This window comes from Ornithodoros turicata, chromosome 1 (genome assembly GCF_037126465.1).
Source record: "Ornithodoros turicata isolate Travis chromosome 1, ASM3712646v1, whole genome shotgun sequence".
Lineage (NCBI taxonomy): Eukaryota > Metazoa > Arthropoda > Arachnida > Ixodida > Argasidae > Ornithodoros > Ornithodoros turicata.
In genome coordinates, this window is record NC_088201.1 from 231,060,546 (window position 1) to 231,132,634 (window position 72,089).

General features: G+C 46.2%; 1 protein-coding gene, 1 long non-coding RNA gene and 1 other non-coding gene across 3 annotated transcripts in view; 2 read left to right on the top strand and 1 right to left on the bottom strand.

Annotated features, from left to right (window-relative positions):
* The first annotated feature begins 21,453 nt into the window (after positions 1-21,453).
* Trnaa-ggc (transfer RNA alanine (anticodon GGC)) lies at positions 21,454-21,526 on the top strand. The gene has a single exon. It is a non-coding gene; the product is annotated as a tRNA-Ala (tRNA).
* A 335-nt stretch (positions 21,527-21,861) lies between these two features.
* Positions 21,862-49,542, bottom strand: LOC135377152 (uncharacterized). Its single transcript, XM_064609447.1, has 8 exons — positions 49,368-49,542; positions 47,104-47,216; positions 41,618-41,840; positions 37,227-37,400; positions 35,118-35,215; positions 31,286-31,514; positions 24,814-24,878; positions 21,862-21,953 (listed from the first exon to the last, which is right to left on the bottom strand). The coding sequence occupies exons 1-7, from the start codon at positions 49,464-49,466 to the stop codon at positions 24,852-24,854; spliced, it is 963 nt and encodes a 320-aa protein (XP_064465517.1). The 5' UTR covers positions 49,467-49,542; the 3' UTR covers positions 21,862-21,953; positions 24,814-24,851.
* A 22,422-nt stretch (positions 49,543-71,964) lies between these two features.
* The window catches only part of LOC135377153 (uncharacterized), a 1,757-nt gene continuing 1,632 nt past the window's right edge, over positions 71,965-72,089 (top strand). Inside the window, exon 1 of the long non-coding RNA XR_010418066.1 lies at positions 71,965-72,072. This is a non-coding gene — a long non-coding RNA (uncharacterized LOC135377153). The remainder of the gene's footprint in view (positions 72,073-72,089) is intronic.

Genomic DNA, 72,089 nt, shown 5'->3' on the forward strand with positions numbered 1-72,089 from the left:
CTAAAATAGCAAAAAGGGGGGAAACGGAAAATGAGAACATGGAAAAAGAAAGAAAGAAGGAATAAAAGAGACACTAGAACACCGTCACATGCAGTTCACGAGTCCTGAGGCTTGGAGAAAACCGATGAGAGCGGAAGTGACAGCTCCAGGTTCACTATGAATTTTCGCTGGATCCTTCGGGTAGCAATGTGGGCTTCTGCCATAGTACAAGTACCGAAATCATTAAGGTGGAGCCAGACATCTACAAGATACTCAAAAATGTATTTAAGCTAAGATAATAAATAACGTAACATTATAATGTAATTAAGATAACAGTATAAATACACGAACATTTAAGTAATTAAGATAGAGTACAAAATACTTCGAAAAGCATTTCAAACACAATTAAGATAGTATTTATCCTTGAACGCAAAAAGTCACCCGTCATTGGTCAATGCGGCAAGTCGCCGCTACATGAATCACCTGAACCCCGCGCACTACGCTAGCCGCCGCTGTGTGATAGGAGTCATCTAGACGCAAGTCCCAAAAAGATGACAAAGAGATACCACACAACTCCACTAAGTACATATGTGACCCAGAACAAAGCAAACTTCGAGCAGGTCCCTTCTCGGCGAGGTCAGAATTCGGCGTCACCGCGTCAAGGCACACGTAACAGAACCCTGGCACGCCAAGGATTAGAACACACGGGGCAAGATCTCTAAATGGAGACTTCCAAGAAGGGCCAATGTCCGGGTCTAAAGTCACTATCCGTGTCAAGCTCGAGGGACTCAGGAAATTTCCACTGAACAAACGAGATAATGGAAAGACGAGACACAGAAAGTTTGAGAGGGAGATACAAAATATGTAATTAGAGTATTGAGTAGAAAATACCAGAAAATGTATTTTAAATAGAGTATAAATACACAAAAGAAAAAAGTATTGAGTAGAGTACCAAAATACCGCAAATTGTATTTAAAATACAGTATTTTAAATACAATACTCCAAATACGCACAAACCTGGGTGGAGCCGATGGAGCAGCTTACCTTCAAGAGGCACTTACCTTCAAGAAGCAGTAGACTCCATCCGTGGTTGATGAACCCCAAGAAAAGGTTGATCCTTGCGACGTCCTTAGAAAATAGCTTCGTGGTGAGAGTGTTAAACCGTTGCAGGTGCAGATGGAAGATGCGGCTTGAGATATCTATACAATCAATCTGGTGTGGCCCACCAATGTAGTCACGGGAGCAGAATCAACATACACAACCGACCAGTCCAAAGAACACAAGATTAATCCACGTGAATTCCTCACGCCCCAAATTCCCCGTCCCCAAACCATTTTTGTCATCCTTCTATCGCACCTTTCCCATTCGAGACTGTTGACAATTGAGACTGTTGACAATTGAGCCTCTGTATGCAATAAGGTGATAAGTCGAAAAATCCCGAACCGAGAAAACTGCAAGTGAATACTTGGTAAAGTGATTGCAGATGAGTTTCCTCAAGTAACCCAAATCCAAAATATGTAACATATATGCATGTGTCTAGGCTACATGCATGTCCTGTTAGCACCGCTTCTGGGTGTGTGACTTAGCAGAAATTGAACAAAACACAGCAGCATGACATATCCCCTTTTCCCATAAACACCACACGGACAGAGTTTTCGTGCAGCAAAGAAAACAAAAAAAAAACAGTTTTCACGAGTCGGACTTTCATGGTGATGGCAGGATGGCCGAAGTTACTTCTGTGCAGTGGAGCAGCCTTCATCGTGATTATCGTGGTGCTGAACAAGCACAATATTGAAGATAATGTTCCGTATGGCCAGCAAAATATGATTTATTAGCGTAGTGCACACGTTTTTCCGATTACAACGCTCAGTAGCAGTGCTGACACGGTCACGTGAGGTAGGAAGAACGCGTTTTTCGAGTGGAAGTCGAAGTTGATTTCGGCATGGTAGCAAAATTTAAGTTACATGATTTGTATGTATGTGTCGAAACGGGACCGGATCTGTCTGTCCATCCCATTGACACACATACATTTCCCGTTTCTTATCCTCCTACACTCTAAGGAAAAAAGGAGTGCTTGTACTCCTTTTGGGGACTAATTGCCTTGCCACCAAAAATAGTCCCTTTTGGGAGTAAATGCACGGGAGTAAATGGCAGGTACATACTGGTATGCAGATGTCATTGCAACAAAAATACTAGAAAGGGGATAATCCGACTTATCCCCTTATTGCATACTGAGGTTCAATTAGTGTTCGTGAAGTCCGTATCGCATCGGCTCTGTCGACCAGCGACCTCATCACGTTTGCCCGAGTCAACATCTCCGGCGTGTTCGAGTGCCGTGCCTGGAACTCCCAACTCGGCGACCTACAGCTGACCACATTCCGCGTAGGCTCTTTCTTTGAGATAACCGCTGGTTCGGCGCTTCACTTCCTCTTGGGCATCCACCAAGTATCGGACCTCAGGATGTCGGTTCTCCGAAGGATCACACCTTGTGTATATAGCGGCATCAGCGTAGATTCGTCGCGAGGACTTGGCGTACCGTATCGAATCCCACAATCCTTTGCGAAGTTTCGGAACTGGGCGAGAAGTGCGAGTCGTGGTCTGACGGGATCTCGTTCGGGTATAGACCGAATCGAGAAAATGTCAACTTCATTTTGCTAGCGAACTGCTCTGTATATCGTAGTCTTGAGTACAGAGGGCCATTAAAAAAATCATATTAAGACGTCTGATGAATGTGTGTGTGTGTCATTTTACCGAATAGCGCGAAAGGTTTTGATGTGCGCAATTGGTTCGCTCCGAAAGAAAAAAAAACTAACATAAACATGCCTCCGTGCGTTCACCCTTAACTCGCTAATCTGGCTATAACGAGAAAGAGAATGTATGATGCTATGTAACGGATGAGGTTCGCTGGTCAGTGAGGGTCAGCGCCTTTTTGCCTTTGCCGCCGTAGACCAGTTTTGCCAGTTCTCCGGGAGAATTGTGGATAGAAGGAGCAGCCCAACCATAACAGAGCCAGGAGCAATGCTTTGTGCAGAACCCCGAACAGCCTTGTTGCAGACGACAGCTGAGTAGCAGACAACATTTTTCTGGACCAATCAGCGAGCGTGATCCTTGTAGCGTCAGCGCCAAGTTCCAGGCAGATGAGAGGCTTGTACTGCTCTCCACCGCCGTTCCGCCATGTGGCGCATTTTCTGCGGCGTGCTTTAAATTCAATTTCTGCGATAATTATGACCCTGTGGTGTGAATTACTTCGCATGGCGCAGCTTACTGGCCTACTTAGCAGCTTTATAGGAAGAAAACAGGGCGTTAAAAATTACTTCTGTGCTACTCTAAGCCTCCCCCAGACGGGGAAATCGTTCTGGTAGAGTGAGAGGCAGGAAAATGGCGAAGTTCCCGTTTCACAAAGGGACAAGAGTTGCGTCGGTATTCATGAAACGAAATATTTTCAATAGGTGACCGGAATCCTCGGAGGTTAGTGAGCCAGGAGGAGGCAGCACCGACCATTGCCTACAGTAATGTGAGTTATCGCCACTATCACACTACCTTTTTTTATTAGGGGGCAGGCAAGGTAAATCTAAACTGGTAGCAAAAGCCAGCGGGACATACCAAATCGAACCCATCGGCACGGCTATCATCATAAGGCGCGAGCGGTCTTTGATGTTGCTAGTAGGGGTACGATTGTATACACACAAAATATATATATATTTGGGACATGCGTATGGATTTTGTGTGCATTAGCAACTTAGTCATGACTGTTTCAATGCAGGAAAAAGCTTCCTGCTACCTCACTAAAGTGCCCCAAAAAACGTGTAATTGAATTAAAATAAAATAGTTACGTCACCTGGAATAATGCGGACAACGACATTTGCTCTTAATAGGTTTTTGCCACTTCCTGAGGTGAATGTCGTGTAAGGTAAATTTCATTATGTAAATTTTTGCGAACTGAAGTCAGAAACTTGCCAAGTAAAGGTCACTTTTTTTTTACCCCACCAATTTGAAGAACGTGTCTAACTTCCCCAAATTAATGATAATTGACAGGAACATTCAGGGGCTATCCCATCAGAAAAAAATAGCCGAACATCATGCTCTACGGAGCTAGCGCGCGAAGAAGTTTCCAGCGCAATCCTTGTCAGTCCGACGAAAGGTGGTGGGAAACCCAGCCCATACCTGCAACGCAGAAAGAGATAACACAGGTATGGCTTATCGCGCCCAACTTTCTCTGGCATGGCACTTTCCCTCTCCCAATTTCAGAAACTGTCACTTTTTCTACTATCACTATGTGAGCTGGGTTTGGAACCTCCATTCGTCGGTCTGAGAGTATCCTAAGTATAATTATGTAGACATTTTGCGATCTGAGCTCGGAAATTTGCCTAGTAGAGGTCACTTTTTACCCCACCAATGTGAAGAGCATGTCCAATTTACTCAAATTCATGATACTCAACTGATTCATTATTCATGATAATCAACTGATTCATTATTCATGATAATCAACTGATTCATTCATGATAGTCAACATCACTGCCAATATGGCAGTGATGTTGACGAGCTCATCGTGTCAGCGGAAAAAAATAATCGGACATCATGCTTTCATGCTTTTCGGAGCCCCGGATCGTAACGTGTGACGACTTTTTGAACGCAATCGCTGCCAGACCGACGAAAGGAGGCTACAAGCCCGATTAACGGTAGAAAAAGTCACAGTTTCTGAAACTGAGGGAGGGAAAGCATGATCCCAGCAAAAACTGGACGCCGTAAGCCATGCCTGTGTAATCGCTGTCTGTGATGCCAGTGTGGGCTAGGTTTCCAACCTCCGTTCCTCGTACTGACAACGACTGCGGTGAAAAATTCGTCGCGCGCTATCCTCTGGCACCTGGGTAGCGCGTTGATGTTCAGGGATAGTTCCAATGGGATAGTTCCTAAATATTCCTGTCCATTATCATTAATTTGCTTAAATTAGACACGCTGTTTACATTGGTAGTTTTAAAATCGTAACCTGTGCCTCGCAAATTTCCGACTGGGGTTCACGAAACTTATGTTACACGACATTCTTATGAGCAGTTGGCAAAAGCCTAGTAAGAACAAGTGACGTTGATCGCACGATCTATGTGGTGCAGGTTTTCTAATTATCATTATTGTAATTGAATGACACGTGTTCTGGGACACCCTGCATAGGAAATCATCAACCTCCGCGAGCAAGTTTTCGCATTCTGCTCGCTTGCGCATCTGTGGGCTGTTTATATCGGTTATATCTCGCTGAGTATGGTTCCCTAAAGTTTGGTTATGTTGGTGAGCCGAAGGCTTTGGGAATTTTCGCTACAGCTGTTCGGAATACAAGCGGCAACGCAGTACGCCGATGTAAAAGCGCCATGCACTGCCTATTATTCATACCGCTGACGTCAGGTGTTACGGCATTCGTGCATAGTTTGGATAGACGGCGCTGATGGTCTCTATCATGGCGTCACTATGAAGACGGGGGGCCCGCGGGAGTTTTGCTACCTGTTTAGGTATAGCAATTTCCTTTCTTAAGGATTTTTTAGAAGCAGTGGGGAGAGGGCGGGGGGGGGGGACAGGGCAGGGCTTCTGCGAGTCAAGTGGCGCCCGCAGTTCCATTGCCTGGGTTCACAAAAGCTACGTTTCTGGAACGTAGAGAGCTAAAATAATTCATAATTTGTGTTGCAACGGCAATGTTAACTTGCTGAAGCCAGTGCGTACGGCAACGTACCCCCTTGCCCCCCCCCCCCCCCTGTGACGGCACGCCTTCGCATGGCTTGACTAATATTGGATTGTTATTACAGGGGAAAATAGTCATTAACTGTAAAGGTGTTCTAACATCGAGAGTCTAGGACTTTTCCGTTTCTTTATTGTCTTAAGTTGTCTTTATTTAAGTTTTCTTAAGTGAAGTTTTCTTTATTCTTTATTAAGTTTATTAAGTTTCCTTTTCACTAAAATTATGTAGTGTCTTTTCAGTTAATGCAAATCGGCGTATGGAGGAACGAAACTGGTTGTCCTGTTCCATTGAAAATTGGAAGCCACGGGAAAGGAATATGTTGCCAACGATAGTTTTGTGTTTCTAGCGTCCGCGCAGCCGTTTGAAGCAGAGTTTCTCAATTCCTGGACAGACGCCGTGCTGTACCGCATCAAAATGTTATCCCAAACTGGTGCGTGTGCAGTGCTCTCATTGGTCTTCTCAAGTCACGTGTCCTTTTCGAAGCTTCCAACGGGATGAAATTGAGCCCTTATTCGTTCGTCACTTGTCCTTCCCTTTGGGGTGTCTCCTCCTATTCTTTTCCATGGGTCTTAAAAGACCACGCGTGCTGTGTCTATGTAAATACTCGATACGTGGAACACTACACACACACAGCAGCTGATTTCGTAACGCTGTTTATTCTTTCTTTTTTCTTGCAGTAGCGAAGACTGGAAGGCAACTTTCTCCGCACCGACGCACGACACCCGATGGCGTCAAAAATGTGTTTGAAATAAACCCACATTCGCTCTGCAGCGCGTGTTGTCACTTTATTTGAATTAAACCCGTTTTATTTGCACGAGGGACTTGGGCTGTGACAAATGGTGGAGAAAAGAAAAAAAGAGGGTCTGTATGCACTGCGGGCTGTCTTCAGGAGGAAGCCAGTTCTGTCTGAGTTGTGGTAAAGGTAACGCCAGCCATCATTCGAGAAGGGAGACTATTTTATGTAGCTTTAGGGCCACTTTAGCAGTTCTAAGCAGCTCGTCTGAAACCTTTGCAGTTTGGTGTCACAAAACGGGAGAATCACATACAAGGCCTCAAGTTCCCTAAGAAATTAACGATGAAAGATGGAAGTCACTGAAAAGGTTAGCCAGCTGTAGGACTCGAACCCACATCTTCTGGATTGCCGGTCCAGGGCTCTACCAATTGAGCTAAGCTAACACGCCTTCTCAGCGACTTCCAGGGTACGTCATCTGAAGGGACAAACCAGCCACTCTCTCTCACTCATTCTCCTTTCACTCTTACGTTTTTGCACACTCACACACACATTCATACGGTTTGTCCTTTACTGGTTTGTACTGGTTTCTCGGGTTCCAATTTTTTTCACCATGTACCAGCTGGCCTGCACCCTTGCCCTTTTGCCATTACTGTGGACATATGTGTGCGTACATGACATCAAGCTCAAGTAAGGAGTGAACGAACTGCCTGTGTCTTCAATCTCGCTGAACGAACGATGAAGTGGACGAGAAACACGTGACATCAGCGATCTCGCCGGTCTCCTCTCAGTGATCCAAAGAGTTCCACGCTCACCCGTTATCTGCATTCCGCTGTCCAAGACTCATCTGATCCCACAAGCCATCCAACCTGCCATGTTTTTTTTTCCTTCACTGCAACAAAACAGTTGCCCGCCTATGACTAACCATAAGCACAGCTGGTACCTAACGGGGTCTGAATTGTTTCCCTTGATCCCTATGACAAAGAATTGGAATGGTGACCGTGTAGCCAGTAAGACGCAAACAAGATCCAGATGCCTTTCCTCATAAGCACGTTGCAGTCTGGAAATCAACGGAGGTCACATCGTTTTCCTTGGTGCGACAAAGCCTGCGACGAAGCATATGGATGGTGACCATGTAGTAAATAAAGAATAGCAAAAGGTTCAGGTACGTGCAGGTGCCTTTCCACATAAGCTCGCAACGGTCTGGAAATCTGAAACGCGTATAACGACGCCAGGCTCCAACAGCTTCTCATAAAGCCCATAGTTTGAGATGGTGGTGGGTGGTGATAGGGCTTGCCGTTGTCGGCCTCACGTAAAGTTTGAGATAATTTTGCAAGCAAAGTTTGAGATAATTCAGCAACACTGAGCAAGCGACCAATGAGAGTGCATACGAGTGAGTGATATTTGTGGTTATATTATGTGCTTATTATATTATATGTGGTTAATCACCAACACTTTGTGCGTTCTAAGCAGGACCCTTAGACATGGAATTCTTCCCCTTTAGTCCTCCCGTCCAGTATATTTTTGTACGCACAATTTTCTTGCGTTAAGGAATAAACAATTTCAGTTTGAATACAACTTTACTACGCGTAAAGGAGCACACAATATTCAACGTATAAAAAACCCATCAGCAACAGTGGCCAGCACAATCGCGGAATATGGCAGTTATTAGCTTCTTCTGGCTGTTTAATCTCAGCTTCTGCCTCTTTTGTGACCTTGAGCAGTGGCTCCTTGGTCTTCCTACGTTTCAAAATTTCTTCTCGCCTTTTCTTCCTCTTCTTCGCTTCGCGGTCGTTTATCAACGCTGCTCGGACGTCATCTCTCTCTGCGTCCGTCAAGAAATAATTGATCGCGATCGGATCGCCCAGATTACACTCGTGCGCAAACACCCTGGGGTCCTTTGTGGCCAGGTCGTAGCCCGTGTCCCCCTTGAACTTTGCAATGTCAATTACTCGACTCCCCTGAGAGTAGAGGAGGAAGACCAGAGTTTCTGGACGTCCAGATGTTGGGAAGGGACCGCTGTAGAGGATGAGCTCATCGCCAGAGTACACGTCCTTGGTGACGATGTTGACCACCAGCCAGTACTGCCAGAACATGAAGGTGATGTCCGTAAGAAAGAGTGTGTACAGGTTCCCTTCTTTCATGTCGAAGGAAACGTGTAAGGGTTCGAGCCAGAGCTGCTGAGCTACAAAAAAGTTGCCCATTCGGATTTTGCGTCCGTAGCCGTAGTCGACGTTGATTAGTTGCTTCGGTACGTCCGCCAAGAAGTGAGGTATGACGCCGTCCCTGGTTAGGTTTCCTCTGTAAGTGTCGAAGATATCTTTGGGTTGGTGGCTATCCGAGAGCAGGGCATGTGCTTGGAACTTGTTCTGCAGCAGAGAGTTAAGGGGTTAGGAACGGCCCGATATGGAACCCAAAAAGTTGCGTCGAAGGTTAATAATAATTTAAGATCGTTGACGTTAATATCAAGGTCATATCAAGTACTGACAGATGGTTGGTTCGAATCCTACCACCGCCTGTGCTTAGGAAAATTGGTGTTTCCTTCAGACTTTGAAGACGTATGTTGAAACAGTGCCCTTAGCCCAGCAGAGGGCACATGGGACCACAGGGCCAGGAACAGTACATTCTCTTTGGGCTTGAGTCAGGCGGAGCAAGCTATGAAGCCATTGGACCAGGCGGGTACATCAAAAGATTGGGCTAGGGCCTAGAGATCCGGTGCTCCGCTGTCTATGGCGTAGTACTAATTTTTCATCACACGCCAATAAGAAACTTTTAACTGCATGAAGCTGGCCTGAGGTTGTGACATCATTTACTTACGTCATCGCCTGCAAAGCTTCGTTTGTGCCATTTCACCCTTCTGCGTACAGCCGTGAGGGAGTCTGCAGAGAATCCTCTTGTCACGAGAGGTTCTTGAACGCCAAACCTTCTGCGGAATGTAACAGTGTGGTCAGTGGACTTGACGTCGCCCTGATCGGAGACGACAAAGACGTATTGCCGAGGATGCGCTAGCGGAGAGTGCTTGACGATGAAGTCACGTTTGGCTAGATTTCCGTCGTTCACGTTCACGATAGCCCTTGGGACGTCTTCAGGCTCTTGCAGAACAAGGTGCGTGTAGAGACGTCCTGGCTTGATGTCATTTACGGTAGTTAACGGTGGTCCTTCATATTCGTCCATGCTAGACCCATTAACGGCGGGGCTATGGTTAGACGTGTGGATTAGAAGGTCTGGTAGTAGATCGGTGAACGTCGCAGAGTCGATTATCCTTGTGGGATAAACAGTGGCGACTTCACTTCTGGTCCAAACCCGACTTCCGGTTATCCACTTCCCGTATATACTTGTCTTCCGGTACTCATTTCCGGTCGAATTGGATTTCCGGTTCTCCACTTCGGTCTAACCTGACTTTCGGTTGTCCACCTCCGCTTTGTATTTGGCTTCCGGTTCGACACTTTAAATTTGTATATGTAAGTTCATATAATTAACCTCTAACTTTCCTCAATTGCTTTCAATTACCCTTTAGTTACCAAAGATAACTGCGCGTTACCTGATGTAATCTTGAATTTAATTTTTAATTTCTTTAATTTTCATGTTTAATTCCCTATACTTATGTTTACTTGCTTTAACAACTTTCAATTTCCTGTAGTTGACGGAAATTAGCTTCAATTACCTGCGGTGACCTGTCGTTGCCTTCTATAATTGTGTAATGTAATCTATGTATGTGATCTATGTTGTATGTTTGTATGTATCTATGTAAGTGTAATCTATAATTTCATTTAATCTTTCTCTTATTTACATTATCTTACATTGATTACCTCTCATAAGCCTTCATTACTCTTACCTCGTACTCTTAAAACTACTTCAATTTCAATGAGTCATGAGTAAAATCTTGCAGCCAAAGAGAGGACGGAGCCACAGCGGTAGAAACACACAACAGCGGAACTGCAGACTCTCAACTAAGATATTTATTGACAATACGTCAGTTAAAAGGCGCAAGAAAGTAGGACACAGATAGTGATATAGGTGAGGATAAACACGTTCCAACGAAAGTTAGTCTCCTGCAAGATAGTCAATCTCGACTGGTAAGAGGGACAAAGAAGTTTGACTAACACACTTATCTCCCAGTGAGGAGATTAGGGAGGCCTCCACAATCTCTCAAGCAATGTTCAAAGCTAAGAGCTTGCAAGCCCTTGACAAGAATTTTCGACCTGCCCAATCGAAAGAATGCGCTGCTGCAAAACAAAAAATCATTAATATCTGCGAAGAAAATGAACTCCACCAACTGAAGAAGGCAATCAAGGCAAGCCCTGCGATGTTCTTAGACGTATTCTACACGGCCAAAACACACAAAGTTGACGTACCGTTCCGTGCTATTGTGTCGGAAAGGCACACGTGGCAAAAAAACGTATCTACCTTCCTACTGAACAACGTCTGCCCCTTTCGGATCCTTTCCTCGTCCAGAACTATACACAGATTATCCAGTGCGTGCAGGACATTAACTTCGAGTTCTTCTCAATTGATGTGGAGGAACTGTTCTACTCGGTGCCCCAGGATTGCCTGTTGCAAGAAGTTGAGTCTCTAATTGAAAGGAGCAACCCCATCTGCTTCCAGAATGACACTGGGTTGAGTGTGCCCACCTTCATGGAACTCCTTAATGTTTATCTCTCGTCCACTATAATCAGTGAAAGTGATAGCTTCTTTGTGCAAAAAGGTGGCACCCCTATAGGATCGTCTGTTTCACCCTTACTATGCGACATTTACCTTTCGGCATGTGATACGAGAATTTATAACGCTCTCGTCGGCACTTCTACTTTCTACATTTTCAGATATGTAGACGATTTTCTTCTATGCTTTAGAAAAGATGAAGGCTCATCGTTCGTTCCCTGTGAACAGCTTTTTTCTTCAATTGTTTCGCAAAAACGCACAATGTCTCAGATTTACGTACGAACTTCCGCAGGAAGACATGTTGCAATTTCTCGACTTGAGACTTGAGTGAGGCACTTCCCATGTTTGTTGGTCCTATAACCCCAGGTCTGTAAAGGGCGTTTTGCCCTTTTGCTCTTCGCATTCAAAAATTGTAAAACGTGGGATTGCTTCCGCCAAGCTGGGGGAGGCTTTAAGGAAGTCATGCGAACACAAGATGCAGGAGAGTTTTTGTGCCCAGATAAAACAGTTGGTAGAAGGAGGTTACCCTGTGTGTTTGCTGTCCAGCATAGCCGGGAGCCTGCTACGGAAAGTAAAAGGGACCGAAAAGCAGGGTGTCGAACCGCAAACAATCCGGGTTCGGTTCGGGTACGGGTTCGCGTTGCTTTGATTTCGTTCCGGTTCAGTTCCGGTTCGGCCATGGCAAAAAACGAACCGGTTCGCAAACCGGTTCTCAACCTCGAACCGGTTCACGAACCGGTTCAACGCTTCTATTTTATATGTTCCATAAAACTGCTTTTATGAGGAAATGCGTGGCTAATAGCGTACCACTGTTGTCTGCATTGACGTTTTTAGCGGTCAGGTACTCCCTTTAGCGAGAGAAAGGAGAAATGGATGAAGCGGTCGCAGACCTGTTACTTTCTGTTCCTAAAATATCTTTTTTCACACGCACAGTGCCAGCAAGATACACTTAAAGGAAGCCTAATCAAATGGACAGCGTTACATAGACGACGGTACTTGCCGGCTGACTGCATCTGACTGAATCGATCTGAAACTGTACTGAAGCATGTCGAAAATAAGCCTGCCAGCCTTATTCTGTCCGAGCTCATAGCAGTGCACTAGTTAATCCACAACACAAAGGCAAGGCAAAGGCAACAGGCGACACAACTGCACTACCAATAAGCAGAACTGCATTTACTTTTCAAAACACGACCACTCAAACTGTACTGCGTACGCTACTTCTCCACTTCTCATGTTTCTAACTTGTGTAATTTTTACTGCTCGCGTGTAAAGGGAAATGTTGGGAGCTTACTTAATCACATATTCGTCCTATAGAGCTACATAACTGGCCTACTCCATTCCTGTTTCATTCGTCCGCTTGGCGCCTCGTCTCTGAAGAGTAGACGCCGCAGCGCGTGCGTGGGGCGCTAGACACGGCGCTCACAAGGACAACTGCGCTTCAGCGTGCTAAAAAGACGCTGAGACTCACTATATGTCCTCATTCGTCTGCTAGGTGATCATTTCCGAAATTCATGATGTGGACGTGTGATGATGATACCAATGTGTCTTCGTTCTGGGATTGAGAGGAACTCTTATGCTGACTTCTTTTATGTCCGAACCGTTTTGTTGCGAACCGGTTACCGCTATTATTTTTTACGGTTCTGCTCCGGTTCGGGTTCAACAGTGTCATGAAAATTTCGGTTCGGGTTCGGGTACGGTTCCGGCAAAATTAACGGTTCGGGTGCGGTTTTCGGTTCGGGTTCGGGTTCGGTTCGACACCCTGCCGAAAAGCATAGCAGAGAGCGACCTAATGGAAGACCTGTGAATATCCCGTACTTGCATACCATATCGCACAAACTTAAACATGTAGCAAGTAGGTATAGCGTTCCGGTTGTCCTTTCTGCACCTGTTAAGCTTAGGTCTTTGTGCAGAAAAATCAATAACCCCTCTAAGGCTGGTTGTAAAATCAAACATAGACAGAACTTGGTCCCATGTATGCAGCATGTTGTATACAAAATTCCCTCACATGCGGGAGAGCGTACGTTGGCCAAAGTGGCCGTTGTGTTAATACTCGGCTTCTAGAACACAGATGCTAGGTTGATGCCTCCACCCCTTCTGGGCACCTTGCGGTGCACTGTCGCACTTGCAAATGTAAACTACTGCTTGAAGCTACAACCATTTGTGCTCGCTTCAAAGAAAAGAATGTTCGAGAGATTGTGGAGGCCTCCCTAATCTCCTCACTGGGAGATAAGTGTGTTAGTCAAACTTCTTTGTCCCTCTTACCAGTCGAGATTGACTATCTTGCAGGAGACTAACTTTCGTTGGAACGTGTTTATCCTCACCTTTATCACTATCTGTGTCCTACTTTCTTGCGCCTTTTAACTGACGTATTGTCAATAAATATCTTAGATGTATATATATTAAGATAGATATTAAAAATACTGCCCTTTTAAGAGAAGCGCGTCGTCACCTACACGTTAGATAACATACTGTATTTTATCAGTATTTTAACCTGTCTCAATTTGAAATTCCCTCAGTGACGATTGTTCTCGTGGAAGAAACCGGAAGACGTTAACTGTTACGATCCAAAGGTAGAACCAATTTAATGTTGCACTTTAAATAACAGAGTCTAACCGAACCCGAACTTGAACCGAAAGCATTATTAACCGTTATTTTTGGCCGAACGGACCGAAACAGTCGGCGCCATCTTGGAGCTGAGCCGGAACTGAGCCGTTAAAAAAATACCGGTAACCGGTTCAAATAACGGTTCATACGGGACTAAGGGTGGAACTTCGCATGTTGTGCAGGAACAATTTGTTTGTTTGTTTTTTTCATCTTTTTTATTCTTTGATTAGCTTCGTAGCCTTCGTCTTGCTTGCCGAAAAAGTCGTGCACTGCAGGAATGCTCTGGATTTTCTGGGGCTGCAAAATAACCTCAAAGATGGTAACTGAAAACTGCTATGACTACTACTGTCTAAGACCTACACACGAATATATGTATATATTTAAAAATTTCTTATGAATTAAGGATCAACGACTGTTTTGGGTAGCATTCAGGAAGTGACGTGTGTTATACTAATATACTAACGAGCCTCCGATATACAGGGTGTCCTTCCTAACTGCAGAAATGATCGCTGACAGATAGCGCTGTCCAAGAAAAACTCACTGCTCCCTATGGCGTTTGTGTTACAAACAGGTGCTGCATTGTAAGATCAGCCCGTTTGGAACACAGACGTCATAGCAGACTGTCACTTTTTCTTTGATATCGCTGTGTGTTAGAGATCATTTCTAAGCGTATCGTGGACATCCTGTGCATAAATGCGAGTACGCGGACCAAGCGATGGATGGAAGCGACATCGGCCGCACGATGTCGCCAAAAATCCTTTCGGTTACCGTGGTACACGGAGCTCCCAGAGAAGACCAGGGTTCGGAAAAACCCGGGTTTTTTTTTAAAGCCCGCCCCAGTGGGTTTTTTCGGGTTTTTCGGGTGGGTTTTTCGGGTGCTGGGATTTTTTTTTTCGAACTGCTGCATATGACGCGCAACAGCCGTTCTCCACCTATTTTTCATGTTTCTGGGAGAAATAATTGTTTGCCGCTGTAGAATTTACGGTAAAGTAACCTCCGAAGCAGTCGTCCCCTCGACAACGATTAGAAAAAAAATACCATCAATGTAGGTTATGGAACGACTGCACGCGATAAAGCGCACGCTTGCATAGCAACGAAGAGGCAAATGCCGGAGACAGCGAGTTTCACCATATCACCTCACCACCTTCACCACCTTCACCACCTCATATTTCTCGATACGCGAAGGGAGATGAAACGTTTTCCTTCTTTTCTTTTTTTCCCTTCGTTTCTGTATTTCACCCGCGTGTGGGCCTTATTGGGTTTTTCAGCCCGGGTGGACCCAAAAAAACCCGGGTGGTTTTTTTTAAACTGGGTCCATTCGGCGAACCCTGGTGAAGACTACTGAGGAATGCTCGCATGTTTTGTGTGGTGGGCAGGGCTCGGAACCGTTATTTTTTGGGATTCAGTTCAAGTTCCGGTTGAACGTTATCGGTTCGTGTCGAACGCAACCAAAATAACGGTTTGAACCGATATTAATCGGTTCGGACCGGTTTATGTGCGCTGTGCTAATGCCTGTACCACATGCGAGAGGTAATATCAGGTTCCGGCCGATGGCATGCTTCTCGTTCCTTCCTTCTTACTTCCTCGCCTCTACGCTTCATTGGTACAAAGAACCATGCACTTCGCAGCAGGTCATCTTTTACAGTACCGAAAAGTGCTGCGAAATGCCGTACAGCATGCCATTGAACTCCATTGCAAAAGGATATCGCCAATTTTTAAAGAAAAAAATAGAAGAAAGCAGTCACGTGGTAGATACGAGTATCTCATCACCACGCGCACCTCTCGCGAGTTCTTAGCCTCTCGCAGCGGGGCAACTTCGACTTGCGGGAGTGTGAAAGTCACCTGCAAAGGCGGTAGAGCGCATCCAGAGGGTGGGGAGGGAGGGGGGGATCGTCCAAGAGCCAGAGCTCGCAAGAGAATATCAGGCGCAGCGACGGTGAAAGTTGGCTCATGACAACCTAACTGTTCTTGATATTATTAAATGACTAATGAATGGAATGAATGAAGACTTATATTTATCAGTGATGGCCAGTAGTTAACTACATGCAGTTAAACTACCTGATTGTAGTTAAAAAGTAGCTATCAACTAGTTGCAGAAATGTAGTGACAACTACTAGTTAACTACAGTAGTTAGGTTACTGAAGGCGCCAATTACTTCCGATTTTGCCGCAAGCTTTACGGCACGATTGTGCTTCCGATTGATTGATTGATTGATTATTTAAAAGAAAACCAGGGAGAAATTGAACTTGTCTCCTGACTAGTTATGCTACTCCCAAAACAAACAACAAACAAACAAACAACCCAAACCAAAGAAAAGTACATTCCCCAATCCCAACAATTAGTGTGTTAGTACACTAGGTGCAAGTGAATAAATATCACTAAAACATGCAGAGAAACAGATACTTTGAGCTACTTGTTTGATGAGAACGGAGGTGCAGAGCAATTGTGTCGTGCATGTGTACTAAATCTTCACTTTTAATGCTTGCCTAATGAAGCCTCATTTGCTGTGAAATAATTCGGCAACTTAGTTTATCGCGTTCGCACAGAAAGAATCCCGCCGCAAGGTTTGTATTTGACGATCGTAGCAATGGCTTGAGCCAAAGTTTATTATTGCTTGTGATTCACATTTAGGTGCCGAAGAACACTACAAGATATTAGTGTTGGTGGACAACGTTCAGTAGCTGTAGATGTAGTTAATCTACAATGCAGTAGTTAAAAAAGTAGTTTTAACTACTCCCCCGAAAAGTAGTTGAACTACTAGTTAAACTACTCAATCACGAACTAGTTAGCAGTTATAGTTAAACTACTGTAGACATAGTTAGTGGCCATCACTGGTATTTATTTCATTAAAATCGAATTAAAGGAGCGAAGCAAGCGGACATCTTGACCTTTTCGAGTAAAAAACTGCGCTCGGACACGAGTGAGCCCGCCCCAACTTTTCCTCGCCAACATCCTTACCAGCGTCGGTCCTCCTTCTGCTACTTCTTCGTCCTTCAATTAATGGTTCTATAGCAATGTGCCACACAAGAAGAGGAAGAAGGTCGAAAGCTCGACCATCGTATCCTGTGCTCGTGTTCCCATGTGCGTTCTAACATATGCAATGCTTGTCCCTCTGCTCGCGTTTGCTATCCTTAGCTCGGACCTCTGCCACGTCAGCTGTGCGACGTTCACCGATCCACTACCAGACCTTCTAACGCACACCTCGAACCATAGCCCCGCCGTTAATGGGTCTAACATGGATGAATATGAAGGACCACCGTTAACTACCGTAAGTGACATCAAGCCAGGACGTCTCTACACGCACCTTCTTCTGCAAGAGCCTGAAGACGTCCCAAGGGCCATCGTGAACGTGAACGACGGAAATCTAGCCAAACGTGACTTCATCGTCAACCACTCGCCTCTAGCGCATCCTCGGCAATACGTCTTCGGTGTCTCCGATCAGGGCGACGTCACGTCCACTGACCAGACTGTTGCATTCCGCAGAAGGTTTGGCTTTCAAGAACCTCTCGTGACAAGAGGATTCTCTGCAGATTCTCTCACGGCTGTACACAGAAGAGTGAAACGGCATAAACGAAGCCTTGCAAGCAATGACGTAAGTAAATGATGTCACAACATTAGGCCCAATCTTTTCATATACCCGTCTGACCCAATGACTTCGTACCTTGCCCGGCCCGACTAAAGCCCAAAGAGATTGTACTGTTCCAGGCCCTGTGGTCCCATGTGCCCTGTGCTGGGCTAAGGGGCACTGTTTCAACATACGTCTTGAAAGTCTGCAGGAAACACCAATGTTCCTCAGCACAAGCGGTGGTAGGATTCTAACCCACCATCTCTCAGCACTTAATATGACCTTGGTATTAACGCCAACGATCTTAAATTATTAATAGCCTTCGACGCCACTTTTTGGGTTCCATATCGAGCCGTTCCTAACCCCTTAACTCTCTGATGCAGAACAAGTTCCAAGCACATGCCGTACTCTCGAATACCCACCGACCCAAAGATATCTTCGACGCTTACAGAGGAAACCTAACCAGGGACGGCGTCATACCTCACTTCTTGGCGGACGTACCGAAGCAACTAATCAACGTCGACTACGGCTACGGCCGCAAAATCCGAATGGGCAACTTTTTTGTAGCTCAGCAGCTCTGGCTCGAACCCTTACACGTTTCCTTCGACATGAAAGAAGGGAACCTGTACACACTCTTTCTTACGGACATCACCTTCATGTTCTGGCAGTACTGGTTGGTGGTCAACATCGTCACCAAGGACGTGTACTCTGGCGATGAGCTCATCCTCTACAGCGGTCCCTTCCCAACATCTGGACGTCCAGAAACTCTGGTCTTCCTCCTCTACTCTCAGGGGAGTCGAGTAATTGACATTGCAAAGTTCAAGGGGGACACGGGCTACGACCTGGCCACAAAGGACCCCAGGGTGTTTGCGCACGAGTGTAATCTGGGCGATCCGATCGCGATCAATTATTTCTTGACGGACGCAGAGAGAGATGACGTCCGAGCAGCGTTGATAAACGACCGCGAAGCTAAGAAGAGGAAGAAAAGGCGAGAAGAAATTTTGAGACGTAGGAAGACCAAGGAGCCACTGCTGAAGGTTACAAAAGAGGCAGAAGCCGAGATTAAACAGCCAGAAGCAGCTAATAACTGCCATATTGCGGGATTGTGGTGGCCACTGTTGCTGATGGGTTTTTTTATACATTGAATATTGTGTGCTCCTTTACGCGTAGTAAAGTTGTATTCAAACTGAAACTGATTATTCCTTGTAACGCAAGAAAATTGTGCGTACAAAAATATACTGGACCGGAGGACTAAAGGGGAAGAATTCCATGTCGAAGGGTCCTGGTGATTAACCACATATAATAAGCACATAATATAACAACCACAAATATCACTCACTCGTATGCACTCTCATTGGTCGCTTGCTCAGTGTTGCGTGAATTATCTCAAACTATGGGCTCTGCGTGGAGCTGTTGGAGCCTGGCGTCGTTATACGCGTTTCAGATTTCCAGACCGTCGCGAGCTTATGTGGAAAGGCACCTGCACGTACCTGAACCTTTTGCTATTCTTTATTTACTACACGGTCACCATCCATATGCTTCGTCGCAGGCTTTGTCGCACCAAGGAAAACGATGTGACCTCCGTTGATTTCCAGACTGGAAGAAAGGCATCTGGATCTTGTTTGCGTCTTACTGGCTATAGGGTCACCATTCCAATTCTTTGTCCATAGGGATCAAGGGAAACAATTCAGACTCCGTTAGGTACCAGCTGTGCTTATGGTTAGTCATAGGCAGGCAACTGTTTTGTTGCAGTGAAGAAGAAAAAAAACATGGCAGGTTGGATGGCTTGTGCGATCAGATGAGTCTTGGACAACGGAATGCAGATAACGGGTGAGCGTGGAACTCTTTGGATCACTGAGAGGAGACCGGCGAGATCGCTGATGTCACGGTTTCTCGTCCACTTCATCGTTCGTTCAGCGAGATTGAAGACACAGGCAGTTCGTTCACTCCTTACTTGAGCTTGATGTCATGTACGCACACATATGTCCACAGAAATGGCAAAAGGGCAAGGGTGCAGGCCAGCTGGTACATGGTGAAAAAATTTGGAACCCGAGAAAGGGACAGAGGAGGGACGACACGACACGTTCTCAAAGTGAGAACGTGTCGTGTCGTCCCTCCTCTGTCCCTGTCTCGGGTTCCAAATTTTTTCACATATGTCCACATTGTTTCATTGCTTGCTACGAAACTGTGCTTTGAAAATAAGTGCTTCAGAACATTCGTTTGCTTCGCCTTTGTGTGGGCAGAAGCAGTCCTCATTTTTCGTTGGAAACTCGCAGGTCCATGTGATTTCTCATATGTAATATAACATACGGAGATAAATCAATCGCACAAGTGAGTGCGGAATTCTACCTCGCTGAATGGTGTTTTTTTTTTTTTCTTACCACACTTAAATTTCAAATCTTGTTGTTTGTTGCAGGGTTGAAGAGACCGACGCGGGAGTCGAGCGTAATGTTTTATCGTTAACATATTTCCTGAGCTGCATTATGTAATATGTCGTGCGTCTCCGATCACTACAGGTAAATGTTTGCCATGCTTTCATTGAACTTTGCAGGTCCCGTGCATCGTGCGACAGGGCAACTTTCAAGCTCAGTGAACCACAGCACGTAGGTTTAAAGCTTGAACTGCTTGGCTCGAGTTCTGATGTGAATATTTCGTCAGCAGGCGTCCCCGGCAGTCCGTGTGTCTGCTTGGCCTTTCGTATGCATGAAGCAGCAACTAGTCACAGTTCACCGCACTCTGCCGGACTCTTATGTGTGTCAATGGAGTTTGCGTTCCCCGTGCAAGACTGTATCGACACCAAACTTCAAGCTTGTAGTTTCTAGTTGCATCAGCGTGGTTTCGGTTAGTCCGCGGAGCAGCTTGAAGATGACAGTTAACTGTATGTAGCCTGCAACGAATTGATTTCGTCCTCGTAAGGGCTTGCTAGGTTCGTTATTCGTTACGATTTCTTTATCCCAGCGACTCAGCAGTTCGTATCGCTGCTTCAACACGTTCAGAGGCGGTAACCTGCCCATCTCTGCCGCTGAGAAGCACAGAGATATCGACGTCGTCGACGACCTCACAGATAGGATATGATCCACATCATTCACGGTGTGACACCGACGGCAGGGCTCAATTCTACACGCCCCCAGAAGGGCCGCACACACGCAACACAACGCACAGAGCGCGTCTCGCTTCCTCTGCTGGCCATCGTCGTCCTCCCCATCCGCCCGTGTCGTCGTTCTGTCATGACACGTGACTTCGCAGGATGTGACAATGAAAAAAAATGGCTAGGAAGGAAGCCAGCTGGTAGACGAAAGTTCGGTCCCAGAAGCAGTGCCTATAAGGTATCCGCCGATGAAACAAGGAACCTAAACTGCTCACTCACGACAGTTCTGTGTGACGTCAGAAGCTTCTTCCTCTGCCAAGGTAGGTCCTGGGGTTCAAGATTTCGTGTTCCTGTCTGTCACTTCGTGGTTCCCTAGTCTCGGGGCTTTACATCATGCTTCGCAGGATGGCTTTCCAAACTCGTTAACTCACACTGTCCGTGTCAAAGGATGGCTGCGCGGGGGCGGCCAGGCTAGTAAAGGAGCAGGAGTGCATTGCAGGCGCCACATATCCGTTCTGTAGAGTCTTTCTATAAATCCATGGCTAGGAGACCTTCGACGACAGCTGCAGGCAGAGCTCTGGTTGAAGACGACAGCTATAGGTGGCAGCTTGGTGACAGTTGCATACGACCCCCTGGTGGCTCTTGGCGGGAACTACGGACGGCCGCTAGGTGACTCTTAATGTCTGTTTCAGACGACCGCTACGTGGCTCTTATTGACAGTTGCAGACGACTGCTGGGTGACTCTTAGTGATTGCTGCAGACGGTCGTTTTGGTTACTCTTGGTGGCAGGAACAGTCAACCGCTAGGTGCTGCAGGAGTGCGGTGCGCTAAAACATTTTTTTTTTTATGAAAGATGGAAGTCACTGAAAAAGTTCGCCAGCTGTAGGACTCGAAGCCACATCTTCTGGATTACCGGTCCAGGGCTCTACCATTTGAGCTAAGCTAACACGCCTTCTAACGCTAACGCGACTTCCAGGGTGCGTCATCTGAAGGGACAAACCAGTAAAGGACAAACCGTATGAATGTGTGTGTGAGTGTGCAGAAACGTAAGAGTGAAAGGAGGATGAGTGAGGGAGAGTGGCTGGTTTGTCCAGCTGGTCAGGCGTGTTAGCTTAGCTCAGTTGGTAGAGCCCTGGACCGGCAATCCAGAAGATGTGGGTTCGAGTCCTACAGCTGGCTAACCTTTTCAGTGACTTCCATCTTTCATCGTTAATTTCTTAGGGAACTTGAGGCCTTGTATGTGATTATCCCGTTTTGTGACACCAAACTGCAAAGGTTTCAGACGAGCTGCTTAGCACTGCTAAAGTGGCCCTAAAGCTACATAAAATAGTTTCCCTTCTCGAATGATAGCTGGCGTTACCTTTACCACAACTCAGACAGAACTGGCTTCCTCCTGAAGACAGCCTGGAGTGCATACAGACCCTCCTTTTTTTCTTTTCTCCACCATTTGTCACAGCCCAACTCCCTCGTGCAAATAAAACGGGTTTAATTCAAATAAAGTGACAACACGTGCAGCAGAGCGAATGTGGGTTTATTTCAAACACATTTTTGACGCCATCGGGTGTCGTGCGTCGGTGCGGAGAAAGCTGCCTTCCAGTCTTCGCTACTGCAAGAAAAAAGAAAGAATAAACAGCGTTACGAAATCAGCTGCTGTGTGTGTGTAGTGTTCTACGTATCGAGTATTTACATAGACACGGCCCGTGTGGTCTTTTAAGACCCATGGAAAAGAATAGGAGGAGGCACCCCAAAGGGAAGGACAAGTGACGAACGAATAAGGGCTCAATTTCATCGCGTTGGAAGCTTCGAACAGGACACGTGACTTGAGAAGACCAATGAGAGCACTGCACATGCACCAGTTTGGGATAACATTTTGATGCGGTACAGCACGGCGTCTGTCCAGGAATTGAGAAACTCTGCTTCAAACGGCTGCGCGGACGCTAGAAACACAAAACTATCGTTGGCAACATATTCCTTTCCCGTGGCTTCCAATTTGCAATGGAACAGGACAACCAGTCTCGTTCCTCCATACGCCGATTTGCATTAACTGAAAAGACACTGCATAATTTTAGTGAAACGGAAACTTAATAAAGACATAAAGAAAACTTCACCTAAGAAAACTTAAATAAAGACAACTTAAGACAACAAAGAAACGGAAAAGTCCTGGACTCTCGATGTTAGAACACCTTTACAGTTAATGACTATTTCCCCCTGTAATAACAATCCAATATTAGTCAAGCCATGCGAAGGCGTGCCGTCACGGGGGTGGGGGGGGGCAAGGGGGTACGTTGACGTACGCACTGGCTTCAGCAAGTTAACATTGCCGTTGCAACACAGATTATGAATTATTTTAGCTCTCTACGTTCCAGAAACGTAGCTTTTGTGAGCCCAGACAATGTAGCTGCGGGCGCCACTTGACTCGCAGAAGCCCTGCCCCCCCTCGCCCACCCCCACTGCTTCAAAAAATCCTAAACAAAGGTAACATGTTTACCTAAACAGGTAGCAACCCCCCCCCCGCCCCCAACCGCCTCGTCTTCATCGTGGTGCCATGATAGAGACCATCAGCGCCGTCTATCCAAACTATGCACGAATGCCGTAACACCTGACGTCAGCGGTATGAATAATAGGCAGTGCATGGCGCTTTTACATCGGCGTACTGCGTTGCCGCTTGTATTCCGAACAGCTGTAGCGAAAATTTCCAAAGCCTTCGGCTCACCAACATAACCAAACTTGAGGGAACCATACTCAGGGAGATATAACCGATATAAACAGCCCACAGATGCGCAAGCGAGCAGAATGCGAAAACTTGCTCGTGGAGGCTGATGATTTCGTATGCAGGGTGTCCCAGAACACGTGTCATTCAATTACAATAGTGATAATTAGAAAACCTACACCACATAGATCGTGCGATCAACGTCACGTGTTCTTACTAGGCTTTTGCCACCTGCTCATAATAATGTCGTGTAACATAAGTTTCGTGAACCCCAGTCGGAAATTTGCGAGGCACAGGTTACGATTTTAACCCTACCAACGTAAACAGCGTGTCTAATTTAAGCAAATTAATGATAATGGACAGGAATATTTAGGAACTATCCCATTGGCACTATCCCTGAACATCAACGCGCTACCCAGGTGCCAGAGGATAGCGCGCGACGAATTTTTCACCGCAGTCGTTGTCAGTACGAGGAACGGAGGTTGGAAACCTAGCCCACACTGCCATCACAGACAGCGATTACACAGGTATGGCTTACGGCGTCCAGGTTTCGCTGGGATCATGCTTTCCCTCCCTCAGTTTCAGGAAACTGTGACTTTTTCTACCGTCAATCTGTGGGCTGGGCTTGTAGCCTCCTTTCGTCGGTCTGGCCGCGATTGCGTTCAAAAAGTCGTCACACGTTACGATCCGGGGCTCCGAAAAGCATGAAAGCATGATGTCCGATTATTTTTTTCCGATGACACGATGAGCTCGTCAACATCACTGCCATATTGGCAGTGATGTTGACTATCATGAATGAATCAGTTGATTATCATGAATAATGAATCAGATGAGTATCATGAATTTGAGTAAATTCGACATGCTCTTCACAATGGTGGGGTAAAAAGTGACCTCTACTAGGCAAATTTCCGAGCTCAGATCGCAAAATGTCTACATAATTATACTTAGGATACTCTCAGACCGACGAAAGGAGGTTCCAAACCCAGCTCACATAGTGATAGTAGAAAAAGTGACCGTTTCTGAAATTGGGAGAGGGAAAGTGCGATCCCAGAGAAAGTCGGGCGCGATAAGCCATACCTGTGTTATCTCTTCCTGCGTTGCAGGTATGGGCTGGGTTTCCCACCACCTTTCGTCGGACTGACAAGGATTGCGCTGGAAACTTCGTCGCTCGCTAGCTCCGTAGAGCATGATGTTCGGCTATTTTTTTCTGATGGGATAGCCCCTGAATGTTCCTGTCAATTATCATTAATTTGGGTAGTGTAGAGACGTTCTTCACATTGGTGGGGCAAAAAAAAGTGACCTTTACTTGGCAAGTTTCTGACTTCAGTTCGCAAAAATTTACATAATGAAATTTACCTTACACGACATTCACCTCAGGAAGTGGCAAAAACCTATTAAGAGCAAATGTCGTTGTCCGCATTATTCCAGGTGACGTACCTATTTTATTTTAATTCAATTACACGTTTTCTGGGGCACCTTAGTGAGGCAACAGGAAGCTTTTTCCTGCATTGAAAGAGTCATGACTAAGTTACTAATGCACACAAAATCCATACGCATGTCCCAAATATACATATTTTTTTTGTGTTTACAATCGTACCCCTACTAGCAACATCAAAGACCGCTCGCGCCTTATGAGGATAGCCGTGCCGATGGGTGGGTTCGATTTGGTATGTCCCGCTGGCTTTTGCTACCAGTTTAGATTTACCTTGCCTGCCCCCTAATAAAAAAAGGTAGTGTGATAGTGGCGATAACTCACATTACTGTAGGCAATGGTAGGTGCGGTCTCCTCGTGGTTCACGGTGCTCCGAGGATTCCGGTCACCTATTGAAAATATTTCGTTTCATGAATACCGACGCAACTCTTGTCCCTTTGTGAAACGGGAACTTCGCCATTTTCCTGCCTCTCACTCTACCAGAACGATTTCCCAGTCTGGGGGAGGCTTAGAGTAGCACAGAAGTAATTTTTAACGCCCTGTTTTCTTCCTATAAAGCTGCTAAGTAGGCCAGTAAGCTGCGCCATGCGAAGTAATTCACACCACAGGGTCATAATTATCGCAGAAATTGAATTTAAAGCACGCCGCAGAAAATGGCGCCACATGGCGGAACGGCGGTGGAGAGCAGTACAAGCCTCTCATCTGCCTGGAACTTGGCGCTGACGCTACAAGGATCACGCTCGCTGATTGGTCCAGAAAAATGTTGTCTGCTACTCCGCTGTCGTCTGCTACAAGGCTGTTCGGGGTTCTGCACAAAGCATTGCTCCTGGCTCTGTTATGGTTGGGCTGCTCCTTCTATCCACAATTCTCCCGGAGAACTGGCAAAACTGGTCTACGGCGGCAAAGGCAAAAAGGCGCTGACCCTCACTGACCAGCGAACCTCATCCGTTACATAGCATCATACATTCTCGTTCTCGTTATACCCGGATTGACGAGTTAAGGGTGAACGCACGGAGGCATGTTTATGTTAGTTTTTTTTTTCTTTCGGAGGGAACCAATTGCGCACATCAAAACCTTTCGCGCTATTCGGTAAAAGACACACATACACACATTCATCAGACGTCTTAATGGGATTTTTTAATGACCCTCTGTACTCAAGACTACGATATCCAGAGCAGTTCGCTAGCAAAATGAAGTTGACATTTTCTCGATTCCGTCTATACCCGAACGAGATCCCGTCAGACCACGACTCGCACTTCTCGCCCAGTTCCGAAACTTCGCAAAGGATTGTGGGATTCGACACGGTACGCCAAGTCCTCGCGACGAATCTACGCTGATGCCGCTATATACACAAGGTGTGATCCTTCGGAAAGCCGATATCCTGAGGTCCTATACTTGGTGGATGCCCAAGAGGAAGCGAAGCGCCGAACCAGCGGTTATCTCAAAGAAAGAGCCTACGCAGAATGTGGTCAGCTGTAGTTCGCCGAGTTGGGAGTTCCAGGCACGGCACTCGAACACGCCGGAGATGTTGACTCGGGCAAACGTGATGAGGTCGCTGGTCGACAGAGCCGATGCGATACGGACTTCACGAACACTAATTGAACCTCAGTATGCAATAAGGGGATAAGTCGGATTATCCCCTTTCTAGTATTTTTGCTGCAATGACATCTGCATACCAGTATGTACCTGCTTTAGGGCCGTATTGCAATTTATTGACTCACTATACACTCTAAGAAAAAAAAAATGAGTAAAACGGGGAGTAATTGCAGATTCTACTCCCCTAGTGTGGGATTACTCCCCATTTTAGTCCCCTACCCCGACATTTAGTCCCGACATTTACTCCCCAGGACTGCAAATCGTCACTAAACTTCGCGCATGGTCTCCTGAATGCAACAGTCTACGTAAATATGTGCCCTTGGTCAATTTGTGCGGCATCAGGCTGTATGACTCAGACCATGTAGCATTATCCCAACCACACAGAGTAAGAAACAGTTAGCGCATCTTTCTCCGCAAATTGTGCCCTATGAATGGCGCAAGTTTTTATATCACGCGATATATTACGGTTGACGGTTTGCTTCAAAGTATTTTCACGCATGAACACGAATTATGTACTTGGGACTCTTACAACTGCGCGGGAAACGCAGTTTACACTCTGTGACACTCATTTACTCCCGTGCATTTACTCCCAAAAGGGACTATTTTTGGTGGCAAGGCAATTAGTCCCCAGAAGGAGTACAAGCACTCCTTTTTTCCTTAGAGTGTAGGAGGATAAGAAACGGGAAATGTATGTGTGTCAATGGGATGGACAGACAGATCCGGTCCCGTTTCGACACATGCATACAAATGATGTAACTTAAATTTTGCTACGATGCCGAAATCGACTTCGACTTCCGCTCGAAAAACGCGTTCTTCCTACCTCACGTGACCGTGTCAGCACTGCTACTGAGCGTTGTAATCGGAAAAATGTATGCACTATGCTAATAAATCATATTTTGCTGGTCATACGGAACATTATCTTCAATACTGTGCTTGTTCAGCACCACGATAATCACGATCTAGGCTGCTCCACTGCACAAAAGTAACTTCGGCCATCCTGCCATCACCATGAAAGTCCGACTCGTGAAAACTGTTTTTTTTTTTTTTTTTTTCCTGCACGAAAACTCTGTCCGTGTGGTGTTTATAGGAAAAGGGGATATGTCATGCTGCTGTGTTTTGTTCAATTTCTGCTAAGTCACACACTCAGAAGCGGTGCTAACAGGACATGCATGTAGCGTAGACACATGCATATATGTTACATATTTTGGATTTGGGTTACTTGAGGAAACTCATCTGCAATCACTTTACCAAGTATTCACTTGCAGTTTTCTCGGTTCGGGATTTTTCGACTTATCCCCTTATTGCATACAGAGGCTCAATTGTCAACAGTCTCAATTGTCAACAGTCTCGAATGGGAAAGGTGCGATAGAAGGATGACAAAAATGGTTTGGAGAGCGGGAATTTGGGGCGTGAGGAATTCACGTGGATTAATCTTGTGTTCTTTGGACTGGTCGGTTGTGTATGTTGATTCTACTCCCGTGACTACATTGGTGGGCCACACCAGATTGATTGTATAGATATCTCAAGCCGCATCTTCCATCTGCACCTGCAACGGTTTAACACTCTCAGCACGAAGCTATTTTCTAAGGACGTCGCAAGGATCAACCTTTTCTTGGGGTTCATCAACCACGGATGGAGCCTACTGCCTGCGGTCGTGCCTCTTGAAGGTAAGCTGCTCCATCTGCTCCACCCAGATTTGTGCGTATTTGGAGTATTGTATTGTATACTGTATTTTAAATACAATTTGGGGTATTTTGGTACTCTACTCAATACTTTTTTTCTTTTGTGTATTTATACGCTATTTAAAATACATTTTCTGGTATTTTCTACTCAATACTCTAATTACATATTTTGTATCTCCCTCTCAAACTTTCTGTGTCTCGTCTTTCCATTATCTCGTTTGTTCAGTGCAAATTTCCTGAGTCCCTCGGGCGTGACACGGATAGTGACTTTAGACCCGGACATTGGCCCTTCTTAAAAGTCTCCATTTAGAGATCTTGCTCCGTGTGTACTAATCCTTGGCGTGCCAGGGTTCTGTTACGTGTGCCTTGACGCGGAGACGCTCACTGTTAGAAAAAATTATACCTTTTAGGGTATAAATCGCCCGTGCAATAACTCGTACCTTTTAGGATATAAATTTATACCCTCCGGAAAGGTATATATAGTTTATACCCTAGTGCAAGTATAGAATTTATACCTTTTCTTCACATAAACTGTACCTCTGCAGAGGTATATTCTAATCCAGTTTGCGACAAAATTTTAGGAGAGGGAGTTGAAATAACATTTGATGAGAAGAAAAACGTTTTTTCTTTTTTACCACACTCACATATGCAAACCATTTAAGAGTAACGCTCGAGTACACCACACGAATTCCTCGTATAAAGACAAATATAAAATAAAATAATATATAAAAAGAAAAGGTTCAAAGAGGAATACCCGTTCCGCGAGTTTGGCAGTTTGGGTCGATCAAATCCAGATATCGACATCTAAAGGACAACAAATACTGATATACGGCTTGGCGACTTCGCAAACTGTGGAGCACCCTTTGCCTGGCGGACAACCATACGCGTGAGAACGGCAAGATCTAATTATTTCAGGTACACATATAACGCAGTCATAAGCTCAACCTATAGATTGTAAATGCAACTCTAACGAAGTCTGTGTTTCTTAAACAAATTAGTGCTTATCTTAAATGACACCGCTTCAACAAAAGAAAATTATGTGATTCAACACGTGGTGCAAGCAAAGGTATAAAAACGATGAAGGTATAAACAGCCTGCAGTTTTACCTTAGGAGGTATAGCCTCGGTTGTATGTTATGCGCGAGGTATAAACACGTGATAATGAGGTATAAATATGTTACGTTATCCCTGCTTCATACCTCTTTTATACCCTTGTGCATGCTTGGAGGTATAAATCGGAACTTTGTACCTTTTCTATACCCTCCAAAGGTATATATCTGCAACAGAAGGTATAAAAAAGGTACAATAGCCCATTATTATACCTTCTTTATACCTTTTTTTCTAACAGTGCTGAATTCTGACCTCGCCGAGAAGGGACCTGCTAGAAGTTTGCTTTGTTCTGGTTCACACATGTAATTAGTGGAGTTGTTGGTATCTCTTTGTCATCTTTTTGGGACTTGCGTTTAGATGACTCCTATCACACAGCGGCGGCTAGCGTAGTGCGCGGGGTTCAGGTGATTCATGTAGCGGCGACTTGCCGCATTGACCAATGACGGGCGACTTTTTGCGTTCAAGGATAAATACTATCTTAATTGTGTTTGAAATGCTTTTCGAAGTATTTTGTACTCTATCTTAATTACTTAAATGTTCGTGTATTTATACTGTTATCTTAATTACATTATAACGTTACGTTATTTATTATCTTAGCTTAAATACATTTTTGAGTATCTTGTAGATGTCTGGCTCCACCTTAATGATTTCGGTACTTGTACTATGGCAGGAGCCCACATTGCTACCCGAAGGATCCAGCGAAAATTCATAGTGAACCCGAAGCTGTCACTTCCGCTCTCATCGGTTTTCTCCAAGCCTGAGGACTCGTGAACTGCATGTGACGGTGTTCTACAGGTTTTCCCGCTCATTTTAATCCATTGGTCACTTAATTTAATCTAAGCGCTACCCAATTTAATCCAGTGGTGAACCAAATTAATCCAGACACCAACCAATCTAATCCAAGAGCTACCCAATTTAATCCAATTGTTTACTGTGTATCCAGTCATGATATGACTGAATACATACGGAATGCATTTGCATGTGTTGCTTGGATTAAGTTCGGTAGCGCTAGGATTAGATTGGTTGGTGTCTGGATTAATTTGTTTCGGCACTGGATTAAATTGGGTAGCGCTTGGGTCAAATTCAGTGACCAATGGATTAAAATGAGCGGGAAAACCTGTAGTGTCTCTTTTATTCCTTCTTTCTTTCTTTTTCCATGTTCTCATTTTCCGTTTCCCCCCTTTTTGCTATTTTAGAATAGCCAGCCGGCTCTTTGCCTGGCTAACTTTTTCCTTTCCTTCGTTTATTTAATAAATATATCCACCCCTGATAGTGAAAAGAGCCCTCTGGTGAGGCGCCTTCTATGAATGTCCGATGGGCTTCCACAAAGCTGGCAATAAAAATATAAGTCCCTGGGATCGAACTGCTTACCAGGAGAAGAACTGGCAACATACCTCTGCGAGATACAACGCACTTTTACGAAAGACCTGAAGAAGAGGAAGTGGTAAGAGGACGTTTTCTTTCTCTGTCTTCGCCGTTCTCTCCTCTGATCTATTGAAAATATTGGGCGAACGCCTTGTTTTGACGCGTATATGCGGCTATTGCAATTGATAAATAGACGCACTATATGACCGCAGCAAACAGTCAGCTTTTTAGTCGAGCCAATGAGGAGATTGAAGGACTCGGAATGCAATCCTTTCATTGCGCGGCAGCGGAACCTTTAGTCGACCCATTTCAGCAAGAACGATTCACTGAAACAGCCTACTGTAAAGAAGAAGCGTTACCGTTCGTACCATGGAGGAAAGAAAGAGAGAGGAGGAGCCCTATGGCTCTGAGAAGTGAAGCCGAGATGGGGGGGGGCACTCCAGTGACGTCACCGCTCGCCTTCCGGTTTCGGTTACATATGCATCTCTACGGGAGCCCCCAACAACGCATAGTCTCGGAAAGCATGGATAGGTGTGGTGGCAGTGCGCCGAAGTGACCCCCCGACAGTGGCGTCTGCAAAGCGACCTCATTGGGCTATTCAGGTGACGCCATCCTCGCATGGCTCCAAGGAAGCTACAGTTCACCTCCTATCCTCAGGTCACTTGCCCCACGCTGCTCTCTTCTGTCGAAGAGCCGCCTCCTTTACTTCTTTCCTCCAGGGTTCGTACCAATCGGTAGACGGGGGGTGGGGGGGATATGTTTATTAAGAAAAAGAAAGGAAAGGGCAGCGAGACGAAGGTCGGCTTGCTACTCCAAACAAAAAGAGATAAAGAAGGGAAGAAGGAAAGAAAAGAGGACGAAGAAAAAGGGGAAGGAAAAAGGAGAAAAAGGGGGAGTAAAGAAAAGGGAAGGAAAGGAAAAGAAGAAAAGAAAGGGAAAGAAGAAAAGAAAAAACAAAGGATATAAGGAAAGGAAAGGAAGAACACAAAACTAAAACTGAAAAGTCACACACACACAGTCACACAGGACAAAGCGATTACTTACCACAACGCAGTTGGTGAGCTTGAAATGTTTGTTCACTTCGACTGCCAAATAGTTCGTTGAACCAGAGGCCGGTATGTCGTATCTGGTGGAAGTCACCAGCGTGGGAGGCTTCCCTGCTTCCCCAGTCACGATTTGGCCGCGCATGACCTTCGTGATGACACGCAGGGAGTCGGTCTTTCCCTTGTGGCTGAACAATTGAACGCCGTTATCCTTGATGGTGATCTCATCGCTGTAAAACGTCAAACGCATCGAGATGACATTGTGCCTGACATATAAGCTAACAAGTACATTGTGATAGTAATTAATCGCACCGCCAACGTAGCCACGTGCAGTGCTTAAGCCTAGTCCCCACTACAACTTGTCTTCATTGCGGGCGCGGTGTGGAGGCGAAATGTGAGTGAGGTTGTCGTTCGTCACACTGCGCAGGTGCATGCTTTCTTGATACCGAAGGCGGTCGTGTTTGGCCAATAACAGACGAGTGTGCCATAAACGAGCAGGGATGATCATTCGCTCATTGGTCAACTGCGTAGGCGGAGGTAACCGTACCGCGTGGGGTACGGTCGGGTCCACTTTTTCCCGCTGCATGTGCTTTTCGTTCTGCCGTAGTCGGTTGCCGTGGGAACAGTAAAGGCTGGTTCACACTGTCACGTTTACGCTTGCGTCTACGGGTTACGGGCGCTTACGGTGGGGGTTGCCATGACGACGAAGAGACGGCGCCCCCAAGATCGTTTCCGCAAGGAGTTGAGGCAACTGCAACTTTTCTCCCGCAAGCTCCGTAACCGTAAGCGCACTGGCCAATACGATGGCAGAAAATTTCGGATGCCGCGCGAGCGTTTTGTCTCGCGCGTCTCCTTGCAAAGATGGCGGAAACATTGGATGCCTTAGAAGTTCTTATTCTCCAAGTTGAGAAGTCTCCCTGGCTATACAATGGCAAAAGAAGCGACTACAGGGATGCCACGAAAAAAGAAAACTCATGGATGACAGTTAGCATAGCAATGGGTCTGTCAGGTGATATCTTCACTCAATGAATCTGTCCGAAGTAGCGAGTTGTACGTTGCACTGTCGACGATGGCGTTAAGTTAAGAGCATCAACAGTTAAGAACATCGTCAAGGAATGTCTGATTGTCTTCCAAAGCAGCTGGCACCATGGTGCTGGACGCCATATGCTACTCTGTGGCTCTATTTCACTTTTCTTCCGAAGGATGGCGCTCTAGGAGGCCGCTGCTCATTGCAGGAACGGAGCGCCGAAACGTAGTAATGTGGACGATGGAGGAACGTATCCGGCAACGAGATGGGTACAACGTAAGCGCAACCCGTAGCCCGTAAGCGCGAACATGGCAGTGTGAACCATCCTTAACGTGTTCCTTTTTTATTAAATTTCGTGTTAGCGCCGCGAAGCAACTGTGGCCATGAGCGGCGTACAGAGGTGGACAGATGGAGAGAGTACAGCAGGAAGGAGTGGGGAATAGAGGGGGTTAGTATGCGTCCTGGGCCGACTTCAGGGGGAACTGTGCCAACATTCGTCTGGAAAGTCTTCGGAAAACCCAGGGAAAACAGGTGACAGGATTCGAACCCGTGTCACCTCCCAGTGGAACCTCACCTCGGCGTGGAAAGCGATCATACTAACCACTATGCCACGGGAGCTGGTGACAGTATAACGCGTGAAATTAACAACGGCATATGAACTGAGGAAAGCTTACACACACACACTGGCTTAACGCAAACAACAATGCAACAAAATGTAATACGACGTTTCAATGCCTGTTCGGGCATCATCATCATCATCATCAGAATCAGAAAGAAGAACGGTGCGCCACAGAGGAGGTGCAGAGGTTGCCCCGCATGGAAGAGTGTGGTGTTGTATACAGGTTGGAATGTGAAGAATGCAGTGCCTGCTACGTGGGAGAAACTGGACGAGGAAAGCTAAGCTCGTTACTAAGCCATAAGTGCGATAAGCCACGAACCATAAGCCATAAGCCACGAATGCTCTTATCGAGCATTCGTACTATCCAAATTAGAATACGCCTCTGCTGTTTGGGATCCACACCAGGAATATTTGATACATGCCCTGGAATCAGTTCAGAACAGGGCCGCACGCTTCATCACCTCCAATTATTCATCGGATCGTAGCGTCTCGGGACTAAAAGAAGACCTCTGCATGGACCATCTCACATTCAGACGAAAGGTCTTCCGTCTGTGTCTTTTCCATAAGCTATTCTATAACAGAAACGCTCGTGATCGTCTTCTCCCCCCTGCGGCATACATCTCTTCACGTCACGACCACGCTCACAAGATTAGAACCCCACAATGTCATACTAATTCTTTCATGTACTCCTTCATTCCTAAAACAATTCGGCACTGGAATCACCTGCCAGAGTCGATCGTTTTTATGCAAGACTCCGCCCACTTTAGGGCTGCCATCACCCAACACTACAAAACATAGCCTACATCTCATTATCGCTCCAGCGTCACTTTCCGCCACCTCTTTTCTTTCATTTTCTCACCTCGACCGTCTTTTCCTTTTGCATTCATCCAATGTCATTTCTAGTGAGCACTGCGAATCTATTTCATATTGGTTGTACATCTGTTGCAATATTTTTGCTATTCGCTTGTTTTTTTTTTTTTACATGCTTGGTTTCCTTGTTTTTTTCCTTGCCCCTCCGTTTGTACTACCCCTTTGGGGCAGGGTTCGCCGAATCGACCCAGTTTAAAAAAAACCACCCGGGTTTTTTTGGGTCCACCCGGGCTGAAAAACCCAATAAAGCCCACACGCGGGTGAAATACAGAAACGAAGGGAAAAAAAGAAAAGAAGGAAAAGGGACGACTGCTTCGGAGGTTACTTTACCGTAAATTCTACAGCGGCAAACAATTATTTCTTCCAGAAACATGAAAAATAGGTGGAGGACGGCTGTTGCGTGTCATATGCAGCAGTTCGAAAAAAAAAAATCCCAGCACCCGAAAACCCACCCGAAAAACCCGAAAAAACCCACTGGGGCGGGCTTTAAAAAAAAAAAAAAACGGGTTTTTCCGAACCCTGCTTTGGGGGTCCTCAACGTATGTAAATAAATAAATAAGTAGAACTCAAACGGCGTACCCTTTTTTGCTTCATTCTGATGATGATGCACGAACAGGCATATCCAAACGTCATATTACAATTTGTGTGATTGTCGCGTTAAGCCAGTGTGTATGTAAGCTTTCCTCGTGATGTCCCCTGGTTTCTCGTCTATCTTCAACGGTATGAACTATAGGCATCAGCAACTGGTCGGCTTGCAACTTTTGCGCCCCTCTTCGGTACCTCCTCTCCCTCAAACTCACGCGACGAGGCCTCACCCATGCATCAACGAAGATCCGCGGTGAGCAAACACCGCCTCACAAAAAGTGTAGCCACGGAAACATTGCCCTCCGTGCGTTTCGAATGAGACGTGGCGGTCTTTGTACAGTTGCTCTCAGCTGCCGCTAGGGGAGCATTACGTGTTTACACCGACGTTCAGAACCACGAGGATGCTTATTTGTCTTATTTTGCGTTACGCACCGTTAGTGCCCGTAGCGGAACCCGCTGACAACCCTGCAGATACCTCCGCGTTCACATTAGTGCAGCCCGTTCAAGATTCACTAAGTTCAAAATTTCCGTCTCTGCTGTTGTGCCGCAGAGCTTCGGTTTCTTGGACGATTTTCCCCCCCTTGGTTTCGATTGCGTAAATGGGTCGTCGTGCCACTGGAAGTTGGTCCTGCAGCATGTCCTGCACGTCCTGCAGCAAAATTCGTGTTCGGGTGTGGTACTACCAGTGTGGCTAGGTCGAGAATTGTGGTAATAATACGGGCTTGAACTTACTCGGTTTCTGCCTTGCCCTCCCATATTAGCAAAGCTCCGGGACTCAGCATTATGACAGTGCCTTCATCCACATACTTCAGCGCTGTGAAATCTTGTCCCTGAAATTGTTGAGGAATTGTTGCAATTGTTGAGGCAGCGTTCACACGGGGCAACTTTTTTTTCAGTAACTATGAGCAATCTTAGAGTTGCTGACAGTCGGCAACCTCCAGCAGCTCGAGTTGCTCAGAGTTGCTGCGAACCGCTCCCCGACCGAAAACTTCACAAGTTGCTCGCGCACCGGCCAATCAGCGAGGGGAGCATTGCCACGTGACTCCCGAGGGCGTTGTGGATTTCGTGCGCAGATTCATTGGTTCAATTCCCTAAGATGCAGCTGAAAAATAAGTTTTCCTTTTTCTTACTAATGTCACGAAAACGTATCAGTTGCCATTACTGGAAGGTAATAATGATCTATTCGCGCAACAAAACTGACTGAAATTTCATAAACAGCAGCTAAAGAAACGATTCCACCAGTTCGATTCGAACCCACATTCTCCGGCCGCGATAAGGTTGCTTGTGGATGGAGCTACCGAGTTGCTACGTGTGAGCGCGGACTCGAAATTGCTCGAAAGACGTTGGTTTGAGTTGCTTCGAGTTGCTGGGAAAAGTTGCCCCGTGTGAACGCCGGCTGGGACTGATAACAGGTTGTATACATTTCCATCTAACTGGTCACTCTGAAAAGCTCCGGGAAACAGATATTTGTCCAAGGGCATGCATTAGGCTTAGAACGCATAGTGTCTATTCTGAAAACGAAACTTGAACGCGGAGCAGCGCCTACCACGTCCTTCTCGTTGTACCCCTTCTCAGTAACACTTGACAGTGACTTGACTGGATGTGTTAGGAAAACGGCGTACGCTCCTGCTCATCCCCCAAATCATGCGACGCACCTTAACACATCGAGCGCTGAATGACTGCATGGTGAACTTGAGTGAAACCTTTTACGGTGTATTTCCGACACAGAATTATCCCATTGTCATGCCTTGCGCCCTAAATGCACAGCTGCAGCACATAATTGCATACATGTCGGCAGCTGCTCTGCTGCTGTGCTTAACTTTGTCTTCTGTCACTAGAGAACGTATCTGCAACACGCATATATGGGAAACGGAGGTACCTAGCAATTGCCCCGCAAGGACTAGAGGTGCAATATTTCCGGAAATTTTAGATCGCTCGAAAAAAAAAAAGGTTTTCTTTCGGTTTTTTTTTGCGAAAAATTGTAAAAAATGGAAACAAACGCGGTTACTGCTGAGTCGAAGCACTGCCGGCCAAGCCACAGCATACAATGAGCTAGAAACCTTAGTAGTGTTCACCCTCTAGGCATAAATGCAGAGCAGAGCATCCCATTAGATTGCTGTCTACTCAGCGGTAGGTAATTGGAACAACCCGTCTACTCCGACCAGAACTCCGACATTATGTGAACGCGATGGCGATCGCTTGGAGCAGCCAGACGGTGCTCTAAGTTGGTGGTTGTTGGCGGATTAGAGGCACCTAAGGCACTGTTGGCGGGTTGGAACGCATCGAAGCACAGAATTCAATTACGTGGCCTGGAAATTTTGTCAGTTTTTTGCCGGAGACGAGAAAAATAAACGAAAAAAAAACTTTTTTTTTCCAAATTTCCGGGTTTTTTTTTCAGGGGCTTCGCATCTCTTCCCTTTGGGGAGGGAGGTCCCCATTCTGGAAAACTCTTGGTACCCTTTCCAATCACGTAACAAAGGGCTAGTTTCAAGGCCTTCGGGGTCTTCAACAGCTAGTTTCGTCAGCTGGCATAGAACATAATTTAAAAAAAATATATTGTGATATTCTTCCACCCCAAACCCATGCGCGTCGGAGAGGAAAATGTTGCCGGCTTGCTATATATTTCTTGTTTAACAATGCTGCGATATATCGGAAATGTTTTGGAAAATAGAGGGCTCGATCGTGTTGCTTTCAACGAAGTCTCGTCTATTTGTGTTTTGATAAAGGTAACAAAAAAAAAAGATTCAAGTGTGCGTCCTTTCTTATTTAGTTTTCCCCTGGTCTGGAGTTTCATTATGGATTCTCTTTCTTTTTAAATGCATTTCCACGCGTCATACTCACGTGATTGAACACATCACCACTTGCATCTCCCTTGTAGGTGACATGAATTTCCAGGAGGGTGGCGTTAAAGACAGTATGTTCAGCTGCCATTCCAAATTGGTGATAAGTGAGCTTGCTGATGTCCAGGGTGAGGTTGGCGCGTTTCGACCACATGTCTTGTCCGTTCCATTTCACCTTAAATGAAGAGGTCCTCGTTGCACGTAAGAACGTATGTAGTGGAGCGAAATCATACACTCTAAAACTCCTTTTTGGGTGTAATTTGACGATACCCTAACTGACTCCCTTTTTTGGTGTATGTCTACACCCCCAGGCAAGACAACACCCTTCAGTAACGGTGTTATGCCGGGGGCAACGGAAACACAGCGGTTAAAATAACAGGCGTAACCTTTATTTGGATTACCTATAATACACTGCATGCACTGCAATAAGAACCACATGGTCACCGGACAATACAAAACGTAAGAGTGTCCACCAACATAGCGACGAAGATGAAGGTATCAGGTATTACAGTGAGGCCAAGACAAGTCCTGCCTGTGCCTTGAAAAAAAAAATCTTTAAGGTGTAATAAGGGAGTAAAGCAACTGATACACCCCAAATTCACCCCAATTACACCTATAAAGGAGTTTTCTTAGTTACAGTGTAGAAGGCCCGTCGTGCTCTACCATCGAAACTGATTGTCGGAAGTGTATTGACCCTTGAGAGAGAGGGAATACTTCATTTGACGAAGGAGAAACAAAGCCTCAATCCCTATGAAAATGGCACCAGAAGAGCCAGCAGTATTTTGAAATAAACAAATAGAATAAAAATGAAATTCGCCTGTCTGTTGACATATTTTGGACGTTGTGTGGACATTGTTTCTTAGGCATTTTGAGGCTTTGCATGTATATTTGTCTTTTCTATGTTGTTCCAGCCTCAGAACATCAGTTCTCTCATTATTTGGTTTTTATTTTGAATTTCATTTCCCGTGCCCAATTTCCTAGAGACACAGGCTGAAGACGGAACTTGCCCTTTCTTTTTCCTGAATGTCTAAAGAGGTCACGCAGAAGGAAATGTATATTGACTGCTTTTGGCGTTGACCGCCCTTTATTTTCACAAGAAAACAGTCTATAGCTGGTTCAAAGAACGACAAAAAAAAAAAAAGAAGAAAGAAAGGAAAAAGCGTTCAAAGAAAAGAAAAAAAATCTAGAGGTGGAAGTGTAACTGCAGGGTGTCTAGGGAGTATTTGGACTTTCTGTATAGCGTGCCACATCTTGCGGCATTGTCCTTTAAAAAAAAAGAAAAAAGCTCAAATCACTCAATGACAATCGCGGATGATTTTTGGCCATACCAAATAGGTAGGGCCTATTCGGCGTATGTTTTTCACAGTTTACTGACATGCACAAAATTGGCGTTTTTCGGTATGTTTCCTGCGTTGAACATCGTTTACCGGACAGCTATCGGCGATGAAAACCACAATGTACTTTCGGCGCTGTGCGTCTAACCATGCCGTTTTACCGTTAACGAAAAAATAAAACGGACATTTTTCCCAACCATAATATTTCCGTATGGTTTTCTGACCTGCATCAACAACTTGCCAGGCATGTGCAGCAATATACCTCTGCCATCTTTCCTGCAATCTTCCTCTGTGTTCGGTGTTTTTCGATTAAAGCCGAACGAGGAAAAATTTAACCGGCGTATGTTTTTCGGTGGTTTCCGATTAAAACGGAAAACGCGGATCTGTACAAATAAGGCAGCTGCGCTAACGCATCGCCGTGATGTCACGCTGTGAAGTGAGTCCATACCGTAACTTGCTAGCGCTTTCATGAGCACGCAGCAAGCACTAGAGTTTCCCTCCTCAGTATAAAACTGAAACCGCAATAACCATATATTACTAGTCTTGCGTGCTTCCGCGATATTTGAGTGTCCCGCTCGCCTCTGAGTCAATATGAAGGGCGAGGTGCCCCAGATTAATTAGACTACACTTGCGCCCAACACTGCAGTGAGGAATTGCTTGGAGCATTAACTCACGGCAAAGATAACGCCTGTGTCTGCTAACTGCTATGCGTCTTTGAGACACCCAGTATGTCAATCGAAAGATAAACCTGTGCAGCGAGACAGCCATCTGCATTCAACGTGAACCTGCATGGCATATTACCCACCGCGCAAGACTGACTTTCAATGGACATACTCAATGTCTCAAACCGAAACCAGGTAAACACATGCGTCATGTTGGTCGTGAATGATTCATGCATGACTCCAAGCAATTCCTCACTCCACTGGTTGATGAACGTGTAATGGAATTAAGCTGGCGCACCTCACCCTTCGCTCTGACTCAGAGGCAAGCAGGACACTCGAATTTCAGGGAGATCGTAATGAAAACTAATATATGGTATGTGATTTCACGCGGTACGTGTGCTTGTGACGGCCGTGTGCTGCTTCTCAGATAAAAAAGAAACAAAGAAATCTCCACACAGTTTCGCGCAACGGGTACTCAACAGAATTCCAAGAGGTAAGCAGTGTCCCTTTTTCGACACCTGTCAACACTCTAAGAAAGAAAAAAAGGTGCAATTTGCTGGCTTTTGGGGTAGAAGTGTTTTGTTACAGATTCTCAGCCCTTTCGGGGTAGAAAAAGAGGGGGAGAAGCAAGTCTATCCTTTCATTTCTACCACATGGGTAGAACTGTTCTACCCTTGAGCGTCTAGACAATTCCACCCCGTTAGTGGCAAAATTCTGCGCCTACACGTTCAAGTGTTGTTCCTCTGGGGGTCTATCTTTTCTCTCCGCGTGGGAGACAAGTCTAGCTCAACCCAGTAAACCTCAAAGTGGACCTCTTTGAGATGTCCACCCGACATCCCAAAGTGACTACTTGGATGTCCCATCGATCATTGCAGAGAGCCAGTAGACGTAGCATGTACGTCCTGGCGACTATGTCCCACTTTTTTTCACATTCCACGAACGTCCCAGAGACGAAAAAATCTTCGGGATATTATGATATTCGCAGGATGTTTTCAAATCTGCACATATTACTGCCGCCATCTTTAAGGTCACGTGTGCCTTGACGTTCGACTAGGACCTGTCCAGGATGCATTGCGTTCTCCCAGCACGCTTTCGCCTACGGAGCAATGCATTGGATGCCACCCCTGTGCAATCGCCTATGGGAGAGCCGGGTCATGGGATACTAGTTCACACCAGTGGCCAGCGCAAGCGCCACATTGTCGGGGAGAGGCAATGACACTGTCACCCTTGCCACCTCTTTCGTGCTACGCTACACAGGCTGTTGCTAAGCACGTGCTAATCCCTCTCTTACTGCTTCCCCGTTGTCAACGCAAGTGACGCAACGGCAAGTGACGTCATAACGTATAGTGCGAGCTAGCGCCAAATCCCATAGGCAAGCGGCGATTGCCAGAACTACTACCCCGGTGCTGGGAGCTTTGCGGATGTCCTGGTCTCTAGTATAGTAGTAGGTCGTGCGTTGTTCCAGATCAAGGGTTCCGCTTTGCCACTGTGTGTCACCAGAGAAGCCCGGATGCAGTATTTAAACACGACACGAGTCCTCAGAATTATTCAGGTTTCGAAATGCGCATTCGGAATTGAAAACGACCTAGCGAGACATCCTGACGTTCTCAACACAGATACTGAAGGCTAAGATGGCGTTTACACATACAGGGTGTGTGCGGAAAAACGTGACTCGCATTTAGGCACATAGCCTGTTGTCTACCAAGATAACAAACTTCCGTTGGCGCACGATGGTGCATTTATGCGTGCGAAATCTGCAGAAAACTCGTGGAAGCCATACTGAGCTTAAAAAAATAGACAGAGCAACGAAAACTTCGGCCTCCGTGCATCAGAATAGGGCAACACGGCGCACGCAGGAGAATTGTATTCAAGTACCGCTAGGGGAGCTATCTGTGCATAAATCGAAACTATGTCCCACGTGGATGCTCATCGGTAGTACCCCTAGGGGTTCCTGCACATAACTCTCCTGAGAGCGCCATGCACTATCATGCACTGTCATGACCACCCCATTCTAATGCACGGAAGCATGTTTTCGAGCTCTGTTCATTTTTTTACGCTGAGTATGGCTTCCAGGATCTTATTTTTGTAGCTTTCGCACGCATAAATACGCCATCGTACGCCACCGGAAGTTCCTCGGGTAGGTGGACAACCAGTTACATGTAAAAATGAGGGTCACGTTTTTCTGCACACACCCTGTAGAGCAGGGTGACGGTGTGAAGTTTTGCAAAACTCGTTCTGAACCTTTTGCAGCGTGGGATAGTATACAAGGTAATAATAATAATAGTAATAATAATATTCATTTCGGCGATATTGTGGAGGAGACAGGTACAAGGACAGGGACAGGTATACCTGGTACGCTGTTCCTTTGTTGATGGAGGTTAGAGAAAAAGGCTTACCATAATCCCATTGGACTGATCGACATCCAGCTGGATTACAGAAACTCCGTACTTGAAGTCTTTCTCCTTGATCAATCCGCTGTCCTTGTAGACGTACTCAGAGTTGTTCGATGGGTCGTTTTGATAAAAACCCAAGTTGCGGCCGTACCCTGGGCCGTCGACTGTGTAGTCTACGTAATGTTTTTCCTCCTTTCCACCTTCATAAAAAATGCGGTACTCTTTCCTGAAAATAAAACGTACATGTAAACATGGCATGGTACAAGTAGGTTTCTAGTAACATTGCCGTGATACGGACCAGAGTTGGGGAATTCAAATTCCGGAATTGGAATGATTCCGGAGTGATGCCCCATTTTTTAGCGCACCGGAGCGGAATGGGAATGGAGTTAAGTCACCAGCTGGTTGGGAGTGGAATTGCAATGGAATTAGACCTGTTTGGGGGCGGGAATGGAATGGCCAACGAGTGGTGTTAAATTGCTGGCCTCCAGCACGCTGGGTTTTGAGCGGAGACTACTCAAGCTATATGCGTCTGGCAACCATTCAACCGTAGGTCGTCTATAGTTTCGGATTACAACGCTGTACGTGCGGGCAATCTTGCTCGTGAACGCTCGCTGCGGTGCTGGTTCTTGTTCTCGGAAGTTCATGTTGGAAACAGAAGAACGTAAAATTTATCGAAATAAAGCAGTATACGATTTTTTTTTTTCGGCGTTGGCTGTTGGTCAGATATCTAGTATCCCGTTACATGTTTCTTTTTTTTTCCTTCACTTTTCTTTTTTTCTCTTTTTTTTTTTTTCGTTTTCAAAGAGCAACACTTTAGCCCAGGAATGGGAATGACCTTTTCTATAGGGTGGAATGAGAATGTCCCTCGAGTCTTCATTCCGAGGAATTACAAGGAATGGAATTGTGAATGGATCGGCCCATTCCGCAACACTGATACGGACACGGTAACAGCAGACCAAGAAAAACGCGAAGAAAAACTAGAGGACTTCAGACTGCTAGTGGAACTTCCTATCTACCTGTTTTCTATGGTGTCACTCAACTGTGGATACGCGCAGCAAATATTTGCGTCGGTACCACGCTGTACATTCAACATATTGTCAACCTTTACCGCCAGTGGAGAAGTCGTGGCTACTTCAGTGGGCGCCCAAGTATTTCACGCTGTATTTTATTTTTACGTTCTATCGTGCCATTCCCGGTAGTGTAAGACCTGTATCACGTGGTATTTATGTCCCCCATGCTGCCATTAAATATATCGCTTATTTATTTTGTACCCTCACGGTCATACATTTTCTAACCACCTTTGTAAACGACACATCGACAGAGAATAGAGAAATGGCGGGAGGAAGAAGTAGGTGAGTAAGCGCCGGTTGGGAGACTTCAAGAGAAGCTGTGCGGATATTCACGTCGAAAGTCTACCTAAAATTCCAAGCAAAAAAAAAGAAAACGATCCAGCGAGTACAGGTTTGGACAAAAAAATTTTTTTTTTCTTCGGTGAGACACCCTAGTGCCCGGCGGAAGCGGGTGAGTCCTCCGCGCGGGAGGGGTGGTCAGGGTGTCGCCTGGGGGCTTGCGTGTGTCAGGGAAGTCAGAGCCGCATATTAAAAGGGAGTCTGGCCATTGGGAGGAGTCACAAAAAGGGGGCTCGACCTGTCAATCACAGTTTCGCTCCTCTGATTGGTTTGCTTTTTACCAAGGGGGTCGCCATGACACCTTACCGCCACCCGAAATGGCGACGTAAACAATCGCAGTGAAGCGGAGATTTCGTGACCAAAAATTTTCACAGACTACTCTGATTTTACGCTGCAAACGTACATCATCATATACGTTTCTCGGAAATCAGTTTCAACTTATGCTCATCCACCGATATCTAACTGAAAATGATACGTTTTGTCGGCCGGTGTTAGGCCTAGTGAACAGGGTCATATCGAAGTCATAACAAAAACGGCACTGTGCTGTACAATCTTATATTTAGTTGCTGGACTTCATGTATATAAACATTCTTGCCTTCTATATTCCAGCTATTTATGTAGATTTATTTAAAAATCATGCCGACAACAGAATGTGTCCCAGCAGGTGGTTCTGCCGGCAGCGGTACAACCATGCGTATAACGATGGAAGCAGATGACAATTCCCGGCGTGTCTTACGCTCTCTAGATGGCGTTCATCCATTTTCCACCAAAACCCCACTAGTTTTGCAGATTTGCAAGAGGTATCCATTCCAATCCCATCCAATCCACTTGCCACCCAAAATGGCGCTGCCCATGTTGGATACAGGGAGAAATAGTGAGGATAGGTTGATTGATAGCGCCCCATATTTCAAGACCTCATTGGTCGGAAAACTGAAAAAAGTGGGTGGAGCTTCAGGTATAGGCATGACCCATTAATGGCCAGACTCCCTTTTAATATACGGCTCTGAGGGAAGTGGACGCTAGCGCTCTGTTCAAGTTCAAGTACCACGCGTATATTCTCAAGTGCTACTGTAGGTACGTTTCTCAGTGCTTGTTCTCGAAGTACATTTCAGTTTGTGTACGTTGCACTGTACTCTAGGTACTCTTCTTGGAATATCATTGAAATACCGAGTTAGCAATGCAAACGCAGGACTTGGAAAGCGTCCGAATAATTTCTAAAAAGGGGTGTCTAGTTCCAACGGGCTTGCCTCTCGTTTGTGTGAAAAGGAAATATCCTTTGTTCAAATATCAGCGCGAGACGATGTCTGCTACTGAGGGGATAAGCCGAGAAGTAATAGGTTGCACAAGGGGCACTGATTCTCCCGTACACGTGAAAATGCATTGTTTGTTTAATATTAAAGAGTCTGCTGTAAACTGTCCGTGTTTTTGAACTAGCACTTTGCTCAAACATTCTATCGATAACAATCGAAATATAACTATCTAACGTTTTATCGGCTGTTGAAACGTCCCCTCGATTCGGTACAGGTTACTTAAGCACTTGATGAGTGCTTGAAAGCACTTTGCCAGTCACTTTCTCATTGGCTTTCAGTACACTTGTAATATTGCACTTTGTACGGTGTAGTGGAAATACAGGGTGTCCCAGAAAACGTGTGATTGAATTATAATAAAAAAAAAACTACACCACCTAGAGTCATGCGGTCAACGATATTTGTTCGTACTGGGTTTTTCCCACCTCATGATGTGCATGTCACGTAACCTAAGTTTAATTATGTAAATTTTTCCGAGCTTAAGTCTGAAATTTGCCAACTAAAGGTCACTTTATTACCCCACCAATGTGAAGATCGTGTCTCATTTACTCAAATTAATGATAATTGACAGAGATATTCAGGAGCTATCCCATCGAGAAAAAAAAATTGCCGAACATCATGCTCTACGGAGGTCGCACAAGATAGCGCACGATGAATTTTTTAGAGCAATCTTTGTCGGTCGACGAAAGGAGGTTGGAAACCGAGCCCACCGCAGCTTCGCAGAAAGGGATAACACCAGCATGGCTTATCGCGTCCGACTTTCGCTGGGATAATACTTGCCCTCTGCCAATTTTAGGAACCGCTTTTTTTTTCCACTATCACTTGAAAACCTCCTTTCGTCGGACTGTGAGCGATTGCGCTCAAAATGTCCCCGCGCGTTATGGTCCGGTACTCGCAAAAGCATGATGGTCGGCGATTTTTTTCGATGAGATTGCTCATGAATATCAATGTCAATTGTCATGAATTTGAGTGAATTCCGCTCGCTCTTCACATTGGTGAGGTAAAAAAGTGACCTTCACTTGGCGAATTTCCAAGTTGAGTTTGCAAATATTTACATAATTAAACTTATAATACATGACAATCACATGACGAGGTGGCAAAATCCTAATAAAAACAAATGCCGTTAACCGCATGATTCTAGGTGGCGTAGTTTTTTTTTATTATTATAATTCATAGACACGTTCTCTGGGACACCCTCTATTACAGGTGATAGGTACTTGGTACTTTACTTTAAAAAAAGACTTCGAAAGGCGAAAAAAAAAAAGGTTTATATCATACCGAACACGAACGACCCCCTCGATACCGAAAACGCCGTTCGCATTCACTTTGTGCGAATAATTAACTCGCAAATGGTGACAATACCAAACCTAAACTAAAATGCAAGGCGTACAACAGTTCGGCAGGAGATACTGCGACGTCACCCAGCATTGTCGTCTGCTATGGAGCTTGCATTCTTCCATCCCAGATGACGCCCGCAGTGTTGCTTTCAGCGCCCTCTTTCTTCACTTAGGCGAAACGCTCACTTCCTAATAATTCGTTCGAATAAACTCTGCGCACTTTGCGAATGCGGTATTTCGTATGTACGTTCCTCACACCGCAAGAGTTACTGCTATGTCACAATCTTTACGGTGTTTTTGTTCCGGGGTCGTACTTTAACCGTGTATTCACACGAGCGACATTCCCCCAGAAGCGGAAGATGCGAAAACCGCCATAGCTCTCTGCTGTCACGTGAGCGTGAGCGTTCAATGTCGTGTCTTCGCCACGACCTACTAGACTATAACGACCATGTCACAATCAGAAACCCCTATGAGGAGCCCGTCCGCACGATCCGCCAGGGGCACCACTCATCGGCACGCCACGATTGGACGATGGAACTTTGAATCCTGAACGCGCAGAAGCATATGTACGACTACCGTAGCAGACGACAGCGATAGCTCCTATGAAAACGCGTACAATGATGATAATCAACCGCAGAATAAAACATCTGTGGAACGTCCACTGCTTGTACAGAAATACAAAGGTAAGCTGAAGTACAAAGTATCGTAGAAATTGAGGAAGCAATAACTGGGACGATGAGTAGCGCCACCGCTAGCTTCCAAAAATGCGGCGATGGAAGGGGTGCCCAGGACATGGTCGTCATAATCTAGTAGGTCGTGGTCTTCACGTATACACTGCTAACCGCGGGGAATATCCTGTTACACAGCCACAAGATATTCCGTAGCAGACGACAGGAAAACACGCTGGCGGTGTCGTCTGCTAAGTGTCGTCTGCTAAGGGTCGGATTCTCGCTCCGCCCTGAGGGTGAAGTGCACGCGCAAATGCCCTTGCGTCCATTCACGAAGCATGGACAGAAGGGCCCCTTCGCGTGCGCTAGCACTCAGGGTGAATCGAGAATCCGGGCATAAGTGTCGTCTGCTAAGTGTCGTCTGCTAAATGTCGTCTGCTAAATGTCGTCTGCTAAGTGACGTTTGCTAAATGCGCAGTTCGCCACCCCGATATCCCTCGCCGTGTGAATGCTCAACATAACACGGGTCGGAACTTCGGCTCTGTGAGCAGTGTTTTCGCTTTCTCTTCTTCTAGGATACTCCGCGAGGATGTCCCTCGTGTGAATACACGGTAAGTACAATCTTGATGTACTTTGCTCATCACAGACTGAAACTGTCCGTATAGTTCTGCACGAAGGGCATTAAAACATGCGTCATTTGGCACTTAGCACCCGTGTCGCCCGCACAAGCATCTTCATGTCCGTGTGCTTTCGCCTACTTTCACTTACATCTTTTTGTCGTCCGGGAAATTTATTACGTGCATCCATTTCACTGACTTTGACAGACCCTTCGGGAAGATCACTTGACCCCTGTCCCCTTCCTGTTCGTGAGTGAACCCATTCTGGGGGAAAAAATGGGGCACGCTTAAGATATTATACTCTATGACTGTAGTGGAAACACAACAAGTCCACGGAATGAAGCACTCTTTGAAATAAAACTTTAATACACACAACCTTTCGTGCGGGACCTGCACTTTATCAGGTGATGATGCAAATAAACGGGGTGTATCCCGTTTGAAACCATCAAAAATAATCTTTCAAAAATAAACGCGTAAATACCCACTGTTAAAAATATATCTCCCAGAATATACCCTTAAAAATCAACGCACAATAATAATCGCCGAAATATCCCCGTTTAAATAAAAACGCTAAGGAATGCACGGTTAATAATATATCGTTAAAAATAAATAGTTTCAGAATCCCCCCAAATCCACCCTACAGTTGCTAGAATCACGTGGTATGGCCCAAATCAACTGCTAGGAAGGGGCTTAAACTAACCTCACAGGACCAAACTATTCTAAACTATCCAAAACTAACCGAAACCAAACTAAACTAACCTAACATAACCTGATCTAACCCGGCGCAAATTGCAATAAATCTGTCTCCGCGCTGGATGGTGAGGGGCTTTTGAAACAGTTTATTTTTAATGCCGGATTAGTAAACAGTGATCTATAAGCGGGTATAGTAAGCGGTTTATTTTAGGACCTATATTTTTAACCGTGTATTTTTTAAGCGGTTTATTCTTTAATATTTTATTCTTAAGCGGTTTATTCTTAATGGTGGATTTCGGGACCCCCCCCCCCCCCAGCAGTAAGGGTACAGTAGAACCGGGCTATTAGAGTCTCACCAATGTCTAGTTACCCGCCTCTTTATGTTAATTATCTATCCCCCCACGTGCGACGGCACACTTGATGTGACGCCAAACCCAGAATTTATTACCCACCCTCTGTGTCCCCAATAACACAGTAACCTTGGCATGGATACGTTCCTGCCACCCGAGTGTGACAGCATAGGAGAGGGTTCAGAGAAAAAAACACGATTTTTTTCTGAATCCCTTCTGCGCTGCAAACGCACAACTTCGCCAAAGGACGCTCTCAGTGCTGTACCAACACACATTTACGGGTACAACTCTCTTCAACCTTAATAAGAACACTGCAAAAAATACGGTCTCGTTCTCGAGCGCGAGTAGAGCAACCCCCGGGGCCGCTAGGACAATTTAGTTTAAAGGGTCACTGACCAGAAGCTGGAGAGACTTTTCTGCAGTGGCTACCGATAGAATACACAAAAGCAACTTCACATACGAAAATGCACGCCTCAACACCTCGTAGTTTTCGTAAACTCGAATTTTCAACATCGCGGTTCACGCCGACGCTGGCACACCTAGTGTCAAACCAAGAAAACGTACGCATACACAGAAAACTCATCTGGCCATCCCACTGGGATGACGTCAATCGCCCATGCAATCAGCGCGCAGAATGCCGTCACGTGATCGAGCACTACAACAACAACTTTCAGGAAGAACCAACATTTTTACGTCGATATACTGTTATCACAATGTCTGGAAATAAAAAGTATGTATATACTTCGAAATCTGCGACCCGTTTTATAACTGCGATAATCCAATTAGCGACTTCCGTGGAAAGAGGAACTAACGATGAAGATGAAAGTCACTGAAAAGGTTAGCCAGCTGTAGGGATCGAACCCACATCTTCTGGATTGCCGGTCCAGGGCTCTACCAATTGAGCTAAGCTAACACGCCTCTCCAGCGACTTTCGGGGTGCGTCATCCGAAGGGACGACAAACCAGCCACTCACTCTCACTCACCCTCCTTTCACTCTTACATTTTTGCTCACTCATACACACATTCATACGACGGAAATCGACGCAAGCGGCACCTGTTGAACAAGAGATAAACTGATGCTCTGAGGCTGGAACAACATAGAAGGGACAGATACAAACAAAGCCTCAAATTGCCTAAGAAGAAGGCAATTTATAAGAACTTAGGCAATTTGAGGCTTTGTTTGTATCTGTCCCTTCTATGCTGTTCCAGCCTCAGAGCATCAGTTTATATATTGATCAAGAGGAACTAGCTACGAAGCTACAAGCTACGACCAGTCCAGGGTCCACAGCGTCCACAGCAGTCCAGGGTCCACAGCGTCTCCTGCCACCCCATCAATCTATATATGCATGTAAACACATATCAACGGGCATACCGGGTAGAGAATGTGGATGCCGGGCTCGCTGCGTGCGGTCGCAATGAGACCCATCTGCTTGAAGGTGTAGTCTTTGGGTGAGAGGATTGGGTAGGACATGGCGTTTCTGTTCTTGTAGACCCCTCACGAGAAGAGTACTGGAGCGAAAATGAATGCGCAGAGAGGATACGAGCTTCTTATAACGACCGACACATATGGTCTATATCATCACTGCCCACACGGCTGACGTTTGTTCGCCGTTCGACAGCTTTAAGACCCGACGCCTTTTCCGTTGGCAGGGTCATATATGCTGCTGGTTTGCAGCTGCGGCAACACAAAGTATCGGCTTCGAGAACTTTCTCGCACCCTCTGTTCACGCAGCCTTCACTAACTTCCCTGTCTGTTTCCTCCTCCTCCTCCTCCTCCTTACGATCGGCAGAAGTTTTCCCGCAGGTTTTTCGGGTTCCATTTTATATTTTTATGATTATTAGAATTATTATATTATACAATATTATATTTTTTATTTTATATTCCGTATATATTTTTATAAGGTTAACGTTTTGGTTCTCCGCATGGTTTGTTGGACCTGTCTTGTCATGCGAAACGCCGTTATCACAGGTCATAATACGTACAACAGACACCGATCTGATTATATATGGACCTGGTTTTCCTCATGAAAACACTTTGGAGTCTCCTGCAGAGTTGCGTGGCTTAGATATTAGTTACATTTTTTTTTCTCTCCGATGTGTAATCCGATAGAAGTAGTTTCTTGAGAGTGTCGTTGAGATGACTGTACCGTCTCTTTCCCCCATGTAATGTACTCAAGAACCTTAGAGGACTTAGTAAATGAGAATGAAACCTGGCAGGGCAAACGTATCTCATTCAGATTTGCACGCTTGCTCTCAGAACAAGTATTTCAAAATTAGTAGCATGAAATCGAAAGTGCTAGAGGGCGCAGAGCAGGTAGCTTAAAACTGGACGGCATACCACGATAGTTTTACTGACATGCGACTTGAGATGCGACTTGTACACGAACAGCGCAATGTACTTCAACGATGGGACGAACAGAAGACACGGACGGTCACGTGCAAGCATTGGCGCGAGATTAAACACTAAAATATGTACGTGCCCTGTCTGGAAAACGGTGTATATATGGGGTTTGTGCAGATAAGCCTAAGTGGCATTTACACACTTATCTTGCTGCCTACTTACCCTACGAACTTCCGGTGGCGCATTTATGCGTACGGAATCTACAGACACATTGTGGAAGTCATACTGGGCGTATAAAATGAGCTGAGCGACGAAGACATCGGTTCCCGTGCATTAGACTAGCGTAACACGGCGGCCTCTGCAGAGTTGTGCTTATATGTACCACTAGGGGAGCTATCGGTTCAGAAACTAAAAACGATGTCCCACATGGATGTTCATCGGTGGTGCCCCTAGCGGTACCTCCATACAACTCGCCTGAGACGGCCGTGTGGTCCCTATATTATACCACACGGTAGCCTATGTTTTCGTCGCCCTGTTTATCTTTTTCCGCTGAGTATGATTAACATGATCTTTCTATAGCTTTCACACGGATAAATGCGCCATCATGCGCCACTGGAAGTGCGTCACTTAAGTAGACACAAGCTAACTGCCCCAAGGCCACTAAGGTTTATACGCGCACATCCTGTATATCATTCTCTTACCGCGCGGCAAAAATATATCGGCATCACATATTAGGGCATAAATGAGCATAGGTGGGGAGTAACGCGTTACAAGGTAGTGCGTTACAAGGTAGTGCGTTACCGGTAACGCGTTACATTCGAGTAGTGAAATATGGTAACGCATTACATTTGGGAGAAAAGTAATGAGTAACGTAACGTCATTACATTTTTGACAACTAACGCGTAACGGCGTTATGCGTTACTGCGTGTTCGGGAACTTGAAAGCTTGAGCGAGGACCGTGCCTGCAGAATTTGGGAAAGTCCCCGATTTTTTCTATTCATCTTCAACAATGACAAGAAGGTCACATCGACACCCACGAAGAACGCAAAAGAAGGGTTGTTGACCTACCCTGGTTTAGGTGTCACCTTTGTTTACCACCTCTGTTTTTCACTCCCTGTGGTATTTTTCGGATGAATGGGGCAAAAGCGGCAGAAAAATAGCCTCTACCCTCTGAACAAGTAACAAAGTACCAACGAATTGGCTGTTTGGATTTGTACTGTATGAGATAAAAGGTCACCGTCTCTATCAACTTTGACAAGGAGCACTCACTGGTCATTAGGCGTCCTCTCAGCCCAACCGGCGAAGCTCACCGATGAAAATTTTGAACATCAACTACTTCTGCGTTGCAGTAAATCGTACATGTAAGTTGTGTACATGCGTGACCCTTGTTTGTGCCCAACATTGCTTGTATTGATTTGCGGAATGCACTTATGTGACTCAACCAAAAATTGTACATATTATATGGACAACTGGTGAAGTAATGCAAAAATAACGGCATTACTTATCAGAAGTAACGGCGTTAGTAACGCGTTACCTACTACCGCAGCAGTAACGAATAACGTAACGCGTTACTTTTCGAAAAAGTAGTGAGTAACGGTAGCGCACTACAAAATAAAAATAACTTCCCCACCTATGTAAATGAGTGCCTTCGCCAGCGGACCCCAAGAATTCGGTTGTTCTCGGGTGATATTCCTTTAAGCATAGAAGCACAAGTGAGCGCTTGCCCTAATTGTTTACCCCTGTTCAACAGGGAGAATGCTTCCTGCATGTGCCTGTTTAGTCAGGGCGCGAAACCGTAGAAGGTGGTCTCATTGAAAGCCCTTCCGACAATATTGGCCGGAGACCTGTGAAATTGCTCCACTAGAGGTCGCATCGTGTCTCGAGAAATTTAAGACTAGTCTCGTGCTTGTGTACACCATTTGAATAAACCCGCTAGATGAACGAGGCAGAGATTCGAGCTCACTAGTACACACTAGTACTGCTCTTCTGTTGTCTTCTGTCTCCTCCGTCGCTGTCCCTTGGCGCTTCACTTGTAGCAGCTAGACGAACGCTGTCCCTGTCCGTCCACGTCTTGCGCACGTTCCTTTATGTGAAGCACAAGAACAGAAACTATACTGTATTGAGAGAAGAGCAAAAGCGTTGCCATAAACGTTCCTCTAGTTGGAGATGCCTAACAAATTCAGGCTGTCTGGCTGGTGAGTTTGAGACACACAGTGTACCATGTGGCATCACACCCGAATGTGTGCAAAGCTGATCCCTCTTTTTTTTTTTTTTTTGCTCTTCTTTCTTTTTTTCGCTGATGCGTGATCTACAACGACGGAACAACGAGGGAAAAAAACAGCGACGAGTGCAGGTAAAACCACAGCGGCCGCGCGACGCATCTCTCCTGCCCAGCTTTACAACATTCTCTTTTCGTGTAAAGAGCGCATACCGGTGACCGAGGAAGACGAAGGATATTTCCTGACACATACGAGGCCCCAGGTACTAATAATAATTGGGTGTTTACGTCGCGAGACAACTGAGATCATGAGCGACCCCGGGTACGTGACGCAAGCAAATAACACAAAACAGATATGAATGCGTTGGAACTATTTATGTGATTCATATGCCCGCAACAGACACGGCTGGGGTTTGTTTGGCTGCTGGCAGCTTTTAGGTGCGATTCGTTTTCAATTGGCAGGGCAATATATTTTCCTGGCTCCGAGCTGCGTGAACACAAAGTGCAGGCTTCGAGAACTTTCCCCATCCGTTTTACGCAGCCCGTACTACGCGGCCTTCGTTAATTTCCGTCTCTCTTTCCCCTCACCATCGCATAAGGCGTTCCCACAGGGATTTCGGCTTACGCGAACTTGGCTTGACCATCTGTCTAAAGCTGTCATACTGGCACTCTTTCTTCGTTTTTAAATATTGTTTTCTTGATCGCAAGTGTCTTCGCTTACAAATAGAGTTTATTAACTGACGTCATTCAGCGCTCTCTAGAAGGCACTGCCCTCGAAAAGGCCACCGCGATTATGTGGGTTCCTCCAAGTTTGGTTCGGTTTTCATGCACTGGCACACGGTGTTTAGCAGTGATGGCCAGTAGTTAACTACATGTAGTTAAGCTACTAGTTAAACTACCTGGTTGTAGTTAAAAAGTAGTTATCAACTACTGGCAGAAATGTAGTGGCAATTACTAGTTAAACTACTATTTTAAGTAGTTAACTACAGTAGTTAGGTTACTGACTTTTACCTTGAGCTACTTGTTTGATGAGAACGGCGGTGCAGAGCAATTGTGTCGTGCATGTGTACTAAATCTTCACTCTTAATGCTTGTCTAGTGAAGCCTTATTTGATTTGCTGTGAAATAATTCTGCAACTTAGTTTATCGAGTAGGCACAGAAAGAATCCCGCCGCAAGCTTTGTATTTGACGATCGTAGCAGTGGCTTGAGCCAAAGTGTGTTATTGCTTCTGATTCATATTTAGGTGACAAGAACACTACAAGGGATCGGTGTTGGTGGACAACGTTAAGTAGTTATAGATGTAGTTAAACTACATTGCAGTAGTTAAAAAGTAGTTTTAACTACTCCCCTGAAAAGTAGTTGAACTACCAGTTAAACTACTCAATCACAAAGTAGTTAGTAGTTATAGTTAAACTACTGTAGAAGTAGTTAGTGGCCATCACTGGTGTTTAGAAGGTTCATAACGTTCAAAACATGGATTGTGGTGGTAATATTGGCCACCCGGTACACTTACTTTGAAACACCTGATGTACACTGAATGCGATGTGGGTGAAGGTCCGGAGAGTGAAAACCTTTGGACCTACGTTACGACGGCAAATGTGGTAGCGACGGTGGAGTCTCCTGTGGATGACATGCTCCAAAACGCTTTTATTTCGGGAGCCCTTCATTTTCGCAAATTTCGCGGAATCGAGAAAGGAGGAGCGCGAGCAGCTCACGAAATTTAGTAGCTGCGAACAAATCCTATATTCCTGGATTCTTTAAAAATTAAATTAAGGATTCTTCCTGGATTCTTGAAAATTAAATAAAGGGTTTCGAACCCTACAGTAGCCAAGGATTGCATCTCCAAGGCCTTGCGTCGCCGGTTTCTATACCGTGTCCTAAGATATCGGGCATACCAGGCTTCTCCGGAAGCATCCTGGAAAAGGGTGGCGATGCGTGTTCATGCATTTCTTGTTGCTCCGAGGTACCTGGAAATGCTGTCAGAACCTCGACTAAGGCAACACCTACAACACAACTACACGTGTTTTGTATTCTGTTCCGTGATGCCTCTTCACAGGACAGTGATTGCCCAGCGCTGCCAAGGATTCCAGCTGCATGCTGCAACGGATCATCGTTGTTGCCAGCGGGTCCCTGGTCTCGCCTTGGGCGGACGTCCTGGGTTTCCCACACCAGTCCGCCGTCGATCCGTATCAGTGGTTGTCCACTCCATGAATTAGCATATGAGGTCCTACTGTACGCAAGCCGGAAAGTCACCGCGGCTGGAAAGTCCACGAAGAATCCCATCGGGATGGTAAAGTCGCGTCCCAGGATCATTGCTCCTGTTAGTCCAGGAGGGTAAACAAAGCCTTGAATAACCCGTCGTTCAGCGACGGTCAAGGTAATGTGTGCAGCACCACCAGTAGGTACGACCACATCACGGGCGAACTCTTGGTAAGTCCTGCTCTTTCGTACCGAGATCTTCCGTTACAGTCACGAACAGTGCATGGTGTCACCGATCAGGAAACAGCTGTTCCGGTGTCCAACTGCATCGTCTTTGCCCAGAACCCGCACAACACTAAAGGGTACACTGTTGCAGATGTCATCTTGCGATTGGCGTGCAAGTGGGGCCGAAACTCTCTGGGTTACTGTATATTATACATGGTAGCTAGAAGTATCTTGCCTCTTGTGTATGTTCGCTCCGGCCGGCGATGAGATAGCGTAGTTTACGATTACCACTTTCGCCGTTCCAAGTTTCCACGATGCGTTTGTCCGGGGGATGGCTGGAGTACGGTGCGGGCAGGATGTGTCCGCGCTCCCCGTATCCGTAATAACGTATTCTCTCAAACATTTCGTCCATTCGAGCGCGGCGGGGTTGTTCCTTCAGGTTGATCTCCAATCGCTTCGGTGGTTCGGCATTGCACGATTCCCATTATCGGCCGCTTCAATTATGTTCAGCAAGTCTCGCCGATTCGTTTGCCCCTACGGAAAATGGTCCAATGCGATGTACGAACGACCTGCTGACAACTCCGCTACTCAGTCCTGCAGGCCAGCGGAGCTACAGGTCCGACACCTTTACCGGTCTACGCCATGCGCAAATAGGCACAGGAGTTCCACCGGTCCATGTGGTGGGTGGTACCGCAATTCCGCCAAAAGGATGCTTATATGGTCCGGACGCTCTGGGCTTCCTTGGTTAAATCAGACAGGGAATAAAAACTTCCACCACGTAAGTATGGCTTGAAGCGGGGCTGACACTGGCGGCTAAGCTCGTGCCACCTTGTCCTTTTCGGCAGCGAGGAAGTCCGCTCTCCAGGACAACTCCTGCATTGCTCGAGTGTATTCTAAAAGAACCTCCTCACCAGGATGCTTTCGAGCAGTAAGCTAATCGCGCTAACGCATTACATAGTCTGGGTGGAGGAGCTCTTCTCGAAGCAGTTGCTTGAATACGCTCATAGAAACACAGGTGCACCTGTACTATACCTGACCATACATGCACCATACCTGACCACCAGACTTGCACCATAATGCAGTTGCACTTACCAGTGCTGCATGAAGTACTCGACGCAAGATGACGTCTTCGGTTACCCCAACGACCGTCTACTAGGCATCCACGTCGTCGAGTAAATCTTCCGCTGACTTGGTATCGCCTTATCCTGAAAATGTCGGTACCCACAAATTCAGGCACAGCAATGTGTCCGGGGATGGCTGGGCGGCGGGTGTGCTGCGACAAAGCTGGTGCGTCGGTACCTACAGAGGAATGCCATCTGCCGAGGCGAGTCCTCAGCCAGAGCCTCAGGTTCGTCCTCGTCAGTGCCACGTTGAGGCGTCTTCTTGGAGGCATCACCGTCATAAGTGTCTGCGCTACCCAAACGCTGTCTGCGGGAGAGCGAAAAACAAAACATGGGGAAGCAAACAGACAAACGCAAAATCCCTACAACTATATGCTGTGCTGTCTGGGGAAGGGGCGTGACTTGTAGAAACCATCACTGTTGGGCTCCAGTTTTGTGGAAATCACGACCCAGAAACCGCGGGTGGTTCGAACTACGACCCGCCGACAACAACCCTAACCCCGATGAACACACCCCAAAACTAAACAAGCAATTGCTAAACAAGCAATGTAAACATATCAGCTAAGCACAGCTAAAGTCATCAGCTAAATTTCAGCACACAGCAGAGAGCCCCAGGTGAGCGAAATGAATCTACAGAGCGAGCACTATGGCGTCAATAATGACAATAGTTGTCTCGCTACGTAAAGCCACGAATTTTATATGAACTAAACCTGCCTAAATATGAGCCAAAAGCAAAGCTAAACAAGCAATGTAAACATATCAGCTAAGCACAGCTAAAGTCATCAGCTAAATTTCACTGGGGCTGACGTTTGTTCGCCGTTCGACAGCTTTAAGACCCGACGCCTTTTCCGTTGGCAGGGTCATATATGCTGCTGGTTTGCAGCTGCGGCAACACAAAGTATCGGCTTCGAGAACTTTCTCGCACCCTCTGTTCACGCAGCCTTCACGAACTTCCCTGTCTGTTTCCTCCTCCTCCTCCTCCTTACGATCGGCAGAAGTTTTCCCGCAGGTTTTTCGGATTCCATTTTATATTTTTATGATTATTAGAATTATTATATTATATAATATTATATTTTTTTATTTTATATTCCGTAGATATTTTTATAAGGTTAACGTTTTGGTTCTCCGCATGGTTTGTTGGACCTGCCTTGTCATGCGAAACGCCGTTATCACAGGTCATAATACGTACAACAGACACCGATCTGATGATATATGGACCTGGTTTTCCTCATGAAAACACTTTGGAGTCTCCTGCAGAGTTGCGTGGCTTAGATATTAGTTACATTTTTTTTCTCTCCGATGTGTAATCCGATAGAAGTAGTTTCTTGAGAGTGTCGTTGAGATGACTGTACCGTCTCTTTCCCCCATGTAATGTACTCAAGAACCTTAGAGGACTTAGTAAATGAGAATGAAACCTGGCAGGGCAAACGTATCTTATTCAGATTTGCATGCTTGCTCTCAGAACAAGTATTTCAAGATGAGTAGCATGAAATCGAAAGCGCTAGAGGGCGCAGAGCAGGTAGCTTAAAACTGGACGGCATACCACGATAGTTTTACTGACATGCGACTTGAGATGCGACTTGTACACGAACAGCGCAATGTACTTCAACGATGGGACGAACAGAAGACACGGACGGTCACGTGCAAGCATTGGCGCGAGATTACACACTAAAATATGTACGTGCCCTGTCTGGAGAACGGTGTATATATGGGGTTTGTGCAGATAAGCCTAAGTGGCATTTACACACTTATCTTGTTGCCTACTTACCCTACGAACTTCTGGTGGCGCATTTATGCGTACCGAATCTACTGACAAATTGTGGAAGTCATACTGGGCGTATAAAATCAGCTGAGCGACGAAGACATCGGTTCCCGTGCATTAGACTAGCGTAACATGGCGGCCTCTGCAGAGTTGTGCTTATATGTACCACTAGGGGAGCTATCGGTTCAGATACTAAAAACGATGTCCCACATGGATGTTCATCGGTAGTGCCCCTAGCGGTACCTCCATACAACTCGCCTGAGACGGCCGTGTGGTCCCTATATAATACCACACGGTAGCCTATGTTTTCGTCGCCCTGTTTATTTTTTTCCGCTGAGTATGATTAACGCGATCTTTCTATAGCTTTCACACGGATAAATGCGCCATCATGCGCCACTGGAAGTGCGTCACTTAAGTAGACACAAGCTAACTGCCCCAAGGCCACTAAGGTTTATACGCGCACATCCTGTATATCATTCTCTTATCGCGCGGCAAAAATATATCGGCATCACATTTTAGGGCATAAATGAGCGCCTTCGCCAGCGGAGACCAAGAATTCGGTTGTTCTCGGGTGATATTCCTTTAGGCATAGAAGCACGAGTGAGCGCTTGCCCTAATTGTTTACCCCTGTTCAACAGGGAGAATGCTTCCTGCATGTGCCTGTTTAGTCAGGGCGCGAAACCGTAGAAGGTGGTCTCATTGAAAGGCCTTCCGACAATATTGGCCGGAGACCTGTGAAATTGCTCCACTAGAGGTCGCATCGTGTCTCGGGAAATTTAAGACTAGTCTCGTGCTTGTGTACCCCATTTGAATAAACCCGCTAGATGAACGAGGCAGAGATTCGAGCTCACTAGTACACACTAGTACTGCTCTTGTGTTGTCTTCTGTCTCCTCCGTCCCTGTCTCCTGGGGCTTCACTTGTAGCAGCTAGACGAACGCTGTCCCTGTCCGTCCATGTCTTGCGCACGTTCCTTTATGTGAAGCACAAGAACAGAAACTATACTGTATAGAGAGAAGAGCAAAAGCGTTGCCATAAACGTTCCTCTAGTTGGAGATGCCTAACAAATTCAGGCTGTCTGGCTGGTGAGTTTGGACAGTGTACCATGTGGCATCACACCCGAATGTGTGCAAAGCTGATCCCTCTTTTTTTTTTTTTTTGCTCTTCTTTTTTTTTTCGCTGATGCGTGATCTACAACGACGGAACAACGAGGGAAAAAAACAGCGACGAGTCCAGGTAAAACCACAGCGGCCGCGCGACGCATCTCTCCTGCCCAGCTTTACAACATTCTCTTTTCGTGTAAAGAGCGCACACCGGGGACGGAGGAAGACGAAGGATATTTCCTGACACATACGGGGCCCCAGGTACTAATAATAATTGGGTGTTTACGTCGCGAGACAACTGAGATCATGAGCGACCCCAGGTACGTGACGCAAGCAAATAACACAAAACAGATACGAATGCGTTGGAACTATTTATGTGATTCATATGCCCGCAACAGACACGGCTGGGGTTTGTTTGGCTGCTGGCAGCTTTTAGGTGCGATTCGTTTTCAATTGGCAGGGCAATATATTTTCCTGGCTCCCAGCTGCGTGAACACAAAGTGCAGGCTTCGAGAACTTTCCCCATCCGTTTTACGCAGCCCGTACTACGCGGCCTTCGTTAATTTCCGTCTCTCTTTCCCCTCACCATCGCATAAGGCGTTCCCACAGGGATTTCGCCTTACGCGATCTTGGCTTGACCATCTGTCTAAAGCTGTCATACTGGCACTCTTTCTTCGTTTTTTAAATATTGTTTCCTCGATTGCAAGTGTCTTCGCTTACAAATAGAGTTTATTAACTGACGTCATTCAGCGCTCTCTAGAAGGCACTGCCCTCGAAAAGGCCACCGCGATTATGTGGGTTCCTCCAAGTTTGGTTCGGTTTTCATGCACTGGCACACGGTGTTTAGCAGTGATGGCCAGTAGTTAACTACATGTAGTTAAACTACTAGTTAAACTACCTGGTTGTAGTTAAAAAGTAGTTATCAACTACTGGCAGAAATGTAGTGGCAATTACTTGTTAAACTACTATTTTAAGTAGTTAACTACAGTAGTTAGGTTACTGACTTTTACCTTGAGCTACTTGTTTGATGAGAACGGCGGTGCAGAGCAATTGTGTCGTGCATGTGTACTAAATCTTCACTCTTAATGCTTGTCTAGTGAAGCCTTATTTGATTTGCTGTGAAATAATTCTGCAACTTAGTTTATCGAGTAAGCACAGAAAGAATCCCGCCGCAAGCTTTGTATTTGACGATCGTAGCAGTGGCTTGAGCCAAAGTTTGTTATTGCTTCTGATTCATACTTAGGTGACAAGAACACTACAAGGGATCGGTGTTGGTGGACAACGTTAAGTAGTTATAGATGTAGTTAAACTACATTGCAGTAGCTAAAAAGGAGTTTTAACTACTCCCCTGTAAAGTAGTTGAACTACCAGTTAAACTACTCAATCACAAAGTAGTTAGTACTTAGTAGTTATAGTTAAACTACTGTAGAAGTAGTTAGTGGCCATCACTGGTGTTTAGAAGGTTCATAACGTTCAAAAGATGGATTGTGGTGGTAATATAGGTCACCCGTTACACTCACTTTGAAACACCTGATGTACACTGAATGCGATGTGGGTGAAGGTCCGGAGAGTCAAAACCTTTGGACCTACGTTACGAATGCAAATGTGGTAGCGACGGTGGAGTCTCCTGCGGATGACATGCTCCAAAACGCTTTTATTTCTGGAGCCCTTCATTTTCGCAAATTTCGCGAATCGAGAAAGGAGGAGCGCGAGCAGCTCACGAAATTTAGTAGCTGCGAACAAATCCTATATTCCTGGATTCTTTAAAAATTAAATTAAGGATTCTTCCTGGATTCTTGAAAATTAAATAAAGGGTTTCAAACCCTACAGTAGCCAAGGATTGCATCTCCAAGGCCTTGCGTCGCCGGTTTCTATACAGTGTCCTAAGATATCCGCCATACCAGGCTTCTCCGGAAGCATCCTGGAAAAAGGTAGCGATGCGTGTTCATGCATTTCTTGTTGCTTCGAGGTACCTGGAAATGCTGTCAGACCCTCGACTATTAATTATCGGTCGCTTCAATTATGTTCAGCAAGTCTCGCCGATTCGTTTGCCCCTACGGAAAATGGTCTAATGCGCTGTACGAACGACCTGCTGACAACTCCGCTACTCAGTCCTGCAGGCCAGCGGAGCTACAGGTCCGACACCTTTACCGGTCTACGCCATGCGCAAATAGGCACAGGAGTTCCACCGGTCCATGTGGTGGGTGGTACCGCAATTCCGCCGAAAGGATGCTTATATGGTCCGGACGCTCTGGGCTTCCTTGGTTAAATCAGACAGGGAATAAAAACTTCCACCACGTAAGTATGGCTTGAAGCGAGGCTGACACTGTCGGCTAAGCTCGTGCCACCTTGTCCTTTTCGTCAGCGAGGAAGTCCGCTCTCCAGGACAACTCCTGCATTGCTCGAGTGTATTCTAAAAGAACCTCCTCACCATGATGCTTTCGAGCAGTAAGCTAATCGCGCTAACGCATTACATAGTCTGGGTGGAGGAGCTCTTCTTTAAGCAGTTGCTTGAGTACGCTCATAGAAACACAGGTGCACCTGCACTATACCTGACCATACATGCACCATACCTGACCACCACACTTGCACCATAATGCAGTTGCACTTACTAGTGCTGCGTGAAGTATTCGACGCAAGATGACGTCTTCGGTTACCCCAACGACCGTCTGCTAGGCATCCACGTCGTCGAGTAAATCTTCCGCTGACTTGGTATCGCCTTATCCTGAAAATGTCGGTACCCACAAATTCAGGCACAGCAATGTGTCCGGGGATGACTGGGCGGCGGGTGTGCTGCGACAAAGCTGGTGCGTCGGTACCTACAGAGGAATGCCATCTGCCGAGGCGAGTCCTCAGCCAGAGCCTCAGGTTTGTCCTCGTCAGTGCCACATCCAGGCGTCTTCTTGGAGGCATCACCGTCATAAGTGTCTGCGCTACCCAAACGCTGTCTGCGGGAGAGCGAAAAACAAAACATGGGGAAGCAAACAGACAAACGCAAAATCCCTACAACTATATGCTGTGCTGTCTGGGGAAGGGGCGTGACTTGTAGAAACCATCACTGTTGGGCTCCAGTTTTGTGGAAATTACGACCCAGAAACCGCGGGTGGTTCGAACTACGACCCGCCGACAACAACCCCAACCCCGATGAACACACCCCGCTGGTCAACTAACAACAGAGAATAAGTTTATTTGCTTACATGCAGATCACATCGATAAATTTTACGTGCCTGTCTTCTTATTACAACAAGTCGACACGGACTGCAAGAATGTCTCTTTGTGAAAGTGTTAAAATCTAACTGCCCCAAAACCCAAAATAAAACGTGACTAGAGAGAACGACTCAAGAAGTAGTGCACAAACTGTGTATACATATTTCTGCTGCTTCCTTCACGAGAAGAGATATGTGTCAATGTATGTACGTATTCGAATCGTCTAATGCAACATTCCGCTCTCCGCACCAACACCTTCCTGCGATCCGAGCACTGTGGCGTCAATAATGACAATAATTGTCTCGCTATGTAAAGCCACGAATTTTAAATGAACTAAGTCTGCCTAAATACGAGCCAAAACCTAAGCTAAACATGTAATGTAAACATATCAGCTAAACATGGCTAAAGCTATCAGCTAAATTTCAGCACACAACAAAGAGCACCATGTTAGCAAAATTAATCGACAGACCAAGCACTGTGGCGTCAATAATGACAATAGCTGTCTCGCTACGTAAAGGCACAAATTTTATCTGAACTACACCTTCCTAAATATGAGCCAAAACCAAAGCTAAACATGTAATGTAAACATATGAGCTAAACATAGCCAAAGGTATCAGCTAAATTTCAGCACACAACAAAGAGCACCATGTTAGCAAAATTAATCGACAGACCGAGCACTGTGGCGTCAATAATGACAATAGCTGTCTCGCTACGTAAAGGCACAAATTTTATCTGAACTACACCTTCCTAAATATGAGCCAAAACCAAAGCTAAACATGTAATGTAAACATATGAGCTAAACATAGCCAAAGGTATCAGCTAAATTTCAGCACACAACAAAGAGCACCATGTTAGCAAAATTAATCGACAGACCGAGCACTGTGGCGTCAATAATGACAATAGCTGTCTCGCTACGTAAAGGCACAAATTTTATCTGAACTACACCTTCCTAAATATGAGCCAAAACCAAAGCTAAACATGTAATGTAAACATATGAGCTAAACATAGCCAAAGGTATCAGCTAAATTTCAGCACACAACAAAGAGCACCATGTTAGCAAAATTAATCGACAGACCGAGCACTGTGGCGTCAATAATGACAATAGCTGTCTCGCTACGTAAAGGCACAAATTTTATCTGAACTACACCTTCCTAAATATGAGCCAAAACCAAAGCTAAACATGTAATGTAAACATATGAGCTAAACATAGCCAAAGGTATCAGCTAAATTTCAGCACACAACAAAGAGCACCATGTTAGCAAAATTAATCGACAGACCGAGCACTGTGGCGTCAATAATGACAATAGCTGTCTCGCTACGTAAAGGCACAAATTTTATCTGAACTACACCTTCCTAAATATGAGCCAAAACCAAAGCTAAACATGTAATGTAAACATATGAGCTAAACATAGCCAAAGGTATCAGCTAAATTTCAGCACACAACAAAGAGCACCATGTTAGCAAAATTCATCGACAGACCGAGCACTGTGGCGTCAATAATGACAAAAGCTGTCTCGCTACGTAAAGGCACAAATTTTATATGAACTACACCTTCCTAAATATGAGCCAAAACCAAAGCTAAACATGTAATGTAAACATATGAGCTAAACATAGCTAAAGGTATCAGCTAAATTTCAGCACACAACAAAGAGCACCATGTTAGCAAAATTAATCGACAGAGCGAGCACTGTGGCGTCAATAATGACAATAGCTGTCTCGCTACGTAACGGCCCAAATTTTATATGAACTACACCTTCCTAAATATGAGCCAAAACCAAAGCTAAACATGTAATGTAAACATATGAGCTAAACATAGCTAAAGGTATCAGCTAAATTTCAGCACACAACAAAGAGCACCATGTTAGCAAAATTAATCGACAGAGCGAGCACTGTGGCGTCAATAATGACAATAGCTGTCTCGCTACGTAAAGGCACAAATTTTATATGAACTACACCTTCCTAAATATGAGCCAAAACCAAAGCTAAACATGTAATGTAAACATATGAGCTAAACATAGCTAAAGGTATCAGCTAAATTTCAGCACACAACAAAGAGCACCATGTTAGCAAAATTAATCGACAGAGCGAGCACTGTGGCGTCAATAATGACAATAGCTGTCTCGCTACGTAAAGGCACAAATTTTATTTAGCGGAGACCAAGAATTCGGTTGTTCTCGGGTGATATTCCTTTAAGCATAGAAGCACACGTGAACGCTTGCCCTAATTGTTTACCCCTGTTCAACAGGGAGAATGCTTCCTGCATGTGACTGTTTAGTGAGGGCGCGGAACCGTAGAAGGTGATCTCATTGAAAGCCCTTCCGACAATATTGGCCGGAGACCTGTGAAATTGCTCCACTAGAGGTCGCATCGTGTCTCGGGAAATTTAAGACTAGTCTCGTGCTTGTGTACACCATTTGAATAAACCCGCTAGATGAACGAGGCAGAGATTCGAGCTCACTAGTACACACTAGTACTGCTCTTGTGTTTTCTTCTGTCTCCTCCGTCGCTGTCCCTTGGCGCTTCACTTGTAGCAGCTAGACGAACGCTGTCCCTGTCCGTCCACGTCTTGCACACGTTCCTTTATGTGAAGCACAAGAACAGAAACTATACTGTATAGAGAGAAGAGCAAAAGCGTTACCATAAACGTTCCTATAGTTGGAGATGCCTAACAAATTCAGGCTGTCTGGCTGGTGAGTTTGAGACACACAGTGTACCATGTGGCATCACTCCCGAATGTGTGCAAAGCTGATCCCTCTTTTTTTTTTTCTCTCTTTTTTTTTTCGCTGATGCGTGATCTACAACGACGGAACAACGAGGAAAAAAAGAGCGACGAGTGCAGGTAAAACCACAGCGGCCGCGCGACGCATCTCTCCTGCCCAGCTTTACAACATTCTCTTTTCGTGTAAAGAGCGCCTACCGGGGACCGAGGAAGACGAAGGATATTTCCTGACACATACGGGGCCCCAGGTACTAATAATAATTGGGTGTTTACGTCGCGAGGCATACTGAGATCATGAGCGACCCCAGGTACGTGACGCAAGCAAATAACACAAAACAGATATGAATGCGTTGGAACTATTTATGTGATTCATATGCCCGCAACAGACACGGCTGGGGTTTGTTTGGCTGCTGACAGCTTTTAGGTGCGATTCGTTTTCAATTGGCAGGGCAATATATTTTCCTGGCTCCCAGCTGCGTGAACACAAAGTGCAGGCTTCGAGAACTTTCCCCATCCGTTTTACGCAGCCCGTACTACGCGGCCTTCGTTAATTTCCGTCTCTCTTTCCCCTCACCATCGCATAAGGCGTTCCCACAGGGATTTCGGCTTACGCGAACTCGGCTTGACCATCTGTCTAAAGCTGTCATGCTGGCACTCTTTCTTCGTTTTTTAAATATTGTTTTTGAATGATTGCAAGTGTCTTCGCTTACAAATAGAGTTTATTAACTGACGTCATTCAGCGCTCTCTAGAAGGCACTGCCCTCGAAAAGGCCACCGCGATTATGTGGGTTCCTCCAAGTTTGGTTCGGTTTTCATGCACTGGCACACGGTGTTTAGAAGGTTCATAACGTTCAAAACATGGAAATTACATGGATTGTAGTGGTAATATTGGTCACCCGATACACTAACTTTGAAACACCTGATGTACACTGAATGCGATGTGGGTGAAGGTCCGGAGAGTCAAAACCTTTGGACCTACGTTACGACGGCAAATGTGATAGCGACGGTGGAGTCTCCTGCGGATGACATGCTCCAAAACGCTTTTATTTCAGGAGCCCTTCATTTTCGCAAATTTCGCGGAATCGAGAAAGGAGGAGCGCGAGCAGCTCACGAAATTTAGTAGCTGCGAACGTATCCTTATTCCTGGATTCTTTAAAAATTAAATTAAGGATTCTTCCTGGATTCTTGAAAATTAAATAAAGGGTTTCAAACCCTACAGTAGCCAAGGATTGCATCTCCAAGGCCTTGCGTCGCCGGTTTCTATACAGTGTCCTAAGATATCGGGCATACAAGGCTTCTCCGGAAGCATCCTGGAAAAGGGTAGCAATGCGTGTTCGTGCATTTCTTGTTGCTCCGAGATACCTGGAAATGCTGTCAGAACCTCGACTAAGGCAACACCTACAACACAACTACACGTGTTTTGTATTCTGTTCCGTGATGCCTCTTCACAGGACAGTGATTGCCCAGCGCTGCCAAGGATTCCAGCTGCATGCTGCAACGGATCATCGTTGTTGCCAGCGGGTCCCTGGTCTCGCCTTGGGCGGACGTCCTGGGTTTCCCACACCAGTCCGCCGTCGATCCGTATCAGTGGTTGTCCACTCCATGAATTAGCATAGGAGGTCCTACTGTACGCAAGCCGGAAAGTCACCGCGGCTGGAAAGTCCACGAAGAATCCCATCCGGATGGTAAAGTCGCGTCCCAGGATCATTGCTCCTGTTAGTCCAGGAGGGTAAACAAAGCCTTGAATAACCCGTCGTTCAGCGACGGTCAAGGTAATGTGTACAGCTCCACAAGTAGGTACGACCACATCACAGGCGATTCAGGCTTCAGGTGACTCAGGTGACAGGCGATTCATGTGACTCAGGCGAACTCTTGGTAAGTCCTGCTCTTTCGTACCGAGATCTTCCGTTACAGTCACGAACAGTGCATGGTGTCACCGATCAGGAAACAGCTGTTCCGGTGTCCAACTGCATCGTCTTTGCCCAGAACGCGCACAACACTAAAGGGTACACTGTTGCAGATGTCATCTTGCGATTGGCGTGCAAGTGGGGCCGAAACTCTCTGGGTTACTGTATATTATACATGGTAGCTAGAAGTATCTTTCCTCTTGTGTATGTTCGCTCCGGCCGGCGATGAGATAGCGTAGTTTACGATTACCACTTTCGCCGTTCCAAGTTTCCACGATGCGTTTGTCCGGGGGATGGCTGGAGTACGGTGCGGGCAGGATGCGTCCGGGCTCCCCGTATCCGTATCAACGTATTCCCCCGGCGTTTCGTCCATTCGAGCGCGGCGGGGTTGTTCTTTCGGGTTGATCTCCAACCGTTTCGGTTGTCCGTCATTGCACGATGCCCATTATAGGTCACTTCAATTATGTTCAGCAAGTCTGGCCGATTCTTTTGCCCGTACGCAAAACGATCTAATGCGCTGTACGAACGACCTGCTGACACTCCGCTACTCAGTCCTGCAGGCCAGCGGAGCTACAGCTCCGATACCTTTACCGGTCTACGCCATGCGCAAATAGGCGCAGGAGCTCCTCCGGTCCAGGTGGTGGGGGGTACCGCAATTCGCCAAAAGGATGCTTATGTGGTCCGGACGCTCTGCGCTTCCTTGGTTAAATCAGAGAGGGAATAAAAACTTCCACCATGTAAGTATGGCTTGAAGCGAGGGTGACACTGGCGGATAAGCCCGTGCCCCTTGTCCTTTTCCTCAGCGATTGATTGATTGATTGATTGATTGATTGATTGATTATGTGTTTAATGGCAGCGAGGGGGTCCGCTCTCCAGGATAACTCCTGAATTACCCGAGTGTATTCTAAAAGAACCTCCTCACCATGATGCTTTCGGGCAGTAAGCTCATCGCGCTAACGCATTACATAGTCTCGGTGGAGGAGCTCTTCCCGAAGCAGTTGCTTGAATACGCTCATAGAAACACAGGTGCACCTGCACTATACCTGACCATACATGCACCATACCTGACCACCAGACCTGCACCATAATGCAGTTGCACTTACCAGCGCTGCGTGAAGTACTCGATGCAAGATGACGTCTTCGGTTACCCCAACGACCGTTAGCTAGGCATCCACGTCGTCGAGGAAATCTTGAGCTGGTATCGCCCTATCCTGAAAATGTCGGTACCCACAAATTGAGGCACAGCAATGTGTCCGGGGACGGCTGGGCGGCGGGTGTGCTGCGACAAAGCTGCTGCGTCGGTACCTACAGGGGGATGCCATATGCCGAGGCGAGTCCTCAGCCAGAGCCTCAGGTTCGTCCTCGTCAGTTGGGGAAGCAAACAGACAAACACAAAATCCCTACAACTATATGCTGTGCTGTCTGGGGAAAGGGCGTGACTTGTAGAAACCATCACTGTCAGTTGCCCTTGCAAGGACGAGACAGGCAGAACTGACTGTCACCATGAGTAGAGTGCAGGCGGTAATTCCAGTCTCCCCTCGAGGATCTAGACCAGGATTCCGATTCCGGACCAGCTTCTACCCGCTACACTCTGCGCTCTCGTAGGCGACGCATGTAGCAGTCATTTTTCCGGTCACTGGCCCCTGGTGCTCCTGATTTGGCATAACATATCCTCTTCACGTGGGAGCTTTGTATTCACGGCAACCCGCATTGTGTATTGCACAAGGCCTTACGACCTCGTCGGCTGGGAATGTTCTCCTGAATGTGTATGCATTTTTTCAATTCTTTTAGACCAGACTCAACGCCGTAAGATGAGGACCCGAGGAGGGGGGCAGCAGCGCCCCAGTACATCGTCTGATTCCAGATCTGCCCGCCAGAGTGTCCGCAGTCATTCCGTCGCCACTTGGACCGTAGTAACTGACCACCGACCCGTCTCATGGCTTTCTCGGTCGAAATGGGCCGCTCAACCTCGACCGCTGAGAGGTGCCCGGTCTGAAGAAGTCCCGCTGCCCTTTCGAGCATTAACCCTCGAGGAACGTCATCCAGCAGATCCACCCCTCCCTCTGACGGAGGAAGAGCGCCGGATTCTTTGCCCGGCTTGTGGTGTACCAGAGATACATCGTAGCGCACACCGGAGGGGTCACACGAGAGAAGACTGAAGCAGAAATAACTCTCAGGTCTACAGCCTCCGATGTGGCAACTGCAGTGGACGTATTGCGAAGACTCCGGCCAGACCTGTTAAGAGAGCAGGGTGTTCTCCCGCGCCAGCTGGATGACGTCGTCCTGGACATGCCCGATGACTTCTAAAAAACTCTGATTAACTTTGCCCCCCCCCCCTCGTTTGTTTAGCAGACTGTATGTCTTGTTTTGGGATGGGGGAATATGGGGTGATATGACTCCGCACTGTTTTGAGCACGTGTTGTGCCGTAGGCACATGTTATCGCAAGCGCGCGATAACGGTTTGCACTCGGTACGCTCTTGGGGGCGTGGTAGACATCCTTAAAAGCCAGAGGTGACTAGGGAATGGGTGCTTCTCTGTCTGCGATGCGGTGAGGACGGTGACGGATGCATGCCTGGTAGGAAATAAACCTTTGTTCTTTGTTTGTTATTGCATTTTGTTGTGCTGCTTTCCTCGCCGGGAGCGGATGGGCGGACACCCCGAGAGTGGGAATGAGAGGTTTCCACAGAGGGTGTCGATTTACACCAAAAAGTAATCAGTTAGGGAAACATCCAAGTACCCTAAGCCCATCCCAAATTACCGAGAAGGCATCTCCCGCACCTGTTTTTTTTAAGGAATAGCAAGCCGGCGCTTGCCTAGCTGACATCTCCATTTTTGTGTGAATAAAGGGTGTGTGAAGGGTATCAACACCTTCGCGCCTCAGTGAACAGCGCACCCACGTACGGTGCATAAGAATGCATGTATTTTGTTTGAAGTGAACTGAAAAAAAAAGTCCTACACTGCATAATTTATTTGTGCCCCTCAATATCTCTCCCGCCGTTTGACAATCTCGCACCAAACACAAACGAATGCATACTTCGGCAGGGGTATGCCAGTCAAATGCATTCAATTACAAGTTTGCGAACAGGTCCCTTACGCACCAGCTCCCGTGGCGTGGTGGTTAGGATGATCGCTTTCAACACCGAGGCTGGGAGGTGACACGGGTTTGAACCCTTTCACCCGCTGTGCTGTCTGAGGTGTTTTTCTGGGTTTTCCGAAGGCTTTCCAGCGGCGCAGTTCCCCCTGAAGTCGGCCCAGGACGCATACTAACACCCCTGTCCCTCACTCCTTCCTGCTGTCCTGTATCCATCTGTCCACGTCTGTACGCCGCGTACAGCCAGAGTTGCTTCGCGGCGCTAATACACAATTAAAAAATAAAGGCCCCTTAGTCGCGGCTGAAGCACAATTAGAAATGAGTGATGAAAATTGATTGAATAACTTACAGAATTGAAGAACATCTGAGCGTCATTTCGAGCTTCATCATTGTCCTTAAAATTCTTGTGCATGACGTCATCAAATACGGCAAAAACTTGGAATGTGATCTGTTCTGGGAGTCCCTGAGACACAGCATCTTTCTTGTGCGCCCCAAAGGAGTGGAAGCGAGTATTATTGATAGGGCGAACCCATACTCGGAGACGTTGTATTTCGTAAGGGAACAAGTGGATGGAGGACATTGGGTGCTTCAATTTATTCACCAGTCATTCGTGGTTTACAGTGGATCTTTTTCACATACGCATCGTATCCTAGCGGCGCTCCAACGAACCACGCTCGGCGCACGTCAAATCAAATTCACGTGGGTAGCACAAAGGACCAAAACCGGTCCGTACTGGGGCCGACAAGGTCGCGCCATTCGTGCTGTCTCCCCACTGGTCCCCGCAGGTCCCCCAAACTCACCTCGGAAAAGCGTGCAACGAAGAAGGCCGCCACTAGATACCCCACTGTTGCCGTTCCGGATCACTTCAGCGCGCTAAGTTTAGCGGCAAAATGTTTTTGTTGTTTCTGCGTATGAATCTAGTCTTTATATGTCCAAATGAAACGCGTATAACAACTTTCTGTGTCGTGTTTCACTTTTTGGTCCCGTTTTTAAACGTGTTGAGCGATCGGAAGGATCTAGTGCACGGCTGCGTGTATCACATAGCGTACCTGTCGTACCAGGCGGCGCAGGCGCAGTCGTCCATTTCTCCTTCGGTGACTTGGCTTGGCTTGGATTGTGCTTCAACTGGATCTTTAGCGCGCTACAATCAAACGCAAGCCAACGTCTGGTAACAATGGGGTATCTAAGGGCGGCCTCCGGGATAGGACGCATCGGGATAGGAACAAATACATGGGAAAATGGCGACCTTGGGGGACCTGGGTCCCCGCTTCCGTCACCGCCATAGTATGCCATCTAGTGAGGACGGAGACAGTCCTCTCCCGCGCCTCAAGGTCATACGCATGCGCACGGGCCATTGTGAAAAAGGTCCATTGTCTATGCGCAAAGAATTCAAAGCCACGAGGACCGAATATTTCAAAGCAGTTTTACGTCCTCAAGTAAAGCGAGTAAGTAAAGTGAAATACAGTCACCGTGTAATGAATTGGGTAAAGTGGGGCTACTTGAAGACGGGGGCGATTTGAGGACAGCATGGGTTTTTCGTGTGGCATTTTCTTAGCATTAATTTTTTTCTCGTCTGTGACACCACTGTGAGCACAGTCGTTGTCTGGGCTTGGAAGTGACGTGTTGACGCTGTGCATGTGGCTTTCTAGACACACGTCAGACGCTGCTTTGCAGATGTGGTCGAGGTAAGACGGGCCTTTTTTTTTTTTCTTTTGTCTCATCTATAACTTTCACGAGCATTGATTTCCAGTTTGCTTCCTTCTGCTCCTCAGGTAATAAAACAGGACCTGGCCGTTATGATGCTGTGTCACTGCCGTGTGTTTCCGCGTCCATTATTCCTGGCTGACGTTTCGGCTGGCCCAAACAAAAGTCAGAATTTAAATGCGGAATTCATTTTTTGATGTCCTCAACTTACCCATAGGGTGGGGTAAGTTGATGAAAATGCACACTGTAATCTTTGGCTTGCACTTGAAGGGAGATGTAAGGGTTTAGAAATTCATAGCCATCGATACTGCAGACGTCAATAATCAGTAGCGCAGTTAGAAGGAGATAGGTGGCTCTCTTTCTTCTAGGTCTAACCTGGGAGGGGGGAATTTGCAACAACAGTAAGAAAATCGTCATAGTGAGAGACATCGACAAGCGCTTCAGTGCGTTGCCCAATGCTGGTTTCCAGCTTGCTCGTCTGTGAGTAAATCCGGGCT

Excerpts from the sequence above, each read along its gene's own strand:
- LOC135377152 (XM_064609447.1), bottom strand. The coding sequence starts at position 49,466 with ATGTCCTACCCAATCCTCTCACCCAAAGACTACACCTTCAAGCAGATG. Across the intron at positions 47,217-49,367 it reads GCATCCACATTCTCTACCCG|AATGGGTTCACTCACGAACA; the intron begins GTATGCCCGTTG and ends TTTTTCCCCCAG. Across the intron at positions 24,879-31,285 it reads AGCTCACCAACTGCGTTGTG|GTGACCGGAATCCTCGGAGC; the intron begins GTAAGTAATCGC and ends TATTTTCAATAG.